Source organism: Schistocerca piceifrons, chromosome 8 (assembly GCF_021461385.2).
Source record: "Schistocerca piceifrons isolate TAMUIC-IGC-003096 chromosome 8, iqSchPice1.1, whole genome shotgun sequence".
In the NCBI taxonomy this organism is placed as follows: Eukaryota; Metazoa; Arthropoda; class Insecta; order Orthoptera; family Acrididae; genus Schistocerca; species Schistocerca piceifrons.
In genome coordinates this window covers 248,097,409-248,163,767 of record NC_060145.1, presented here as the reverse complement: position 1 = coordinate 248,163,767, position 66,359 = coordinate 248,097,409, and the positions used below count along the sequence as shown (strand labels likewise).

General features: G+C 40.5%; 1 protein-coding gene across 1 annotated transcript; it reads left to right on the top strand.

The window, feature by feature from the left end:
• The first annotated feature begins 30,057 nt into the window (after positions 1 to 30,057).
• On the top strand, positions 30,058 to 42,956 carry LOC124712024 (pupal cuticle protein 36-like). The gene is made up of 5 exons (XM_047242315.1): positions 30,058 to 30,142; positions 37,633 to 37,814; positions 39,212 to 39,793; positions 40,386 to 40,840; positions 42,184 to 42,956. Exons 1-5 carry the CDS (start codon positions 30,134 to 30,136, stop codon positions 42,270 to 42,272), a joined length of 1,317 nt encoding a protein of 438 aa, XP_047098271.1. The 5' UTR covers positions 30,058 to 30,133; the 3' UTR covers positions 42,273 to 42,956.
• The last annotated feature ends 23,403 nt before the right edge of the window (positions 42,957 to 66,359 follow it).

The following is a 66,359-nucleotide window of genomic DNA, read 5'->3' as shown; positions in this document are numbered from 1 at the left end:
GCTGTTCTCGATCTCTCGGTATCTTTTCCTGTCTTTACTGGTTAACTATATAGTTCGTCTGATAAGTGCTTTGACTAGATTTCGATTCTCAACTATTCCTTTTAGTACTTGTTCATTTCGGTCTTTACTTGTCCACTTATTTTTCAGCATTCTTCGATGGTAGAAAATTTAAAATGTTTCCTGATATATCGTCTCGGGGTTTCTCACGGTCCACTTTCCATTTCCATACTTCATGGGTGGAACTATCTACGTGTGGTTACCACATGTCAGCATTAAAAGCACACAATCTCTGTTACAATCAGTTATTTCAGTGTGACTGAAGGATTCGAACTAAATGTGAGAAAAATTAAAATTGTCAAACTGTCACCGAATCTACCAGAAATTGGCTTTGGGTATCTGCCTCCCAAGCGGGATAGGTAATTTTTCTATACGAGTAAATACAGGGTTTCTTGTTTCATACAATTTCGGTTGAAATTATGGATTCTACTGTGTCAGCACTGTGGTTTCGGCTCTGAACTTCTGAACTCAACAAGTTCTCGTTTAGTTACCTTAACTTATTCTTCCCGCGGTTCGGAAACAGTTACTTCAAATGGACAGCACCTTATCATATGTATCATTGATATCAGAACGAATTTAATGCCCTGACCCTAATGTTCTCCACATCCACAGGATTTTGGCTAATCTTTCCATCTAACATGTGTCTGCCCACAAGCAATACAACCCATGGAGGAACATCCAAGGGATGCTGCGAAAATAAGTTTCGTCACTGTTTTCCACACCGAAAAATTATTGCCAAAATCAAATACATACACCTTGCACTATTTTTCGCCATAGGCGCTACCGACATTGAGACATTTGTAGTAACGTACAATTAATTTGAAGAAACCAGTCTGGTAAAACTCGGTGCACTGTGATCCAAAGAACTGATGCACATCCTGTTTCACCTCAGCGCTGGTCTGTACGTGACGTCCCGAGAAAGCGGTTTTCAGTGCTGGAAACGGGTGAAAGTCCGATAGTACAAGTTCGGGGTTGTAGGTATGGTGATACAATATCTCCCATCCGAAGCGATGACTCTGATCCTGTGTCAATCTTGCTGTGTGCGGTTTGGCATTGTCATCCAGGAGTACAACACCTTCACTCAAGAGCCCTGGTTTGCAGAACTGAGTTTGGCGAGGGTGTCAACATAACGTCGCAAGTTGATGGCCCCTTGCTGGAACGCTAAGAAAATTAAGCCTGCCGGCTTTAGCTCAAATGGTTCAAATGGCTCTGAGTACTATGGGACTTAACTTCTGCGGTCATCAGAAGAAAATTAAGCCTGCCGGCTGTAGCTCAAATGGTTCAAATGGCTCTGAGCACTATGGGACTTAACTTCTGAGGTCATCAGTTCACTAGAATTTAGAACTACTTAAACCTAACTAACCTAAGGACATCACACACCTCCATGCCAGAGGCAGGATTCGAACCTGCGACCGCAGCGGTCACGCGGTCCCAGACTGTAGCGCCTAGAACCGCTCGGCCACTTCGGCCGGTCCGGCTTTAATCTGTAGTGCGATATTTGGCACAGTGAAGACAACACGAATACATCCAGACATTAATGATAAACAATATTCAGCGTCTTTGATTCATAATCAAAGCGTATTCGGTCCCGGGTTCCATCCCCGCCACTGCCTAAATTTTGATAAATAAACAACATTGGCGGCCGAAGACTTCCGGTATAAGAAGTCAGCCTATTTCTGCCAACGGCCTTGTCAAAGAGGGCGGAGGAGTGGATAGAGGTTCAGGGCACTCTCTTGTCCTAGGGGTGGGAAATTGCCCCTAAAGGCGGAAGAATCAGTAATGATCAACGACATGAGGATGCAGAAGGCAATGGAAACCACTGCATTTAAGACACGTAACGTGTATTCACAGGACATGTGGCCTGTAATTGAAGAAGTGTCATGATGATCTCTCCATTGGCAAAAGATTCCGGAATAGTCCCAAATTCGGATCTCCGGGAGGGGACTGTCAAGGGGGAGGATACCGTGAGAAAAAGATTGAATAATCAAGGAAAGGATAACGTTCTACGAGTTGGGGCGTGGAATGTCAGAAGCTTTAACGTGGTAGGGAAACTAGAAAATTTGAAAAGGGAAATGCAAAGGCTCAGTCTAGATATAGTAGGGGTCAGTGAAGTGAAGTGGAAGGAAGACAAGGATTTCTGGTCAGATGAGTATCGGGTAATATCAACAGCAGCAGAAAATGGTATAACAGGTGTAGGATTCGTTATGAATAGGAAGGTAGGGCACAGGGTGTGTTCCTGTGAACAGTTCAGTGACCGGGTTGTTCTAATCAGAATCGACAGCAGACCAACACCGACAACGATAATTCAGGTATACATGCCGACGTCGCAAGCTGAAGATGAACAGATAGAGAAAGTCTATGAGGATATTGAAAGGGTAATGCAGTATGTAAAGGGGGACGAAAATCTAATAGTCATGGGCGACTGGTTGCAGTTGTAGGGGAAGGAGTAGAAGAAAAGCTTACAGGAGAGTATGGGCTTGGGACAAGGAATGAAAGGGGAGAAAGGCTAATTGAGTTCTGTAACAAGTTTCAGCTAGTAATAGCGAATACCCTGTTCAAGAGTCACAAGAGGAGGAGGTATACTTGGAAAAGGCCGGGAGATACGGGAAGATTTCAATTAGATTACATCATGGTCAGACAGAGATTCCCAAATCAGATACTGGATTGTGAGGCGTACCCAGGAGCAGATATAGACTCAGATCACAATATAGTAGTGATGAAGAGTAGGCTGAAGTTCAAGACATTAGTCAGGAAGAATCAATACGCAAAGAAGTGGGATACGGAAGTACTAAGGAATGACGAGATAAGTTTGAAGTTCTCTAACGCTATAGATACAGCAATAAGGAATAGCGCAGTAGGCAGTACAGTTGAAGAGGAATGGACATCTCTAAAAAGGGCCATCACAGAAGGTGGGAAGGAAAACATAGGTACAAAGAAGGTAGCTGCGAAGAAACCATGGGTAACAGAAGAAATACTTCAGTTGATTGATGAAAGGAGAAAGAACAAACATGTTCCGGGAAAATCAGGAATACAGAAACACAAGTCGCTGAGGAAGGAAATAAATAGGAAGTGCAAGGAAGCTAAGACGAAATGGCTGCAGGAAAAATTTTAAGACATCGAAAAAGATATGATTGTCGGAAGGACAGACTCAGCATACAGGAAAGTCAAAACAACCTTTGGTGACATTAAAAGCAACGGTGGTAACATTAAGAGTGCAACGGGAATTCCACTGTAAAATGCAGAGGAGAGAGCAGATAGGTGGAAAGAATACATTGGAAGCCTCTATGAGGGTGAATATTTGTCTGATGTGATAGAAGAAGAAACAGGAGTCGATTTAGAAGAGATAGGTGATCCAGTATTAGAATCGGAATTTAAAAGAGCATTGGAGGACTTACGGTCAAATAAGGCAGAAGGGATAGATAACATTCCATCAGAATTTCTAAAATCATTAGGGGAAGTGGCAACAAAACGACTATTCACGTTGGTGTGTAGAATATATGAGTCTGGCGACATACCATCTGACTTTCGGAAAAGCATCATCCACACAATTCCGAAGACGGCAAGAGCTGACAAGTGCGAGAATTATCGCACAATCAGCTTAACAGCTCATGCATCGAAGCTGCTTACAAGAATAATATATAGAAGAATGGAAAAGAAAATTGAGAATGCGCTAGGTGATGATCAGTCTGGCTTTAGGAAAAGTAAAGGGACGAGAGAGGCAATTCTGACGTTACGGCTAATAATGGAAGCAAGGCTAAAGAAAAATCAGGACACTTTCATAGGATTTGTCGACCTGGAAAAAGCGTTCGACCATATAAAATGGTGCAAGCTGTTCGAGATTCTGAAAAATGTAGGCGTAAGCTATAGGGAGAGACGGATCATATACAATATGTACAACAACCAAGAGGGAATAATAAGTGTGGACGATCAAGAACGAAGTGCTCGTATTAAGAAGGGTGTAAGACAAGGCTGTAGCCTTTCGCCCCTACTCTTCAATCTGTATATCGAAGAAGCAATGATGGAAATAAAAGAAAGGTTCAGGAGTGGAATTACAATACAAGGTGAAAGGATACCAATGATACGATTCGCTGATGACATTGCTATCCTGAGCGAAAGTGAAGAAGAATTAAATTATCTGCTGAACGGAATGAACAGTCTAATGAGTACACAGTATGGTTTGAGAGTAAATCGGAGAAAGACGAAGGTAATGAGAAGTAGTAGCAATGAGAACAGCGAGAAACTTAACATCAGGATTGATGGTCACGAAGTCAATGAAGTTAAGGAATTCTGCTACCTAGGCAGTAAAATAACCAATGACGGACGGAGCAAGGACATCAAAAGCAGACTCGCTATGGCAAAAAAGGCATTTCTGGCCAAGAGAAGTCTACTAATATCAAATACCGGCCTTAATTTGAGGAAGAAATTTCTGAGGATGTACGTCTTGAGTACAGCATTGTATGGTAGTGAAACATGGACTGTGGGATAACCGGAACAGAAGAGAATCGAAGCATTTGAGATGTGGTGCTATAGACGAATGTTGAAAATTAGGTGGACTGATAAGGTAAGGAATGAGGAGGTTCTACGAAGAACCGGAGAGGAAAGGAATATGTGGAAAACACTGATAAGGAGAAGGGGCAGGATGATAGGACATCTGCTAAGACATGAGGGAATGACTTGCATGGTACTAGAGGGAGCTGTAGAGGGCAATAACTGTAGAGGAAGACAGAGATTGGAATACGTCAAGCAAATAATTGAGGACTTAGGTTGCAAGTGCTACTCTGAGATGAAGAGGTTAGCACAGGAAAGGAACTCGTGGCGGGCCGCATCAAACCATTCAGTAAACTGATGACCAAAAAAAAAAAAAAAAAAAAAAACGGACGCAATGTAGAGTTCCAGTTTTTAGTCCTAACATTTAGCGTCCACACTAAAGAAGCAGCCACCCATTCGGATAGCTGAGCGCTTTACCCTGCCACTCCAGGGATTGGGAGAGGCGGGCCAGTCCAGCACCTTATGGGGTGCTGGTCGGGTTGGTCAGACTGGAAATAGTGTTTAGGCGGTTTTCTACATCCGACTAGCAAAATACCGAACGGGTATAAACGTTCCGCCTTAATTATACATTTCACAGGAATTTCGTAAACGTTCTCGCACTTGGGATAACACTAGACGCAGGGAGATGTAGTGCACCAGGCTTGCCAAGAATAACCATTAGTTCAAAAAACTGGTCCAAATGGCTCTGAGCACTATGGGACTTATCTGTCGTCATCAGTCCCCTAGAACTGAGAATTACTTAAACCTAACTAACCTAAGGACATCACACACATCCATGCCCGAGGCAGGATTCGAACCTGCGACCGTAGCGGTCACGCGGTTCCAGACTGAAGCGCCTAGAACCGCATGGCCACACCGGCCGGCCAACCATTAGTTAATGAACCAATGAATATATTATATAAAGTCGCAGAAAGAAAAGAACAACCAGATAAAAAGTGGAATCAGGGAATATGGGCAGAGGGAAAGATGTTGGGGTTTATCTGCACTAAAATTACGTACATTGAACAGTAGTATGCAAAGAGAAGACTAACGTAAAAATGAGAAGCATTATAAACGAAAGATAATTTACTGAAGCTGAGATGTTACGCCAGTACTGAAGAAGAGATTTCCCAAACGCTATATTTCTAGCAAAATACGATGCTACTATGCGATGTGAAAAATTGAAAAATTACCAGTCAGGATATGCGGTAATTAGTGTCACAAAATAACGCTGAATGTCAGTTGATGAAATGAAAACTGCCAAATAGAAATTCAAAGAAGGAAATGTGACTCGTGCCAATGCGCACGACGGGTAGTGTATGCGAGTTTACCTTTCTTAACCGGCGAGAATGTGTTTATTTTCCGTGCCCACAGTGGGCAGCCGGTCCAGTGTTGACTTAAGCGGTTTGCTCGAGCTTGCTAGAGTGACTTCTGGCATTATGACCGGTGATGGGCTACGTATGCTACAGTGCCATGTCGTGGCAAACTGAGCAAGTTCCGTCTTGGCGCCTTTGCACTATTGGTGCATTCCCGCAGTTTAGGGCTGTCTGTTAACACACTGGAGAGCCCTTGGAACGAGGTTAGGCGAGGCGCATTAATTTTGGCTTACAACTTTGAATCTACGACTCCGTTACTGCAGGGTGATCTGGAAGAAAAATAATTCTTTGAGAACATTCAGTCAAGGACAGATATAGGGCAGAAAAAAGGACTAATACAATTTTTTATTGCTAAATATATGTTGATGCTTTAAGATAAGCATTTCAATCTTCCATAACCGAAATCTGCCTAGAAATATGCATTAAGAAATTTTCTTTTGCCCTCTGTGTCCGCCACGCCCCCTCTTCCCGACTAGTAATCCACACCTTTTCAACGCTAGACATTCATTTTTCGATTACACAATCACACTGCAGCTGTATCTAGAGGACTGCGAAAGATATGAAGGGCAAGAAATTATAAAATGTGTATCCACTGGAATGTTCTAACAGATTAACAGAGAAAGGAATTCACGCACTACAAATATATTATGGAAAATTCACTAGAGACAATGTACATAGTGTGAAATGAATGCAAAAAGCAGTGTTGGCAATGTTCTTCCACAGATTTTCCACAGATGGCAATCCTCGGCACTTCATCTGTGACATATCATGGCAAAGATATCTTTAGGTAGATAGCAATGGAAAGCCATTCACTCGTAAGGATTTTTAGCCACTTGCTGTTTTAAGTGCTGAACTGGTGAAAAAATACGTAGACGGGGAAACACAAAACGTGAATGAGAGCTACAATCACCTTATATGGATGAGTGGTCAAAAAATAGTATGTGAGCCCTCAAAAGTTTTGAAGAAAGCTGCCCGAGTGGCATTAAGAGTGGAAATGTAGGTATGACTGTGTGTCTGCAAACATTAGGATTCAGTCCAGGCCCATCCACCCTGAGGATATTCAGAAGCATCGATGAAGCACTACTTGACAAAGCCCACGAAGCAAAAGAAAACATGCAAAAGTTAGCTAAGCAAAAGAGGCCGGGGAAGGCAGTACTCCAGTAAGACAGGATGAATATGAACGTTATGGATATTGATAGCATTAGTATCTAGAGGTACGTCAATATAATACTCTAAATGAAAATTTTCGAAGAGTGATTTTTTGAGACATCGTATACCTTTTCTCAGAAACTATAAAAGCTAACATCTTGAAATGTGGCTTACTAAATAATCCTGTGCAGCACTTCTACTTTATCCTGTCTCTGAGAAAAATTTTCTTTTCCTGTATGATGAAAATAGATCCAGTCTTGGTTTAAAAAAACTGCAAAAATACTTTGAAAGTAACTGAGATCCTAAAAAATCTGTTATACAAGTTTTATCCGCCTTTTATGCAGATGTAAGGTGTAAAGGCTCAGCTTTAACGCTTAACTGGTTTATGATGATGATGAGGTCCCATACTCCTTTACAGAGCGTAGGGGACGATGCGGGAGACCCGCACCGCCGACTAGGCAAGGTCCTAGCGGAGGTGGTTTGCCATTGCCTTCCTCCGACCGTAATGGGGATAAATGGTGATGATGAAGACGACACAACAACACTCAAGCGTCTCGAGGCAGGGAAAATCCCTGACCCCTCCAGGAATCGAACCCGGGACTCTGTGCGCAGGAAGCGAGTATGCTACCGCAAGACCACGAGCTGCGGACTGATTTATGAGGAAAGGTACATTATATGTACACTAGTAATAAAAAGTTCAAATCCTTATTAAATGAATGTCCATGACGTTCATCAAACAAAAACTGCCACCATATCGCGCGTTATGTTTCACGTTTTAACAATTAAACTGCAATATTGTAGAACACAGCGATGTTGAAGTGGCAGTTGGCGTTATGGGCTACGTCTGCCCTTACATTTTCTTCCGTTATTACCCCGGAACTGACACTGAACACTTAAATTTTTTGCCTGTCCTGATTAATATTTTACTTGAGTGTTCATCTTTTCCGTGTCGGCAGCTGACTATTGAGAACAGTGTTAATGTTTTAACTTATCACTTCAGCACAGAGACCATTTATCACGTCTTCCCTGTAATTTTTTGAACCAAATCTTGCTGGTCGTGTGAACTGATGCTGTAAAGATGTAATTTCTTTTTTAAACTGTGTTTCTCTCTGTTATAGTTCTGCATTGTTTATTATTCTGGGTTACAGTTAATTCAGAGCTCTTATGGGCTTATTATGTCAAAGTCTCAGAATAGTGCTAAAGCGAAAGATATTTAACTACTTTAGTTAGTTATTCAGATGTCTTCATTGGTTATTAATTACTGTTTTTTATTAAAATCTGAGTTCTGATTTTTAAAAAATTTTGTATTCCCCAACTTCATTTCTGCAGAAAGTTTAGCTGACTCGTAAAAGCTATTTTGTTAATCCAGCTGTCTGATGCTTTCATTGCTTGCAAAATGCTATTCTGTTATTCAACATTTAGATTTATTTCTTGAGGTATTCTATGCTATCAAATTTTCTTTTAAAAAGATGGTTAAGTATAATAATTATGTTTGTCATGGGATGGCACCTTACCATGTGATCCTATTTTCGTGTTCCTTATCGATATTCTCATGCTTCTTGTTATAAGAGGGTGTTTTGCTCCAAGGCACATTCGTAAAAATGACCACCGAATTTTTTACTGATTCCCCATAATTTGTTTCTAGTTTCCCATTCCAAATAAATGTGTTAGTGCTCGTATTGTTATCAACAGAATATGTACTGGCATCAGGAAGTTGTAAAGTAAGGAATTAAATACGTCTGTGAAGTTACGATGTGCCGTACGAAATGTATGCAGAGAGTTAAAGAAGAGAAACTTTCTCCATCCTTTTATTTATACGCTGGGAATAACTCCTATAAGCCAAGTTAGCCTTTCTATTCCCATTGTGGTATTGTCATTAAATATTACCATTATCGTCAAGTAGTTGTTAGATGTAAGTAATGGAAATGAGCCGTTACTAAATACACGTTATGATACAGCGCTACAGGACTGCTGTACTGAGGTCCGTACACAATTAAGTACCTTTCGATTACGATACTAAGTACTCACGACTGTAATCGGACACGGTTTTATAATGCTCAGACGATGACATAAGTTCACCGACAGTCACACAGTATTACTATGAGGCAAGTGGCAGATTCGCCTTGGTTCCTGATCGCTGATAATCTTCTACGCGATTTCGCTTTCTAAATACGCGTCACATTCGACAGCTCTGCTGCAAACGTGGTCCACTGTCTCAGTTAACTGTACAGTTGTTAGAGCATAGCGATTGTATGTAGAATTTGGTCATTGTCACATGAGGCAACGCAAAATCGTACAACCTGGAGGGATGGCGGTGTTTGTCTCTTTAGATTCCTTTCATTGACGTTACAGACACAAAATGCTAATGCCAGTTTTTCTCTTCGGTAAGATGGTAAGGACGTAATAAAATCTGTAGTGAACCCAAATTTTCAGGTGATCATCTGTCACTCGCAACAACAGATGTCATGTAATCCGTGTAAATAGGTGGAAATTACTAAAATTGTTCGACTACTGAGCACGTGTCACTCGAATCAGTCACAACTGTTAAACATGTAAGATAATAGTAGTGGAAGTCAGTATAAAGGCACGAATATTTGCAGAAAAATTAATATTGTCAGTTGGAATAGTTATGCACAGTGTATGGGATCCAGGATGCCGAGAGTTGCATTTTATGTCACTAATATAGTATATAGGAAAACACCAACGATTCAAGTGGTAGACAATGGAACTCAGTATATAGGCAACCGCCTCTGTGGGGCGTTAGCGTGCGAGTATGTGCTTTCACTGCAGCTAGGTAACACCATTAGCGACACTGAACGTTGTGTATATAAACCAATACTGTGACAACGCCAAGAGGAAAACCGGTGACTCTCTAAACGTCAAATCGGCTAGAAGCTGAACTGTTCAAGCACAGTGATTGATAATTTAGTTGGATTGGGAGCACGATATGGACAGAACGATAAGTATAGGCCAAGTATAAAATTATCTGAGGTATCGAAGCGATTACTTCTGCGTAAAGCAAGGGCCGAAAACTGTTATTTTTCTCAATTTGTTGCTGATTTACAGTTGTCAGTAACTGCCAGACGTATAAGACAAATTCTGTCACATGACAAAGATTTTGCTTGCATGAAACGACCGCAGAAACCTGGTCTAACACCCAAATATAAACAGTCTGAATTGAAATTTGTTGAAAAACTTACCTCATGGACTACAGAATGGAATGCAGTTATCTTCAGTGGTGTGAAGAAATTAATTTAGATGTACCGAATGGACTTCAGTATTACTACCATGATCTAAGATCAGAGCGTCACGTAACAATTGCCAGAGTTTTTGGTCGTAGGAGTGTTATTATTTGGACAGCCTTCTACGCTAAAGGTAAATCACGCATTTCTTGTTTGAACACTCGAATGAATTCTAACATATATATTGAGATGCTAGAGATAGGACCAATTAGAATATATGAAGATTTATGGGTCAATTATGCAACGTTTCAACAAGATAATACACCTGTGCATGTTTCTGCTACAACCCAAAACTGATTTGAAGATAAAGATATCGACGTCTTGTCCTGGCCTGCACGTAGACCGTATTTGACCCCGGCGTGAAAACCTTTGGGGAAAGCTTGAAAGACGTGCTTATGACAATGGAAGGCAATTTGAGGCCTTTTCTTCTTAAATTTTATTTGAGTCATCAGACTGAGCTGATGCGGCCTGCTGCGAATTTCTTTCCTGTGCCAACCTGTTCATCTTAGAGTAGCACTTGCAGCCTATGTCCTCAATTATTTGCTGGATATATTTCTTTCCCTTTCTTCCTCTACAATTTTTAGTTTTTACCCTCTAGTGCTCCCTCTAGTATCAAGGAAGTCATTACCTGATATCTTGTCAGATGTCCTACCATCTTGTCCCTTCTTGTCAGAGTTTAACTTACGTTCATTTCAACGCCGATTCTTCTTAGAATAACCTCCCCATTCCTTATCTAATCGGTCCACCTAATTTTCAACGTCCGTCTATAGCGTTACATCTCAAATGCTTCGATTCTCTTCTGTTCCGGTTTCCACACAGTCCATGTTTCACTACCGTGCAATGCTGTGCTCCAAACGCACATTCTCAGAAATTTCTTCCTAAAGTTGAGACCTGAGTTTGATACTACCAGACTTCCCTTCACCGGAATGCCTTTTTCGCCACTGCTAGTCGCTTTTTATGTCTTCCTTGCGCTGTCGGTCACGGCTTATTTTGCCGCTTAGGTAGCACAATTCCTTCATCTACTTCGTGGTCCCCAATTCATGTCTTGAGTTTCTCGTTGTTCTCACTTCTGCTACTTCTCATTACTATAGCCTTCCTTCGATTTGCTCTCAGTCCATATTCTGTGCTCTTTAGACTATTCATTCCATTCAGAAGATCCCGTAATTCTTCTTCGCTTTCACTGAAGACAGCAATGTCATTAACCTATCATTGATATCCTTTCACCTTGAATTTTAAATCCACTCTTCAATCTTTCTTTTACTTCCGTATTGCTTCTTCGATGTACAGATTGAGCAGAAGGGGCGAAAGGTTGCATCCTTGTCTTACACACTTTGCGATCCTAGCATTTCGTTCTTCGTCTCCCACTCTTATTCCCTCTTGGTCCTCGTACGTATTGTATGTTCTCCGTCTTTTCCTATATCTTACCCCTATTTTTCTAAAAATATCGAGCTCTTACACCATTTTACATTGTCGAACGCTTTTTCCAGGCCGCTAAATCCTATAAAGGTGTCTTGATTTTTCTTCAGTCTTACTTCCATCATCAACCGCGACGTCAGAATAGGTTCTCTGGTGACTCTATCTTTCTTAATGCCAACCTGATCGTCATTCAATAGGCAGTATGTTAGCTGAAAAGAGCTGGAAAGAGCGATACGGGAGGAACAGGCCACTATTTCACTACAAGATTTACGAACCCTAAGGAAGAAAGGAGGTTGGACAAAGTATCCACAACGCAATAACACAACGTTCCAGTGTGTGCGTTTATAACAACTTGTACTCAGGAAATAAAAATGCCTTGCTTTGTTATTTGTGTTATGGGAGAAACTATGTAATTCAATCTTTATGTTTTACATGTATCTACTACTTGCATAACAAATTCCACACATGTATGCTTCACACGTTTTACTATTATTTACGTACAAACTGTGTCTTTATAATGACTTCTACTACTGTATTTACCCTGAACAAATTTCAAATGGAATGATAACTTAGCTAAATTTAGTGGTGAATGCTGATTCCCCACTGAGACTGCTAAGGTACTTTAGCTCACTTAATAAGTATTTCGTTTAGAAAAGCATCACTCGACCATCTGTTGAGAACTTTTTACATTAGTATGTTTCATGTCAATTTGATTTATCCGAAGTGATATCAAAAATTCCAAGAAGATACGTGCGAAGCTTCATAGATCTGTTTAATCGGCGCGAGAATGTTTCAGTTAAGCGTCAAAAATTTCAGTGGAAGGCACTACAGTTAATATGGTGTGTATCGTGTAGAGCCTCGTTTCGAATCGAGTTTCAGGGCAACTTGAGGATATTCAGAGAGATAATTACAATCGTTCTGGCCAAGCACCATCAGTGTGTGAAGTATAAATAGACAAAAATGATCCGATTGAACTACGCACCTACAATCACTTATTAATTGTAGCGTTTTTAAGTCCAGATGTGGAGGTAACTGGAGTACACGCTACATGGCCAGAGAAGAATATATAGGTAATGAGCTACAGTCAGTCTTTCAGTTGATGAAATTGGCAAAGAAACGGATGTGCCCGAGTGCAAAAATTTTATTATTCCAGCAGATAGAACTTACTGCAATATGTAAATTGCTTTACAATTAGTAACCGTCTACATATAATTTGTGTTCAGTGCATCAGAGCTACCTTCATGGCAGATGGTACCAACAACATACTGTATGTTCGATGTAAGAAATGTGTTCATTTTTGGTGCACTCCTGAGGAAACAGCATCAAGGGGACAGCTGTGCCCCTTGAACAATTTGGTTACCCCTCTTACTTTAAAATCAACCGATAAAAATGTTGCACATCACCAATTTCCTACCCATTGAAAAAATATGAGCCAGGACAGTATGAACCAAACCTATGTTAATAGGATGGTTGTGTTACTGTATCGGTCAAGAATTTGTATTATACTATGACATTTGAAGCGCTACGCAGATGGAACGCAGACCTTTGCGACCCACATCTGAAAGGTAGAGAGCACTCCATGAGACACCAGATTGTGAATGGCACGTGGACCTGTTCATTACTATCAATATTGGATTTATACTGATTTGGGCTACAATGACGAGGATTGACTTGGATGTTTGGGAAGAACTTTGGATTGCATGCGGTACAAATAATAATAAGAAAAATGTGCTGTTGCAGACTCATCGTCTTCGGCGGAATCTATAAAGAAAAACCTTGTAAAATGTATTGAAATAAAGCCAAGAGGAAGTGCTAAGAAAGCAGACGAAGAACTGGCAGTCAGAAAGACTGTTTCTGCATATAGAAAAATCCCAACAACTTTCGTAGCATGTAGAAGCATAGTAGCCAACATTTAGAGAACTAACTAACTTCACTGTTAAAATCAGGGGGAGGGGGAGAGGGGGTGGAGAGAGTACAGAAATAGTAAAATCACGGTCTCTAGGAGTAGGAGGGACTATTTGATAACGTGAGAGATGAAATGAGTGTCGATTTAGACGACGTAAGGAATGAAGTCGTATAGCAAAAGTAAGAAGAGGTTGAAGCTTGCGTTCGAAAACGGAAAAGCGATGCTTAAAGTTATTTCGGAATATCTAAACCATTGGTAGAAGTAACAGTTAAACTATTATTCTACTTGGTGTTTCGAATCTAGCAGAGCGGAAACAAACCATCGGAATTTCACAAGGAAAACATCCAGACAACCGCGAATGTTAGAGAGAAGAACGAGACAACTACTGCAAAATCTGAGTGACAGCTCATGCATCCAAGTTGTTGACAATAATAATAAACAGAAGAACGGAAAATACAATAGAAGAACTGCTAAGTGACGTTTAGATTAGCGTTAGAAACGGAAAATGCATGCGATAGGCAGTTCTGATTGACAATGGAAGCAAGATTTTTTCGACCAAAACTCGAAAGTATGATTGGAAGAGCGAGAGGTAAGTGCTGGGATTAAAAAGCTAAAAGTAAGATATCTCCTCTACGCAGTATATCGATACGCAAGGAAAGAGGCACGAACAAGAAAGGCAGAATAAGAGATAAGTGCGTTTAAGGCAATGGAGGAAGAATTTACAAGGAGCTTTAGAATAACGTTTGAAAAGATACTAAAGAGGGGACTCACTGATGACGTTGTTACCATCTGTAAAAGGAAATATAGAAAAAAATAAATAGTCTACTTGGAACAAAAACTAGACTGAAAGGATGCCATAGGCAGACCAATGATAAAGGAAAGAAATGAGATAAGGGACCACATGATAGCTGAAGAGAACAAATTCTATCTTGGAAGTAAAGTAACATATGATGGACGAAATACAGCTGACATAGGCGGACTATGATAAATACAGAATAAGAAGTTTACTAAAGTCAAACAACAGGCCCTAACGTGAAAAAGGAATTCTTATATGGAAATGAATCACGATGTGTAAATAATAGAGAAACAGAAACGACAACGAAACCTAATGTGCAAAACGTCATAAAGCTACGAAATACGAAATAGTTTTTATTATAAAATTATCCTTGTGTGAAGTGATATATATCGAATGGACATATTCCTGGTGTTGACTTTGAGGTTAATAGTGGTTTGGCTTCTCATGCTATGTCCTGACTCCATATGGCAAGTTTCATATTATGTATGCATAAGGAAGATTTTTGATGTACCAAAAAGCATTGTTCTTGTTTGTTATCACCCACGAAACTGACAGTTTACACTATTGTATGGTTCAACATGATGGACATGTGACTTTCAGTAGAAAATTTTTCTGTAAGTTACGTATTTTGTATTTCAGGCCTTTATGTGCGCTTTGGACATGAAGTTTTTTGTCATTCCTGTTTTCTAATGTTCATTCAGGTACGAGATGACGGTTAGTGACCGCAACCGGTAGCAAATTGATAAATTATACTAATGCAGCTAAGTGTCATGAATTTCTTGAAACATATATACGCTGCTCACAATTGCTTGAAGAAAACCTTACTAGTAGAAAGCAAGCGTTTCAGATAACTAGTTGCAGAAGGATGCTGAGAATGAAGTGGAATGAGAATGTGTACGTGTCTCAGAAAAAAAGCTCTTTCTCACAGAAGTATGCCTTAATTACAGAAGTGTAGTGGGATGCGAGTCTCATCCAAAACTATTACAATCTGCAAGTGACCCAGCGACGATGCTCATTTGCTCATTTACTCAAGGCATTCACCAATTCAGTACGACGAAATCCTGTGCAAGGACCGATGCGAGGGCCGTCGAAAAATTATAGCTGTAGTCGGTTTCCGAGGCAGTACTGAGGATGGAGGCATACTACCCGCTACAGGCATGCAACCAAGATGTATGTCATTTCGTGCTGTGGTCACATTCCTTGCTCGGGTACTCCGTCATCGTGACATAAGTGCCTCTTCTGTCTACTAGTTTCATACAGACATGTGACTTGTACAAGTGTAAACGTCACGACGCGGCAACTCAATTTACTGTTCATGTTGACCCGTTCGAAACCACTCACGTGATGCTATTACAGTATTTGAGGTGGCGTACTATAACACGTCTACATGTTTTCATTTCATAGCTCTTTTATATTATCTTATCGATCACACAAGAGATAATTACGAGACTAGAAGAAGTGTAGACCATATCTGTAAAGTATTCATCACTTCATGAAAGTACGCTTTTCACTCCAAGTTTCAATCCAGTCAGAACACTGACAATGCGTCTTATAATTCGCAGAAATTTTTGTTGAATTTTGGAAATCTGGTGATCATCAGCTATTTCTGGTTCCTAATGCCATATCATTAAAACTGTGATCGACGTAAATTAAGGAAAATTCGATTTACGTATTTGACCCACGTCTCATATTTTGTGCTACGAAAAGGGCTTCTCTATTAGAGATATTCATACACCTACTGATGTACTTATTCGCTGGAAACTTCCTCGTCATAAAGCTATCAAAGGAAGGAAAGTAAAAATTAGCCCCATACAATAGGTCAAATCATTACTATTAACCCTTTTTTGCGCTTTAATTGGTGCATTTTTACAGCTGGCTGCTGTAAAGGAAGTCGGTTATTTCCATACCAATTTCCCAGGAACTTAACAGAGCTCTTCATGGTCATTTTATTAAAATGTTTTCAGAACACTACTATTTTAGATTTGCTTTGATCCATTGTACCATGATGCAGCACAAGAGGTGCAGGAAAACTGGCAAAGAAAGGAAACGAAACGTTTGACAATGATGAAAATAGAGCATATGGTTAACATCTGGCAGAATTCGCTAGGAATCGAATGCGCCTGAAATACAATCCAAAACAGAGGAGAAAATTAAAACATCTCTTAAGACGCCGGGGGTCAACTACCGTGAAAAGTGAGATCATTAAAGGGCAAGTATTGGTGGGGAGAATATTGGATTATTTGAATATATGAAACACATAATTTAGAAATTGTGTGGAAATGCTACGGCATTCTGAGTGTGCCACAGGAGAGGAAATAGTGGAGGACAGAAACAAATAAGTTAGAAGATCAGTGGGAAAAAAGTGATTCTCACAGTCTGGCAGCCATTGTTAGTAAAGGGTATAGTGGGTATAATCACAACGGTTTAGGATTTGAGGTGGTATTGTCTGCAAAAACTGCTATCGAGTGCTGCAATCGGTACAGGAACCACTGTATCAGAAACATTAGTCTGGGGTAATTTCGTCAATGTAGGCAAGTCTTCATGCACTACATCAGTAGAAGAATGCTCGTCCATTAGTGATGATGAGTGTTTAGTTATCCTTTGGTGAAGAATGATGGAGTACTGTTTTCCTCACCTTCATGTTAGTAGGGTATTTCACGCACCTTCCGTGCTTCCGATACGTATAGTCGGTAATTTGTTTTCCATGGTTGTTTTGGAACCGCTGTTGATACCTTTTGCCTTTTTTATTTGCCTACGATCCACGTGGAAGGAGATTCCCCAAATGCTTTTTCCTAACAGTTAGGACGGACTGTATAAACATTGCTGAGCAGAGCTCAATTTTGGTATTAGTTCACAAAATTATATAAGTTCACGAATTCGTTTTGTTGTACATGTGACATCAAACGTAGGTCATAGGTCATCTGAATGAGTATCCGAGTTCATCTAAATCAGAATTGAGACACGCTTAGCAACACCGCTTCCATCGAAGATATTTATCATATGCAGCAGATAATACAATGACGAAAAAAAATCGCAACACCAAGAAGGAGTGGTGTGACATAAACGAAAGTTGCTAGCGTGTTTCTACATCTGAAAGATGATATCCGTTCAAATGTTTCGCCAGTCACCTAAGAGAGACGCTAGTACTGCCACTATGAGGATGCTAATTAGGTTTGGTTTAGATAAATATAGTGCTCATTATCGTTAGATACCTTTGAGATTGGACGTGATGGGTTGCTATTAGTCAACAATGCCTTTAAGGTGAACACCTCACTTTGAACGAGGAGTGGAAATCCCTCCCACAAACTGACATGTGACATGTGTACAACACAATGAATGCACATTTGCATGCTTGCATTCAACATTATCTACTATTAAAGTACGAGCAATTTATATTTGCAATGGCTTATCTCGCGCTTACATTATTCTGTGATCTTGCGCCGTTATTCACTTAAATATTCTACCTAGGCAAATGTATTGCGGAAATTTCATTTTTCTACATTGATTATCTTTTGGTGGAGCAATTCTTTTTCGTTGGAGTATTTATTACCGATGTTTTTGGTTGTATAAAGTTGAAGGTAAATAGCCGAAAGAACCTTTCAAAGCATTCAAGAAACTTTCCAACGTTCGAAATACATCGAAAGAGTCAGATACCAATAACCATAGAACATCCAGTATAAACAGCTTCAGACTTACTGCTTAACAACTGAGTTATTGTGCTACATATTTGATATTAAGTAAGTAGGAGAGAAAAGCTTTGGAATGGATAGTAAATTATATCTAAAAATTTTTGGTAGTCGCCTTGTGTTCTAATTATCGAACACTAGATGAGCACAGCTTCCGTGATTTTTCATGCATCTCGTTGTTTTTGGCATACGTCCAGAACTGAATGTCGTACAATAATATAATTTTGCACGTTCACTAGGAGGTCAGTGTGGCACCTGTGTGCAAAATACGTTGCGAACAGAGCTAATATTAAAGAGTAAATAATTGGAAGTGTTATGTCATCGGCGGCAGTTTTGCTGCACGGACATCTAAAACGCACGTAACTGGTCATTGGGGCCCAATTCACAGCACAACTCATCACTGAAGACAATTCTACTCCAGTCAATGAAATTCCACGCCAAAAGCATGTATGGTGATGTCCCAGAGAGTGGTGGGCTGCCTGTCTCATTTGTGTGTCTACTTACATCACATCTACCGACATCCGTCCCATTCAGATAATTTTGTTTTCTTAGATTGTATATAAAATAATGCCTCTGGATTTTTTATATGAAAACACTTAAGGTTTTGTAAATAAAACAAACACATTTAACATCGTACGTCTTCATTATTCATGTCCACATGTTTATTTCTCATCATAGTCACCCTGACAGCGAACACATTCATCACTAGCAAAGTGAATTCTTCGAAGGTATTCTTAAAGATTCAGAAACTGATTAAAATCAGATGGGGCCACGTAGGGATGACAGGAAACCCAAGGTGTCGGGTTGTTGTAAATGTCTCAGGGCTCCTGTGTGGTCCGGCAAATAATATGCATGAGTTTAGAACAGAATAAAAAATTTGGGGGCATTACTTCTCACCCTTGTGTGTAACAGCCATATGCTACGTAAATAAACTCCTGCCAACAGCCATATCGATAGCGCTAGTTTTGAGAATTGTGTTATACAATGCTGTTCCAAAGTACTGCAAGTCGTTGATTGCCTTATGTTCTTTTGTTACTTGCACGCCGTCACACGGGTCATACTGCCCATTATTTCCTCAGAAAATGCTGTGTGTTAACTGAGGTGTGACGTTCGCTAGCTCTCGTCTGGAAGCATTGCTGGATTTATTAAAATATTCTTAGTACTGTGCGAGTGTGCATTTACCGTCATGCTGAAAATTTCTGAATTAACCACTAGAAAGGAAAAGAGCATCGAGTTTTTACACAACGAAGACCTAAACAACACTGATATTGTGAAAAGATTAACCTGTTCGAATTAATCTGTGAGTCGAAATCTGCAGCAACTGATAGCCAAGGGAAATATTGAAAATGTATCAAGCACCCACGCATTCCAATCAACCCAAGAGGACACAGTACTTCTTCAACTAAGCCGGAAAAACAGGAATGATACTTCTGTCGAAGTGGCAAAAGCAAGAGAAGAGGCAACGGGAATTAATTCCAGATCATCAGTTGTTAGGGGAAGACTCTGTCCAATGGGAATGAGGACTAGAGTTGCCAAGAAGAAGCCATTTCTAACTGCTGCAATGAGGAAACAGAGTCTGGCATGGGCCAGGCTGTAGGTAAACTGGTCAAAAGTGCAGCGGAGAATTACGGATTTTCAGATGAAAGCCGATTTTCCATGATGAGTGGCAGATCACAGCTTGTCATGTGTGGACCCAATGATAGGATCGATCCTGACTCCTCTCTGCGAGCCTTGAAACATGCTCTATCGGTAATGATGTGGGGAACAATGGCGTTAGTGTTGGAAGGCTGTGCTCTGTTCAGGGAACAATGAACAGCGATTAGTACGATGTTGTGATACAGTGCCCTCTGACGTTCACTGCACGTGACGCTTTCCGTGATGAGCTGTGGATTTTCCAACAGGATCTGATTGCATGCTACACATCAAAAGCGTGAGCTTTTGTTATTTTACCTTTGTAGTACAATATTCAAGGTTACTGCTCTTACGTATCGTCCAAATCTATCATTTCATAGTCGTTAGGTCATGACTGAATTGCGTATCAGAGAAATTTCGTGGCCTGGTAATTTGACTGACCTTAATCCAGCTGACCTTAATCCAGTTGAGAATTTGTGGTGACTGGCTGGGAAAGGGGTTCAGAAGAAGAAAAATACAACAAAACATGAGCTTTTGGAGGTGATTGCGAAAGTGTGGAACCATTAAATAGATATCAGTATAATTGGAAAATTGATCGATTCCGTGCCTGACAGAGTGAAGGCTTTTGTAAGGATAGAGGGGGAAGGGAGGGTCCAACAAAATACTAAGATCATCACATTTATGACTACTGAATAATGCTCTTCTGATACACAATATTTTACACTATGACCAAATTAAATACAAATTTCTTCAAAATATTTAATATTTATGTTCAATATCATCAGCGACGAGGCATGTTCTTGAACCGATATGCACGTACTGTAGACCTATTTCCTTGAATTAAAATCATAAAAACAATCTTCAACATAGTGTTTCTTCCCACTTGTAGACTGTCCTTCATTAATATATATTTGAAATTTCAAAGACAAATGGGTTTTTAGAAGTTCTGTTCAAAAACTCTCAAAAGTCTATAGGGACATACAAGACTTTAAAACGTACTGTACTTTTGAAGTTTCCATTTGACTCATCATCATAAAATCGTGGAGAAGACATAGCTTCGGCAGCTGATAATTCACTACCACCATGCACTGGCCGGTGAGTGGTGCGGCCGATGTGACTTCGAATGTGAAACATAGACGGCGTCAGGGTTTCTGAATTATGCTGAACATATTACAGGTAAGTAGGAATGGATACCTCAGGTTCCAAAGCCATTGTCACTCAGCGTTGAAGAAACTTCCGGCAGAGAAAGCGATACATATAAGTTGTATATTACGGTCGAGTTGTGATCATACCGAATGGTGGTTTGAGTACCACTGTGATTTAAGGGGAATGGTGCTTTTGGAGATGTATACCCTTGCCATCTTATGACATTACTGATCTAGATACAGGTGTTTGATGAACTACAGTTTAATGTGGACTTCGGCAGCCCTCCAATTTACTCATAAACAAACAATGGCAGAAGCGAAAGAAAAAGTAAGTGCACCAAAATTCCTAGTGCTGGTGTGCAATCCAACTGCAAATATTTCTAGTTATAATGCAGCACTCAAAGACTGAGTTACCGAAGGTTGTTTATGTTTAGTCAGTTGGCTAATGGATTTAGGATTTTACTAATTAATTTGCGCATGCTTACTATTAATATTTATGGCAGGTGGACTTTTCATAGCTGCTTAAGCACACGTTTAATAGATAAAAATTGAATAATGATTGTGTACTATTTAAACCGAGAGAGAATTTTTCAGGAGGTGTTCAATCAAGTTGACTGCTGTCGAGATCCGTGTACTTAAGTGTTCACAGCAAGTAGTAGCCCCAGTTCTCCTTTCTTATCCTGCAGCTGCCAACGAAATGCTTTTAAAACTTTTCACATTATTAGCGAGTCATCTCTGTCAGGCTGTTGACACTTGGAAGTCTGACGACTCGAATATATCTCGCTGTTGCCTGAGTCGACGAACAGGCAGGGTTTTGCACGGTGACAGTTCATTCTCACGACCCAACACTCTAAAGCACCAACCAGCAGCGGTCTTCGCTCCCAGTAAATATTACACTAAAATCAACGACTTTATATGTTCAGAAATTGTAGATTCTAACTGCAGGTTCTAATGGCTTCAGACTGCACTGAACCTTCTAATCCCCTCCATTTATAAACTGCTATGCATCTACTCAGTGGTATTAAAATTACTTTTGACAGAAGGTAGTGTGATTATACATTCCTTTATTAAAAGGATAAAAGAAATATTGCAGGTGAACTAGAGAAAATAAAAACTTCTTTTTGTCAGGGGTGTGGAGTCGTAATTATTTTTTAAGGATTTCCTCGCCACCTAGTGAAAATTACTTTATTCACCTAAACGAAACTTGCAATTTACACCACATGCAAGTTTTTAGCAGCTTTAAAACATGTCAACGTTCTAAAATGTCATACGATGTATTACATGTGATCATTACATGGTGCATATCTAACGGCTGTTTATATAACATACCTTACATCTACATTTATATCGACATCAATATCTACATTTACATCTACATCTCTACGTCGTAAACCACGTCACAGTGTGTAGAAAAGGTAGCTTTGTGTACCACAGTGATCCCTTTCCTTTATAGTCTTGAATATTGGCAGGAAGAACGGTTCTTGATAAGTTTCCGTGCAGCTCGGATTTTTCTAATTTTACGTTAAGGATATTTTCTTGAGTTCCATATGTTTTGGTCTATCCTGTGAATTTTGTCTATCCTGTGAAATTTTACGTTAAGGATATTTTCTTGAGTTCCATATGTTTTTGTCTATCCTGTGAACTTATGCTCTCGGAATGTTAACAGTAACTCACACCGTCATGCGGAACCCCTCTGTTGCAGTTCCTGTTAGTGGCATTGGTTGAGAACGCTCGTGACGCTTCGCGTTTACTAAATGAACCTGTAAAGATACGCGGTCCTCTTGTCTGAATCCTTCGTAAAAATAGCAGCAACTCACTCTATATTCTGAAAAGGTGATATCTATATTGGTTTGCTACTACGAGTACTTGTCATGGTTCATTCTTTGATCTGATATACATTAGCACGTTAAGTACCTCACATTGTGGGTTACAGTACGAGAAACACTTGTACCAACAGTCCAAACTGTGTGCAAAAGCTTCATAATCTTGATCAGTGGCTGATACTAGACGGGAGTTGCAGTAACTTGGATGGTACTCTAGAGACCGCACATAGGTGTCACGTACTAACCTCGAAATGTAGGTGAAGTCTCCATACTGTGGACGGTAGAAGGTGCGTCGCACTAGTAATAGCAAAACTTCGTCCTGTACCATTTTGTTATTAACTAAGAGAAAAATTATATGCCTCTGTACAAGTCCAAAACACTGTTATTTTCATGACCTTCATACGAGACACACTTTACGTCTTCGTTCCATTTTATATCACGCGCCAGATGTTGCCAATTTTAATAGATTACCATCGTGTTCTATCTCTTTGTTATGTTGACTAAATGAACAATTTAAAACATTTGTCATTACATGAAATAACGCAACTGTTCATTGACATTGTCAAATATAGAATTTAGTTGAAGTGTGTTTATAATTCGTTTGTTTGAAAATTAACGGCACTTGTTTTAAAAAGGTACGTGTAATATCCAGTTAATCCAGTAATTATAAAAATGATGATAAATAACAAAAATATAAAATAGACTAACAAAACAAATACTCCTATATTTCTGGACGAAGAAATCGACAATAGCATGCATTACACAAGTAAGAAAAGATCCTGAGAGAAACAACATCAAAGAATCAGAAATAGCAGAAAGAAATCGTTTTAAAAACAAAATACTAAATTTGGAAGGCTTTCAGAGCAGAAGAAATAAAAAGTCGAGAACAACATGGACAGAAGAAAGGAAGAGACTTCATGGGGAGAAAATGAGGGAATAATGGAAAAATAGGAAACACCAACAAAGGAAGAAGAGGAACTGAAGTTGTTAACGTGATCCTAGTTGGTCTATACGATTGTAAAAAAAAACTAATTATAATGAACCACGAAACATGGTCCGTTAAACAAGCTTTGTACTTCACCATTCCCTGGATATCATGTCGTATTATTCATAAAGATAACCGACTTTGCTTAGTTTCAAATTCGCACTCCTGCGTAACTCATGACCATGACGTACTCCGCTGATTACAGACGAATCTTAACGTCAAGTTCTGCTCCAATATATGGTCTCCGTGTGCATTTACTAGTTCTTTCCTCTTTTCACACTACCAACTGATTCTCTTATTTCGTATTCACAAACGTGTTCTATGAGACTGTGCCTCGCCTCTAACAAGAGAGTATGCTGCGCTCAGTGCGAATCATTCTCTGCTGCATCATTTATGTGTCTCTACTGCAACAATAGTCGTATCACGCTTCTGTAATGCACACCGGTTGTGGCTTGCATTTCTGACACACTTTCTTCGTTGCCTACTGAATTCTAGATCGTGAGTGCTCATCGTTGGTAAGAGACGCAGTTCAGTTGTCACTGCATCGTAGCTCATTTAACTGAAGAGTTACTTTTAGGGAAAAAAATCGTCAGGTCGTTCCACTTAATCCATTGTATTCCATACCTCAGAATGGAGACGAGGGTCGAGAAAATGAACAGAACGAGCAGTAATCTAAGTTTCGAATTAGTTTAAGCATCATGACCGATTTAGAGCTAGCCACTTGCCGAATGGAAACCGTTCCAGTTGCTTAACATTTTGAGTCCTTTAAGGCAACATCGTGATTTATTGCTAGATTTCGTCCCGCCTATTTCCGTAAAGGATGTGCACATCAATTATTGGGGAATATGTACTTCCGTCTGCCATCACCTTGATGTCACCGTCTCTTCCTACTGACCCACAAAACAATATGATTGGATTTTCACAGCGTACATCGCAAAATAACTAGGTGCGTTGTGTCACAGATGCTGTGAGTAAGTAGACACATGACAGCCGAAGAAGTGAAAACGACGTGTATGGAAAACATCATGAAACTAAACCATTCTGAATCTATTGCATATACTCTCAGGTCATTATAGGCGATTAATTTATTAGAACAAGCAAAAATAAAATGTTCATTTTTAATGGTTTTCTTATTGTCCTAATAACTACAGAGACTTAGGCAATTCAAGAATGGATAAATACCTAAACATCAGATTGAATTCACACTGCTACCGAAATTTAGTGGAAAAAATGTTTTTGAATGAAAACTACTAAACGCAAATAAAGACTACGAACACCCTTGACGTATTCTACGATATTGTGAGAAGACAATCAGTTGAAGAATCAGTTCGGTTCATACATCGTTATAAAAAATTGGTTCAAATGGCTCTGAGCACTATGGGACTTGACATCGAAGGTCATCAGTCCTCTAGAACTTAGAACTACTTAAACCTAACTACCCTAAGGACATCACACACATCCATGCCCGAGGCAGGATTCGAACCTGCGACCTTAGCGGTCGTGCGGTTCCAGACTGAAGCGCCTAGGACAGTTGGCCACTCCGGCCGGCTCGTTATAAAATTTCATTCCTTCAGTACTTGAGGTGTCGCTAGGTAGGACAGAAGTAAGAGAAAAAGACAGTCTGTTGTACCTATCGTAAAGTGAGTTCGTTCCTCTTCGTTCTAGACCCACTTTCCTTGCTAGAGAAAACCCCACTTCCGCATGATGATATGCATCGCAAAAGAACAGCGGATTTCTAGCAGTGGCGAGAGACAAACATTACGTAAGATATTTTTCAAAACAGGTGTCTTCCATCGCACATCATGATAATATAGTTTTCAAACTACCGCGTGAACATGATCACGAAAGAGAAGCATATTCTATGAGGACGGCAAGAGAGACGTCAATTGAAATGAGCAAAATCTAGTAATGGTGTTCCACCACTTTAAATCTAACAATTTCCGAGGATATTTAATTTGTTTCTTTTGTTACTGATGTTTTACTTTCGAAGGTACTAGGCGTAGATAACTTGGTATAACAAGAATGAAGAAGACATTGGGGACGATGTGGAAATTCTGTACTGCTGTCTTAAAACAAGGTCTGTTAGGAGGATATTTCTGATGTTACCTCCCTTCGATTTGTTACGATGTGCCATGTCCTTGTTTGTATCGCGTTTATCTGATGAAGCAGTTGCACACGTTACTACTGGGTAGTTTGTGATTTTGATGTCTAAGGAAACAAAAGCAAGGAAGATTGTAAGGCCGGACTCCTCCAGCACATAGTATTTTCCTGTGTTTCAGAGCCAACTGCCGACCAGTTTTGATGTACATATCTAAACCACTGACTGTAATCAACAAGAACAGTTTCTTAGGAATTATCTGGAGGTCTGCGTTTTTGATCGAGGCCGTAATGCACACCTGAGGATGTATCTCATCCTTGTTGGCGGAACGCTGTTGAGGTAAACTGTGTATAAAGGCAACTGTTCTGTCGTCTAGATGCCCTAGAAATAGTGTGTTTTGTCACTATTATGTTGAGAGAGGAGTATATAAACCTTTTGGGAGTCCAACGATGTGAAATCGCGTCATATTTCCCTTTAAAATTCTACAGTGCTCGACAGTTAGATCCCTCTGCTAAGATTTTCTTCAGGATTCCACGGGTGTTCCTGGAATCCTGATGAAGACTGCAACAAGAAGGACCAAAACGTTGAGCTGTGATGAAGTTTTGAATGGAATATAACACGAATGAACGGCTCAGATGATTGCATCTTCAATGACAACATCGCCGAAAGCTTGCAGACGTACAACACCAACACTTCTTGGAGAGGTCCATTAACACTTCAGTTTCTGTTAAGGAATTCAATACTATCAAGTTTATTAACAATAATTGGCGATAACCATTATCAGTTTTATCAACGGGACCACATTAGAGCTGTTTCTACAAACCCAAGAAGTTCTGTATTGCATGCGCAATCAACGACATGCTGTCTTAAACTGTTAACGTACGATGCCGTAGATCCGGCTTATTGTATACGACTTTTGGCATTTTCAGGGACTTATCGCTTAACAAATACGAACTTGTTACTGTCGAAATTGTTTGTGAATCTGACCATTGCAGTGAATCATAAAACTCACTATTGAACTCTTCATTCTCTCAGATCTACATTAAAGATCTGTCGGGCATCCATGTGGAGTGAAAGAGAAATCCTATAATACAGCCAGTTACAAGTAATTTAACGAAAAAAGTGGACACCCTGTTCAAGCATTTTCCGGCGTAATAAATATAGCTGTGAGTCTGAAACGTGTTGGGCGGTGTCACCTAGCTCTGGCCGTGGAACGATTTTTGCGGGAGCGAGGGTCTGGGTCGTTTCGGTCAGGCTCCGACTTACTCTGGTTGACCGGAAAGTGAGGAAACTTTAAATACGTGGCTTAAACTCACTAACGCATCACAAGTTTTTCCTTGTATTTACATAGCAATATGAACAGTGTTTATGTGTGTTTCAGAGGGTTGGAGAATGAAGAAAAGAAGACAACTATTCAAAATCTATGTATTGTTTGGTAGTGAGAGATGGGCTGTGGGAAAACGGAAACAGAAGAGAATTGGAGCATTTGGAATGTGGTGCTACGGACGAATGTTGAAAATTAGGTGGGATGATAGGTTAAGAAATGAGGAGGCTCTGCGCAGAATCGGACAGGAAAGGAATATGCCGACTCTGACAAAGACGACAGGATGATAGGACATTTGTGAAGATATCAGGGAATGACTTCCATGATACTAGAGGGAGTTGTAGAGAGCAAAATCTGTAGAGGAAGACAGAGATTTGAGGCCGTAGGTTGCAAGTTCTACTCTGGGATGAAGAGGTGGGCACAGGAGAGGAACTCGTGGGGGTCCGCATCAAACCAGTCACACGACTGATGGCACGAAAACGTTTATTATTTCCGTAGAGACTGTTGGAAAAGTGACAAGAACCAGCAGGAATACAATGCAGCCCCCAACGAATCGGTCAGGGAGAGATTAGACTACTTACAGGGTAAACAGAAGCATTTAAGAAATCATTCCTATTGCGTTCTGTATGTGAATGTAATGAGAATAAACTCTAACAAGTAGTCCATGCATTTCACGGTGGTTTTTCAGAATATCTACTTAGATCAAAAGAGATATTCATTTACTTTGTCTAAGAGGATGGATGTGCCGTTTATGAGTGTAAAAACCTGTTTACTGTGACAGAAGAGCTGATAAGAAATCATTTATTTTTGAAAGTAGAAAAACATACGAATTATATAAAAAAAACGTATTTTGTTCATTAACGAGAGAAACTTAGTGTAGTGAGTGATTACTTCCAAACAGATTTTAACGTCAGTTAAAATTTCATATATTACGGTTTTTCCGTTCAGATAAAATAATATTCCTGGTCCGGCCCAAGTGTTATGATGATTCATCAACTGCCATTGAACATCGTGCTAATGGCTCCATCTTGAAAAGAAAATAAAGGTGCCTTTTCAGGGTAGACGAACGAACATGTCTCCTGAGCGTCCTGAAATGTTGACCAATAAGAGCCTGACCTCTAAGACAGAAATGAAGCTGATTGCAACGCATAAGGTAGGAAATCGGATAGCTCAGGCCTCTTCCAAGAAGGATGGGCATAGCCGCTTTCTGTTGATAGGCCAAAGGCTATACAAGCAACTGCGGACCATTTGAGGCAGCATAGTCTGCTATAAGTTCCTTGCGATATGCTTATGACTGTATCACGACAAATAAATTTTTATTGTATCTCGATTAATATTTATATCTCGGCACGTATGTACCATTATGATTACCATATTTATCTTGATTTACGGAGAAATGATTCATTGCAGCGATACAAGTATTTGGCAGAAAATGATGTAGTAAATGATGGACGAGACTCGATTGCGGCAGGTGCATACTTCTAATGTGCCTCTGTAGTCGCATGCACTAACGACTTTGGTGCACGGCTGTCGCCCTCCTATCTCATTCAACAGACTCCTAAGAATTCGAAACTCGATATCTTGTAAACGCTTGAGAAGCGCACAGCACAATAACTAGAGCAGCATTTTTTACCTGCCTACTACAATTATGCGCAAGTACAAAACCGGTGACCCGTTAAGTGTATGCCTTCCACTGTTTCGGCGAAGCACCTAGTTGTCATCTTCAGGTGATGATGTAGACCATTGGCTGGCTCTGAGCACTACGCGACTTAACTTCTGAGGTCATGAGTCACCTAGAACTTGGAACTACTTAAACCTAACTAACCTAAGGACATCACACACATCCATGCCCGGGGCAGGATTCGAACCTGCGGCTGTAGCGGTCGCTCGGCTCCAGACTGTAGCGCCTAGAACCGCACGGCCACTCGGGCCGGCTGTAGACTATTGGTGGTACGGTAGAACATTTATCAACGACGTGGCGAGCACCGGCGCCGCATTTAGTTAAAGGAAATAAAAATGGAAACAAATAAATCGGAGAACTATAGAGCTTTCTTAATCCTGGGCTGGTAACGGGCTAGATGCCTCTCCCTCTGTCCGTGGACGAGTTGTGACAGAGGCTGTTCCTGTTCGAAAAAGTAATGGTGTAGTAATAAAATTGAAGTTTGCAGGGGGTAACGCAGCAAGATAAACCACTTTGCGCTTTAAAATTCGGTTTGTCTCCTGATGGCCAAAACGCACTGATTTTCCGAAAAACACACAGTCTTCGTGGCAGCCTCGATAAGGACTGTTCATTCATCCACGCAGGTTTTTGGTGTGGTAGAAGTCTGCTTGCGGAATTCCGCCATCGTGCGACACCGTCGTCTGAAGATGAGCAGGTGCTTTGTAGAAACGTCACAGAGTTTAGCGACACCATTCGACGCAACGCGGGAGAGCTTCAGCGTGGCAAGACCGCTGGGACGACCACTGCACTACATCCTTGGGTAATCCTCACGCCGTCGCGTCCGCACCCCTGCCTCGAGACCTGCCTCAAAGCGACTTGGACGCTCGGTGGCTGTTCCAGAGACGTCCGGATGGGAACGCCGTCCCTGGGGCCGTGAAGCGCCCGCGTGGACGTACGGAGGTTTATATCGGCGTCGCGGCCTCGTCACCGCCGGCGCGGACGTCCAGCCCGCGGCCGCGCGCCTAATCTAGATGCCGCCGCGGAGCATCTCCAGGCTCGCCCCCCCTCTTCGTCGCGTCCGCGCGCCTCACATGATCGCGTTTCGCAAGCGGCCGCCGTGGCCGCGCCGGTGCGCCGCCAGAGTGGGGGCGAGGGCGGCGGCGGGAGAGGCAGAGGGTGCGTTTCGCGACGCGACGTATAAATACGGCGACAGCGCCGGACTCAGGCAACAGCTCACACGACTGCGCACTCAGCAGCACCATCACCTCCCACACGGTGATCTGACCATCGCAAACACCGACCACCGACATCATGAAGTTGGTGAGTACCTGGATTCCACTCCTGCGGACCAACTTTAGTAACTACCGTCAGGCATCTACATCTACATCTACACCCATACTCCGCAAGCCACCTGACGGTGTGTAGCGGAGGGTACCTTGAGTAGCTCTATCGGTTCTCCCTTCTATTCCAGTCTCGTATTCTTCGTGGAAAGAAGGATTGCCGGTATACCTCTGAGTGGGCTCTAATCTCTCTGATTTCATCCTCATGGTCTCTTCGCGAGAGGAGGGAGCAATATACTGCTTGACTCCTCGGTGAAGGTATGTTCTCGAAACTTCAACAAAAGCCCGTACCGAGCTACTGACCGTCTCTCCTGCAGAGTCTTCCACTGGAGTTTACCTATCATCTCCGTTTGCTTTCGCGATTACTAAATGATCCTGTAACGAAGCGCGCTGCTCTCCGTCGGATCTTCTCTATCTCTTCTATCAACCCTATCTGGTACGGATCCCACACTGCTGAGCAGTATTCAAGCAGTGGGCGAACAAGCGTACTGTAACCTACTTCCTTTGTTTTCGGATTACATTTCCTTAGGATTCTTCCAATGAATCTCAGTCTGGCATCTGCCTTACCGACGATCAACTTTATATGATCATTCCATTTTAAATCACTCCCAATGCGTACTCACAGATGATTTATGGAATTAACTGCTTCCAGTTGCTGCTATATTGTAGCTAAATGATATGGGATCTCTCTTTCTGTGTATTCGCAGCACATTACACTTGTCTACATTGAGATTCAATTGCCATTCCCTGCACCATGCGTCAATTCGCTGCAGATCCTCCTGCATTTCAGTACAATGTTCCATTGTTAAAGACTCTCGATATACCACAGCATCATCCGAAAAAAGCCTCAGTGAACTTCCGATGTCATCCACAAGGTCATTTATGTATATTGTGAATAGCAACGCTCCTACGACACTCCCCTGTGGCACGCCTGAAATCACTCTTACTTCGGAAGACTTCTCTCCATTGAGAATGACATGCTGCGTTGTCCTATCTAGGGACTCTTCAATCCAGTCACTCAATTGGTCTGATATTCCATATGCTCTTACTTTGTTCATTAAACGACTGTGGGGAACTGTATCGAACGCCTTGCGAAAGCCAAGAAACACGGCATCTACCTGGGAACCCGTGCCGGCCGGAGTGGCCGTGCGGTTCTAGGCGCAACAGTCTGGAACCGAGCGACTGCTACGGTCGCAGGTTCGAATCCTGCCTCGGGCACAGATGTGTGTGATGTTCTTAGGTTAGTTAGGTTTAATTAGTTCTAAGTTCTAGGCGACTGATGACCTCAGAAGTTAAGTCGCACAGTGCTCAGAGCCATTTGAACCATTTGGGAAACCGTGCCTATGGCCCTGTGAGTCTAGTGGACGAATAGCGCGATCTGGGTTTCACACGATCGTCTTTTTCGAAACCCATGCTGATTCCTACAGAGTAGATTTCTAGTTTCCAGAAAAGTCATTATACTCGAACATAATACTTGTTACAAAATTCTACAACTGATGGACGTTAGAGATATAGGTCTATAGTTCTGCACATCTGTTCGACGTCCCTTCTTGAAAACAAGGATGACCTGTGCCCTTTCCAATTCTTTGGAACGCTACGCTCTTCTAGAGACCTACGGTACACCGCTGCAAGAAGGGGGGGGGGGGGGGCAAGTTCCTTCGTGTACTCTGTGTAAAGTCGAACTGGTATTCCGTCAGGTCCAGAGGCCTTTCCTCTTTTGAGCTATCCCTCTGTCATCTATTTCGATATCTACCATTTTGTCATCTGTGTGACAATCTAGAGAAGGAACTACAGTGCAGTCTTCCTCTGTGAAACATAATATATATCGATTACTCTCCTTGCAGTGAAGACAGTTCTAGCTAAACTAGGAACCCACTGGCTTCATCGTAAAATGCACTCGTGTATCTGTGTCGTCATCTACTGCTTCAGAAACCGTCTTACGGTGTGTGGCGGAGGGTACTCGTGCATTTCTGTCACTTCCCTCCTTTCCCTATTCCACTCGCGGTTAGAAAGATTGGTGGTAATCTTCCGCGTAGACTCGAATCTCTGTAATTTTACGTTCATGGTCTTTTTTGGAAGATATATCTATGAGGAAATATTGGCAGACTTTTCTAGCAATGGACGCTCCCAGAATTACAACAGTGCATCAAACTGTGATGCAGAGCGCCTCTCTTGCAGTGCCTGCCACTGGAGTGGAATGAACATATCGCCATTAGAATCGCTTCAGTCATTGAAACTTCCTGGCAGATTAAAACTGTGTGCCGGACCGAGGCTCAAACTCGGTCCCGAGTTCGAGTCTCGGTCCTGCACACAGTTTTAATCTGCCAGGAAGTTTGATATCAGAGCACACTCCGCTGCAGAGTGAATATCTCATTCTGGAAACATCCCCTAGGCTGTGGCTAAGCCATGTCTCCGCAATATCCTTTCTTTCAGGAGTGCTAGTCCTGCAAAGTCCGCAGGAGAGCTTCTGTAAAGTTTGGAAAATAGGAGACGAGATACTGGTAGAAGTAAGGCTGTGAGGACGAGGCGTGAGTCGTGCTAGCATCGCTCAGTTGGTAGATCACTTGCCCGCGAAAGGCACCGGTCCCGAGTTCGAGTCTCGGTCCGGTGAACAGTTTTAATCTGTCAGTCATTGTTTACTTTCCACAGAAATGACCTTTATGTGGCCCGGCTGTCTCTTATTTGACCTGAAACCGGTGCTCGAAACAGCTCTTCATCGGAAACTACCGCTTGTAATACTACGCTCGTTGCAAAACGGTTAGCTTTTCAATACGGCAAACTGGTATAATGGTTAAGGTAATCCGAACGGAATAGTGTTGCAGTACTCATCGTACCTTCTCATGTGTTTTCCTGTTTCACGAAATCAGTTCATGAGACACCGACGCGTTTTCTTGAAAGCATTGTCTCGTGCCAAATTTATCGTCTTCCAATCGAGTCGTTACTCCGGAACAGTGTCAACATCAGCAAGTCATTTAACAAAGATTATTCGGTTGCTCCTAGAGGGAAAGTGTGGTTATCTCCGTTTCAATGTTTTGCTATATATTTGAGTATCGACGGTGATCATTCTGCTGTGAAACACACAGCAGACTAACCAGCGTCAAATTGGACACTAGAGGGGAAAAGGTGTTTCCGTTTGCGCCACGAATGAAAGCAACACAGGAAGTGATCCTAAGGGAACAGATGAGTGAATCTTGCTTCACCGTTCTAGGCAGGTCCTACTGGACGTGGTTTCCGACTTGTTATTCAGCTACGTATCTGTGTCCTGTGTTGTAGCCAGTGAAGAATTCCTGAAGAGTGGAGTATCGACTTCGGGGAAGAGTGGAACGCGGTGTCAGCACATAGCCTGCTACTCTTGAGTAAATAAAGCCATCGACTGTAACGCTCCAGTCCGATGCCAGGATCACCACCAACAGCTTCACGTGTCCTTTTTTCACGAAACACTTCGAAGCGAGCAGCAATTTAATCCGTGATATTGAGGTAAAAATTAGTCGTCAGGAACTTTACGCAGCCATCTCTGTTCCCCTTATCGGCAAAATACTTGCACTGAAAATTTTCCAACCCCAGGATTCAGACCTGCTTACATCCGAGTCAAGAAGTACTGCAGATATATGTATGAGCGGCCTCGGTTACGGAAGCGGGTACTTGCAACTATTACGCTTCACAAAACATCGAGGTTTGCCCACAAAAGCGAAGAGGAACCCGTAGCCTGGCCAAGAAGAGGGTACACGTTGATAGAAGCCTTCAGACATCAAGGAATAACTTCCACGTTGCTAAAGGGAGTAGTAACTGTAGTGAATGATAGAGAAGTTTAACCAGTCAAGCGAAGAATAACGAAGAAGTGGCGGGTTTGGGTTAGCGTGTATCTGTGAATGTCACTGGATTCTGCACATGGCTGTAGTTAAATGCTTAGCCACTCTCTCACGCTGTGACATAGTCGACGAAATACAATCAAGCCGCAAAGATTTTGTCCTGGCACACTTTGCTCAGCTGACTGCGAAGACCCTCTTTACGCGAGTCTCGCTAAAAGTGGGAAAGAGGTGTACCACACGTTCCCGAAATGGCAGTTCGCGTAATCTAGGAGAATTGGCTACGTCACTTTTTGTGATCGTAACGGCCTGGAGCGGCAGGTAGAAAGTAGACAAGCGCGGTGCGATGCTGCTCGGCGCGCTGCGGTTAGCGTCTGGATGAAGGGTCGCCGGCGGCCGAGGCTTTCGCCGGAGGCGGCGGAGAGCGTCTTCTGGCGGAGCTGCTGCAGGGGTCGCCCCACCGGCCAGCAGAGATCAGGCGCGCCGCTTACGTAACGCTGCATTTCCGCCACTGACCACTGGACAACATCGGCGCACCTCCACGCTGTTCAGTCCTAGGAATTTGGAAGGTACTGTAGGGCGCAGCGGAAGGAGGCGCTCACTGTAACGACATATAGTCAGTTACTGTCAGGTATGTACACACCTGACTGACTTCAAAACAGCGCGAGCCCTCGTGGGCTCTAGATAGTAGGTGCCTTATCGTGGCCCGGTTGATCGGGGATAAAATCCTAGCCAAGGTCTCCGATTTCATTCCTAGTTAGTCTATACATTTTTATCTGTCACTCATCACCTCTTTTACCTCTGTCAGTGTTTATTAAGGTGAAAAATGAGTACTCGCCGACTGTAGATTCCCCAGTTCAAAGGATGGAGAACAGCACTCGTCTTCCCACGAGGACCATGTTCAGTACAGCACCGTTGTGTTGAAATCAACCTTAGGGCAGATGAGAGTTTTGCCGCCGGCCGAAGTGGCCGTGCGGTTAAAGGCGCTGCAGTCTGGAACCGCCAGACCGCTACGGTCGCAGGTTCGAATCCTGCCTCGGGCATGGATGTTTGTGATGTCCTTAGGTTAGTTAGGTTTAACTAGTTCTAAGTTCTAGGGGACTAATGACCTCAGCAGTTGAGTCCCATAGTGCCCAGAGCCATTTGAACCATTTTTTTGAACCATTTTTGAAAGTTTTGCCTAGTTTTATCCTCCGTGGACGAACAGTCATATCGTACAAATGAGAACATACGCTTGCTGCTGCCTGCTATTAAACTTATCCTTCTAGTACCTTCAAAAATAGTGTGTAAAGTACTCGCAGAATACTTGGCGCCGAAACGCAGCGAAGGTGACTGAATGGATGATTCCTACAGTCCTAATTCGGTAATTACATTATTCAATTTTTTTTCCTTCTAGAACCTCCAATGTAAATACACGGTGAATTGAACTGCCGACAAAATGCCTGAGTTTATTTTCTATTTTTGGGTAAGGGACCAGTAATCTCGGTTAACTTGTTAGAGATCAATAATGTAATTAAAATTTATTCGGTTTGTTACCACAATTTGTATGTGCGAAATTATCTTCAGGGCAGTGAAAAATCCTGTAATACGAAATCAACATGTAACACAGAGCGGTGCAACAACCATCATATGCGAAAGTACTGTGATGTGGTTGCCATCGCTGCGGGAATAGCTTATCAGAGCGTTTTTGTACCGCTATTCCATTATATTGCGAAAATTCATACACTAGATGCATATTGGATAACCCTTCATCAACAGCCTAATCTTAATGCTGTGTGTTACTGTTAACAAGCAAGTTGCACTTCTGCAAAGTGGAGCCAAGGTGGAATCGAGCGAAAGCGAATGCTAGTTTGAGGATAAAAATTAAAGTGGGCATTACTGTTGACAGCAGTAGGCACCACGAGTTCAGGTAACAAGTTCGTTTCCAAACTAGATACACGATGCTTACCGTTGACATGTACACGGTTGTGCGGGTAAATACTGCAGGTAAGTAGTCATCTGAAAGGCCATTACTCTGTACCGCGCTACTGTACACCACATGGTCTGTTACATCACAATACTCAGAAAATATCCCGGAATAGTTTTGGTTCACCTAGTGTGCACATTCCCTTATTACCGCAAATATACCAACAAGACAGATTTCTGCATAGAGATAAGCGACCATAACAATCGAGTTTTATGACGCTTACGACGACTTTTAGTTTCACCACGTTATTACTGTCTTAAGCTGTTGCAGTGCAGCTAAAAAAGCAACCGGGCGTGGCGCACTGAGGTGAGACGCTGTATTCTCATTCCTTAGCAACGAATTTTGAGTCCCCATTCGGAGGAATGATGTGTGTTTTGTGCGGTTTCCACGGTTGTATAAGTCGAATTACGATATGGTTCCCTTGGAAAGGACACGTCCACTTTCCTTCCATACCCTTAGTCTAGTTTTTGCTCCTTCTCTAAAGGCTCATTAAACCCTTAGTCTCCATTCTCTCGAGGGCTTTCTCTCCATCGCTTTACGTCGTTAGTAACAGAAGTCAGCTTGTTTGTATATCTTTCTAACGCCTTAATAGCAACCTAAAGCGACGAAAAGGACTTACAGTTATGCATACGTTAGTCGTAGATCTCCTGTCGGACTTTATTTCTACATTTAAAGTGATATGTTCCTTTCGTAACTGACATGCCGATTTCTTCTTAACTTATTGTAACGATCTTGAAGAGAAAGTCAAGAAATAGTTCGCCTGGTGTAATGCTGCGCGCTACAAATGACAGTTTTCAGATGTCGTTGTCATACTGTTACAACACATGCCTTTCTAGTTAACCTCACCAACTTTCTCTAGTACGAGTATCCCAATGTTTAATATGGACGCGAACAGTTCGATTCTCACAGGTATACGATATCATCTAGAGCGTTCCCAGGTGCGATAAATGGCTCTGAGCACTATGGGACTTAACTTTTGAGGTCATCAGTCCCCTAGAACTTAGAACTACTTAAACCTAACTAACCTACGGACATCACACAACACCCAGTCATCACGAGGCAGAGAAAATCCCTGACCCCGCCGGGAATCGAACCCGGGCGCGTGAAGCGTGAACGCTACCGCGCGACCACGAGCTGTGGACCCCAGATGCAATAAATCTATAGTTCACGGTGTGCAGTTAATAAACAGGTAGTTGTATTGGGATGCATTCAAAACTGATCTACCTAGCCTACGTAATTGATCTAGTTACGATATAGGACCCATCGCCAGTTATCCCAGTTCTAGACGAGTGGATTTAGTGCCAGCACTCTTCTCCCTTACCGAATTACTGCATAATTTCATACACAGATTTTCTACGGTAAACTTCCCGCTATTATCTCTAAAACTGTTCCTATTTCCCCCAAAACACAGTCTCTACTACGAAGAACTACAATACTAAATTACATTACTGTAACTTCCTTCTTAATTCCAGCGCAATGCGATTTCCCCAGTTCATCGGAAATGCACTGTCTCAAGTATCTCGGAGATTCAGTCACGTATGTCAAGAAAAGAAAATAATTTTCGTTCCTGGTGACGCTCGGTCTAAATGACGCTCGTGTAATTTTTGATGTAAGCAATTGAACGTGGTTCGAAGTGAAGAGGTTCGCGTATGTGGTAACGTATTGTGTTCAGGACGCTGGATGCTTGGTGTGTTGCAGTTGCTGTTGGCAGCACTGGTAGCCGTGGTTGCGGCCGAGCGGCTGGACAACTCGTACCTGCCTCCAGCGGGTGCGCCACTGGCCGGCGGTGCTCCAGGAGCCATCGCAGCGCCCTTCGGCGGTCCTGGAGGAGCGTTTAGGCCCGGAGCTGGAGGTGCAGCTGGAAGACCTGGACTGGGCGGGTGAGTACAGGAGTTTAGCTTTCGATCTGTGTGTAAGGCTGTGGGAGTAGCACCGTTGGACTGCAGAGCGAGCTCTAAAGGCAAACGGAAAATATTTCGCGATGTTTGAAGAAGCTGTAGGCAATTACTGTAAGGGAGGATAGGCTATAGGATATATCTAACAACTAAGGACTTTTAGTGCAAGCGCTACTCTGAGATGAAGAGGTTGACAAAGGAGAAGAATTAATGGCAGGCTGCATCAAGCCAGCCAGGAGCTTCATGACTCATATAAAAATACCTTCGTTTACGTTAGTGAAAGACAGCTTAGGCCTAATCGTGTCGCAGGTAGCTAACACGGCTATTCCACTTTTGTTGGTCGGGCACATTTGCAACACAGCTTCAAGGTACATGTACAGTATAGCGCAGCGAGAGGTGCACGAATATTGTTTTGTGTCACAAGAAATAGTTCTTTAAGTTCTTTATGCTTGTCGTCAGATGTACAATAGATGAAGCACTAACTCCCTGTAAGTTAGTCTTTTCCAACAAGTACACGTCGTTGTGTGGCCGGTTCCCATTGGGCATGTTCTGCAAAGGTGGGTCTTCTCTCGAAAGGTACCTATGATCCCAATGCTAAAGCATTGCAAGATACGTAACTGCTTGCATTTCATAAACACTGTGACTCTAATCAATGAGTAATTGTGTGGGACAGTGGAAATTTCTGAAGTATAAGAGGCACATTCACGTAAGATAAGAAACGTTGTTATATACGTTTTCAGAAGGGAAAAAGGTTTACATAACAAAGATTGGTAACAAAAATCATTTATAACTGAGGTCGCTTAACAATTTTATGTTTTTTGTTACATAAGATAGCATCAAATCCAAGAAACTGATACCGATCTAGTATAACTCAGTACTGTTGTCGTAGGCAAAATATTAAGATCAAAACTGTGGTAAGATAGACATGTTTAAGTGTGTGTGTGTGTTCAACGGCCAGAGAAATTTACAAATAGCTTATGTATTAGAATGTATACTGTGTTTTAAATTAATAGGTAACTATTTCAACACCTAGTTGGTAAAAATTGTTCATTCGTAGTTACCTTTTTGTAGTCGTGTTGCAATTAGTTCCTCAGGGGAAGCCAAACGTAGGAGTGGTGGCAGTCCATCTTCATGACGTGGAAAAATATTATTAGAATTGTATCTATCAATGTGAAATTAATATGTAGCGTCACTTTCGGTACTTCTCATCCTTCCGTTTCAGGTCTATTATCCACGAAGTATTTCATGAAGATGTAGGGGCAACATATGTTGATTTATGGACTCTGACACTTCCTAACCTACAACATTGTCATTTCTGAAAGTCTCGTTGTATCCTGTTTAGTGACAAACGATTGTATAATGTATTGGTGTCGAATGTACAGCATTGGAGGTGCTGGAGGCCCCGGTGCTGGTGGATTCCCAGGTGCTGGCCGCGGTCCTGGAGGTGCTGGAGCCGGTGGATTCCCTGGTGCTGGAAGCGCTGGTGGGTTTCCGGGAGCTGGAGCTGGAGCTGGTGGCGCTAGGCCTGGCGCAGGTGGATTCCCTGGTGCTGGAGGAGCAGGTGGATTCCCTGGTGCTCGAGGCCCTGGTGGATTCCCTGGAGCTGGAGCCGGTGGCGCTAGGCCTGGTGCAGGTGGATTCCCTGGTGCTGGAGGAGCTGGTGGATTCCCTGGTGCTGGAGGCGCCGGTGGGTTCCCTGGAGCTGGAGCCGGTGGCGCTAGACCTGGTGCAGGAGGATTCCCTGGTGCTGGAGGAGCTGGTGGGTTCCCTGGTGCAGGAGGAGCGGGCGGATTTCCTGGAGCTGGAGCTGGTGGTGCTAGGCCTGGTGCTGGAGCTGGTGGTGCTAGGCCTGGCGCTGGGGGATTCCCTGGCGCTGGAGGAGCTGGTGGTGCTGCTGGTGGTCCCGTCATCCCCATCCTCAAGTACGAGAATGTCAACAATGGTGATGGCTCCTACTACTTCAGGTAAGCAGAGGCCAAGTCAGCGCCATCTGGTAATACTTTGTAATACTATTGTACATGTAGACACCGAAACAGCGCCACAGTCACAAATCTAATGAAGCTTTGTCTTCCATTATAACTGGATGTTCAAGTTAGAAGAAGACTACACCCCCTGGCACATAATATCATGTCACTTTTTATGTGTATGTAATGGTCAAAAGCGAAATGTTCTGTACTTGTTTAACTACTGGACACATGTAGTGAATGACTAAACGGCTCTTACAGAGTTTGAGCTTAAGGTCATCTAACTTGATCCAGTGTCTCAATGTCACACATGGTGAATTTCCCCCTATATTAAAAGTTGAACATACGATGACAAGAAATTTTAAATAAGAACCTACTTAGCAGTACACATGCTACCTCACTGTAGTAGCAAAACATTCTGAGCACATTAACAATTCTTGAAAAAGATGAAACCACAATTGTATATGAATAGGGGTTTCTCATTGCTGTAATTATTACAATTGAGTCTGTTCACCTCAGATGCCCCTCCTTCTGGATGATGTAATTCGCTAGATCGTACTGTAATGCTTCTGAATTTTGTAATTTCCAATAGCTATGAAACCGGCAACGGCATCGCCCAGGACGAGCAGGGCTACCTGAAGAACGCTGGAATCCCTGATGCTGAGGCCGAGACCGTGCAGGGCCGCTACACGTACACTGGAGACGATGGTGTGCAGTACACCATAACCTACACTGCCGATGAGAACGGCTTCCAGCCGCAGGGCGCCCATCTGCCCACTCCACCACCAATCCCCGAGGAGATCCTTCGCTCCCTGGAGCAGAACGCTGCTGAAGAGGCAGCTGCGGCAAAGGCTGGAGGAGTCGCTGGTGGTGCTTTCGGTGGTGCTCCAGGAGCTGGTTCTGGCGGTGCCTTTGGTGGGGCACCTGGAGCCGGTGCTGGTGGTCCTTTTGGAGGTCGTCCAGGCGCTGGTGCTGGTGCTGGAGGTCCCTCGGGTGGTGCTCCTGGAGCTGGTGGTGTATTTGGTGGTGGCAGAGCTCCTGGTGCTGGTGAGTTAATAATGACACCTTCGTTAAGCAGTAAATGGTAAATATATGTACGAGTCGGCAGACTTTTGCAAACCAAATCATTCATAATATACCATTGGTGTGAAGATATATAAGCATACCATGTTCCACTATTACAATGTCAACGAATCACACACCATTTTTTTTACATTTTGGAATAGTGAGGAAACTCATGAAAAAAATACGCTTCCCTAGATCTCTCAGCTTTGCACTGCCCATTTGTTTTTCAACGCCTACTTAGTGTTGGGAGTACAAATGCCGCTAGTGATATATACATAACTGAGCGAGAAAACATCCAGTGGTTTCCTACGTCACCCTTAAGTCTTCTATGCAACTATGGAGCACTTCTTGACTTTGAAGTAGACAGCAATTTGTGTTTAGTGAATGTATCGATATAGTCTAAAAAAGCTTTCGGTCAGCAAAGAACTTTTTGTGGGCGAAATATTTTCACGAATTTCGTTTTTTATTATTCAGTGATGCAGTGTGGAAGTTTAAGCAGCCAACATACGTATTTATGCGACGTATAGAACTGCGGTTGAGGCGTTAAGGAAAACTGAGAATTTCAGGTGTCAGTGGTTCATCTTCACACGTAACGATAGGAAACTCGAACATTAAAAACCGGTGTATCTGGAAGTACCTGACGTAGTTCTCACTTCACTAAGAAGCTATGTGTTCATCGAACTACGCTTCTCTTACTTCGTGTCAGAAGCATGAGCCTTTTAGAGCTTCATTCCGTACTGTGACAACGAATAGGATGTCGTCCCTTCCTACAGCCATTCCGTGAACTTCCCTTCTCCCGGATTCTATTTAGTACCCTTTCAACAGCTATCTGCTGTATACATTTCATTTTCGTTTTGTTTTCTGTGTTTATTGCACTCGTTCCACTTCTATACATGCATATACTCTACACAAATACTTCCTGATTTCAGTTCCTAGCTCTTACATATATGTATATTTAGTTTAGAATATTTAAGAAAATCTTGTCTAGGTATTGCTAGTCCATTTTGCATATCCCAGTTACTTCTAGTATAGTCAATTACACTGCTGACCTAATAGTAAAAATTATCTCCTGCATTTAGCGTGTAATTTCCCAACGTAGTTGGTCTACCAGGGACTGTTCTGTTTACCTCTTATATCGAGATTTATTCTGCATTATCAGTCAGTTTCATCCTGATGCCAATTTCCAATACAGCTGCACGACAACGACTTGTGTGTCGTCCTGTTTCATACCAAATCCTAGTTCGAGGAAAGGGGAACGTGTTCCCACATACAAGTCAGATTTTCATGTTTACGAATACGATCGTACAACCTGCTGTTCGTTCCAGGAGCCTTCGGCCGTCCCGGTGCTGGAGCTGGAGCAACGCCCGGCTACTCGCCAGAGAGTGGCTACTCGTACCCTAACCCTGGCAAATAGGCACCGAGGTAGCCAGTAGCCAGTAGCCAGACAACAGCCGACAGCCGACCAGATGCAACGCGACTCCGGACCACGACCTCGCCCACCGCGCCAGCCGACCACGGGTAGCTGAACACGTGGCCGAGCTGTTCAAGACTCTCCTTCGTCCAACTGACTAACAGCGTCGTCATCCGACGTCCCTTTCCTGACCCGAAGGTGTCTCGAATGCTGCTGCGTTGATCGGAGGGCCATCGACGAATGCTTCACAGGCGACGATCAGGAATTTTTCCACTCAAACCCCTACATTTCAATACCGAATACCAGCACATCCTCCACATCCTATCTCACCTATCCTTTGTCCCCTTTGTCCTCATCGCTGGTGCAGATAGCGTGTTAATGCCTCTATCTCATGCAGTTCCTTTTCGTCGCCTTTGACCCAAGCCGACGAAAAAGCTAGACTACAACTGCAGAAAGTACGAGACAGCTTCACTCTTTTTTTTCTGTTTACTGAAGATACTCACTACTTACTTTGCTTTCGCAGATGCACAAAGACGACATCTGTGATGCTTATGACGACAAGGCACGCTACGAGAAAGTATTCAAGTCATTATTTTTAAAAGACTATTTATTTTTATATGTATATAAAAATGTAAAAAAAAATATTGTGTGTAAAATATATTTTTAATAAATATTGTTTTTCTTAAACTTTCTATGTTTTCATTACTCAAAAAGCCGAAATACAGTTCCAATACTATTCACTTACATAGTTTGTAGTATGAGGACCATGGTAAAGGATCAACAACAACTGGTATTAATAATATTTTCACACACACACACACACATATATATATATATATATATATATATATATATATATATATATATATATATATATATATATATTGGAACCTCCCCACAAAAAATAATAAAAATAATAATTATGGATAGTGATTCTGATTTTAGTGGAACCTCAGAACAAAATTGGTTCCCATTTATAATCTCTGTACAGAAGTGCATTCACACAAAAAAATTTTCCCATTTAATGTACCCACAAAATTCTTTTCTCATTTAATGTAAGCTCCAAACAGAAAAATTCCTAAACCTCGTAATAAAAAATACATTCAGTAACCTGGTAAATTTTGGACGATAGTAGTGCTGCGTCATGGCCCTGTAACATCATTCTGAATAAAAAAAAACAAAAATTCTTAACTCAATAAAGTCGCCAACTATCTGCTCTTACAATAACTTTCTCCGGCACAGCTCTGTGCAATGCTGGCCGATAGATTTGTCATTTATGAAAGGAAGCAACTGATTTTTCTTTTGCAACAATCGGAATGATCATGGATTGGAGAAATTAGTAAATTCTTTAAATTGAAATGAATGCTTGTTAGAAATTACTTTATATGACAAAGATTATTATTAGGACATTTTTAAAAGATTTACATGGGAGTTCACATAACATTACTAGATATGCGCGAGGCTGCTTTTTTACCTTATACAATAATACTCAGGCTCCGGCATTGCTGCACCGCGACCGACCCAGCCAACATGATACACCATACCAGACCAGAGCAGACTCCAGACCAGACGCAGACTAGCAACAACTTACTGCTACAGCTACACAGTTCATACTGATTCAACACTGCTCTCTGGTCAGCGATTCTCTTATACCCTGCATATCGCAGGCAGCGCATGCGCAATACATCGAAATTACATCTGCTCGGACCTCTTACATAAAAATACATCTGCTCGGACCTCTTACATAACCCTCCACTGGGGGGGGCTAATATTTGGCAGCGATGGTGAGTCAATTGGACTTGCCATGAGCAACAAATTTTTCCTAATTAACTAAGTTTACAGAGTATATACATATATATAAGTGCAGAACATGAAATAAAATAGAGTGCACATGCACTGAATACAGAAAATATCAAGAAATTACAAAATGTATACGCAATGAGTATAAAACATGTTAATAAATGACATAAAGTGCACACACAGTGTATATATTTTTACGATTTTACAAGAACTAGGATGGGAAAGGGAAGGATTGCATCATGTTTGTAGTACAGTAGGTTGCATGTAGCTGCACTGAAAGTCCATATCTTTCTACAGAAGCACAACACCAAGTGAGACAATCTGAAGTTCTCTTCCCTGAAGTATTAATCAGTGTAGCCAAGACACAGAAATGTATTAATATTCAATGTTATTATTTTGGTAGTACATTAGGTACGCCAAACAGTGGAACCATAATAACATCTCCATTGTTCAAGGTGGTGAACACCATGATGTGTCAACACCACACTCTTTCACCAACGTAGAATTAGTGCAAAAACCAAATATGGTGCTCCATGATCATAAGGATGGACAGGACAAACGGATATTGCAGTAATTTTTGGTAATTAGGTCAGAAGGTGAAGGACATTAAGTCTTATGCTAGTCATCTTTGAGAATTACACTAGTCTATCAAACGATTTGAGTAATTGTTGGCACTCATTCCCTAGTTACTAAACATTTCTGTACTATGTATGGAGTATTACAGAACAGTATTCATAACTCATCTGATTACACCGAACATTGGCACTCACTGGCCAGTTACAAACCATTTTTATGCATTATTCAAAAGTGATCATTCAAAACAAGAGTTAATTAATGGCAGACCAGTTACATAATTCATCTAGTTATACTAATCATTGGCATTCATTGGCCAGTTACTAAACATGTAGCAAGTATTGAATATTACAAAACACTGTTCATAACTCATCTGATTGTGGTAATTATTGGCACTCATTGGCCAGTTACAAACCATCAGAAGTCATCATTAATCAAAACAGGAGCCAAGGAGTGTAGCGTCAAGCTACTGGTATTCATACATAATAGCATGTAAGTGACATAAGACAAATTTAATATATAAGAAACAGTGGCATTCATTGGCCAGTTACTAAACATATAGCAAGTATTGAATATTAGAAAACATTTTTCATCACTCATCTGATTGCGGTAATTATTGGCACTCATTGGCCAGTTACAAAGTATTCTTATATTTTTATAAAACATTATTCAGTATTATTCAGAAGTCATCATTCAAAATGAGAGTTAATTATTGGCATAGCATTTATAGAGTATAACAAAAATATTATTTACAGAAATTATTGGCATAGCAGGTATACATTGTTACAAAACATCATTCAGTATTACTCAGAACTCATCATTTTTTGTGCTTGCAATGCACTGCGTTGAGATCGATAATTAATTGCTGGGGAATAACAATATTTGCTTTTGACTTATTGCTGCAAGTGAGGATAGGTAACGTCATTTGTCATGAGTCAGCTGTAGCAAGTTTATGAAACAAGTAGAGTATATGTGATCACATTCATGAATGACACACACAAATGGGTAAAAAAATGCAAATACTAGAACAGGTTTAATGACTAACTGCTTACAGCACATTAATTTCATGAATAGCTTCTCCTGGAAAAATTACAAAATGGATTATTAAGCTGAAAGAAGAAACGCATATAATGCTGAATAGTAGTGAACTTCGAATTAACAGGTAATGAAACGTGTACTCAACATGTATGTACTCTAGCTGTCCTTTCCAAAACATTCAATCATTATACCATGCAACGTAAGACATACTGTCAAAACGAACTGCAACAAATACTTAAATAACTACATAGCATTTGTTAGCTAACAGTAAATATATAAACTTCATCATTATTCTCATCTGCAAAGAAGAACTTCATTATTCATATTACCATAACTTCATTACTATCATCACCTGCAAAGAAAAAACTTCATTATTCATATTAGCATATTCTTCATATAACTATTCATCATCTTTCATTATCATCTGCAAAAAAGACACTTCATTATTCATATTACCATTTATTTCATACAACTATTAGTAGTATAGAGTTTCTTATTTCTAGCATATTTCATCACTAAAACTAAGATGTGTAGTTCTGTCTGACAGCCTGCATCAATCGCCTCGCATTCTGAAAGAAAAATAATTAGTTAAGACTGCTATCATACGATGTGTATAGTATATTCATGTTAATCCTTGTTAATTCTGATCCATTTACTCTTCGTGACGAGGTATTGCATCTTCTTTCGTTCATTCCGAAGGTGAAACTCCCATTTCATAGTAATGCAGTATGGTTTGTTTAATTTATTTCTTTTACGCGTTATTGCTTTCTGAAAATGATGAATAAGGATTAATATCTTGCATTTAAATCATATACCCATTAAATAAAAACTGGTTTCTAGAGATATAATTAAGCATACAGCATAGCATGACAGAAAACGTATTATGTCAAAAACATAGAGAGTGTTGAGGTGCAAAAATGTACACAGAGTATCATAATGTAGCAGCAAAAAAAAAAAAAAGGAAAATAGTCACGATGTTGGGATATCATAAGGCAAAATGTCAAAGTCAACTGGTGTTTGTTATATCATAAAGATTTCGTAGTGCATATAAACAAAACAGGAAAACAATCATACATACATGAAAAACGGAAAATGTGCACGGTCTGATATATAACGACAAGAAATGACTTTCTTTGTGTTCAGCTTGTATGTTGTGTAGTTGATAGAGGTGAGAGTTCAAGACTTTAATGGAGAACGAATTTGATAAAATTAATATGTCACTAGATACAATTGCATAATTGGTCATAAAATATGAAAGTTTATCTGGAAAAATGTGCATGGTCTGATGTCTAACGACAAGGAAAGCGACCTGCTAACCTTACCTTGACGGGCACTTACCAAGAAAAAATATAATAATCATCGGTAAGTATTCATATAAATATAACTGCATAGGTGGTCATATAAAAATCGGGAAATGGCATTACAGTGTGATAAATCATAAAGTATGTTCATTCAATAAAGGGTTTAATATTGGAGACATGGTGATTGCCTTTACTTTTTCTGGTTCTCAGAGTTTCGACGTGTACTACATTGGGGTGAGGAATGCTGCGAATTCGATATGGACCTGCGTATAGAAGCTCAAATTTACTGCATCTATTCTTTCCTCTGTTGGATAAATAGTGTGTGCGTACTAATATCCTCTGTCCAATGTGAAAGTCACGACGTGTACAAACCTGTTTTTGCTGTCTTCTCCGGCGCTCTGCGGCACGTTTGATGTTGTTCAGCGCAATGTCAATTATTTCATGGTGTCGTAGTCGATGAGATGTAGGAAAATTTACTAATTCTTTAATTTTGTTAGGTGGTTCAACATTTTTCAGTATGACAGACGGAAATAGCATAGTAGATTCATTTGGTATGGAATTAATTACATCCTGGAATGAGAGTATGTGTGTGTCCCAATCAATATGCTTTTTATGGCAGTATATTCTACATAGCTTACCAATTTCTTTCATTAGTCGTTCACAAGGGTTTGAAGAAGCATGGTACTTGGATATATAAATCGGAGAAGTGTTTCTTGTTCGTAACATACGTGTCCTTATAGCAGATCGAAACTGTGATCCATTGTCGGAAATTACTTTCAATACATGTCCTACATGAAATAGAAAATGTTTTATAAATGCTTTCGAAACAGATTTAGCAGTAGCTTTGCGTAACGGAGTGAAGGTAACAAATTTCGAAGTGAGTTCAACTGCGACAAAGATGTAGCAAAAACCTCTATTAGTTCTGGGAATCGGACCAAAAATGTCCACAGCGGCCATGTGTCTCAATTTAACAAGTACAATGGGATGTAATGGAGGAATATGTGAAGTCATATCTGACTTAGCTTTCTGGCAGATTTTACATGATGCTAAAACTCGTCGAATACGTTTCCCCATATTGGCAAAATAACAGTTCTGTCTCAGTATAAGAAAACATTTTCTGGCTCCGTAATGTGCGTAACTTAAATGAGTATACCAAATTAATTTGTTAACAAGCTCGTCAGGAATGCACAGTAATCAGTTGTTGCTGTCAGGGTGAGAGCGGCAAAACAGAATGTTATTGCGTACAGTGTAATGGTTTCTGATGGTAACATTATTCCTATCTTGCCAAAGGTGTTTCATTTCTTTCCATACGTTGTCTTTACTCTGCTCTTGTGCTATGTCTCGTAATGACGACGAAATGAAATTTTCAAATGCAACTTGTTGAATATACACGACGCTGAAATTTGCTTTGCAGAAGTTGGTTGCGATGTCTTGCTGATTGTTGCTGAGAGATCGGGATAGTGCGCCTGCTACAATATTTTGTGTACCGGGAATGTGAGCAATTGTAAAATTAAATTCCTGTAAATGAAGTTTCCATCTGCTTAATCTGTCGTGTGTAAATTTAGCGGAAAGGAAAAACTGTATAGCTCTATGATCTGTGTAAACGGTAGTGTGTCTTCCATAAAGAAAATGCCTAAATCTCGTAAATGCCCATACAACACATAATGTTTCAAATTCTGTAACAGAATAATAGCGTTCAGCAGGTGACAGAATGCGACACGCAAAGGGGATGTTTTTAATTACTGTAGAACCATCTTCTTCAATTTCCTGAAAAATATGTACGCCTAAAGCGGTGTTAGAACTGTCGGTGGCAATGGAAACATTTCTAGTGAGATCTGGATGTGATAAAAGTGGTGCATTCAACAAAGCTTCTTTCAGATTCACAAATTCAAAATGTGCTTGGCTATCCCAGGACCAAATAGTGTTTTTACCCGTCAATTGACATACTCTAGGGGTGTCTTAAGCAGAGTAATGAATAAATTTACGAAAAAAGTTAATTAAACCCAAAAAGCTGCGGAGTTGTTTCTTCGTCGTAGGAATAGTAATGTCAGGTAAAGCTTGAAGTTTTTCCGGGTCAGGCGCAATGCCTTCTGCTGAAATTACATGTCCAAGAAATTTTATAGAAGTATTGCCAAAGTGCGATTTACTGAGATTAACTGTGAGTCTTTGTGCACGAAAAGTTCGTAACAGTTGTTCAAGAATCAGATTGTGTTCAGACCAGTTAGCTTCTGCAATAAGAATGTCGTCTACATACGTTGTGATTCTGTCTTTTAATTCTGTCGGAAGTATAGTATTCAATCCGCAAATAAATGCTGCTGAAGAAATAGTTAAACCGAACGGTAATTTACAAAATTGATAATAGTCACCAAAACAGAGAAAAGCTGTGTACTTTCTGCAGTTCGGATGGATCTGAATTTGCCAAAATCCAGATTTAAAATCTAATGTGGAATAAATAGCAGTACCATGAAATTTGTGTAGAAGTTCTTCTAGTGTCTGTTGGCGATTAATAACAATGTCATTGATGTGACGCGAATCAAGTACGAGGCGAAGTGAACCATCCTTTTTCTTAACAGTATGGAGTGGATTTATGTACAGACTAACTGCCGGTTCAATAATTCCTTGGTCAAGCATAGCTTGCAATTCTTTCTTAACTTGTTCTCTGTGAATGTACGGAATGGGATAATGTTTGGCTTTAAACGTGTCGTGCTGTTTAACTTGAAATTCATACATAAAACCGGACATAGTACCTGGGACGTTGACAAAAACTGGAGCTTGCTGTAAAAGAATTTTGCGTAGTTGCGTGCGTTCGTCGTCTGTATTTGCACTGCTCTGTTTAACTTTATCAGAAATCATTTGCACAACGTCATAGACGGCTTCGTCTGGGGTATTATAGTTGTGTACGTACGTATCTGTGAACAATGTGGAATGACAGTCTATGTTACGTGATGCGGAAATGACCTCTGTACGATTAATTGTTTGTTCTTCTGCAGATAAAGAGTGCTGAAATTCTAAATCCAGTTGTACATTTTCATCCTTTAACATTAAATAGGAGATTTGAAAGTCAATAATTGCGTCATGTTGTACCAGAAAATTCGTACCTAACATAACGTCTTGTTAATAAGGGAACAATCCAAAAATTTGAGTGAAATGTATGACCTGCAATACAAAATGATAAATGTGTCTGTAATTTTACATCTACTCCTTTACCAGATACTGCTCCTTTTTCTTTAATTTTGCCTAATGGTAGCGTAGGATAGGTATTGTCTTTGTTATACTTGTTGAAAGTTTCCTCATTTATAACTGACATAGGTGATCCGGAATCGATTACTGCTGAAAATTTGGATGATCCAATCTTTACTTCAATGACAGGGTGTGAAATGGTTTTTTGAATAACTGGTCTTTCCTGCAAAAGAGTGTCTCGGACGTCGTCAAAAGTAATAACATTTTCGTGAACAAAATTCTCTGTGTCAAAAGTATTGCTTGCGTTGCTGGAAGATACAACCTGTACTGTATCTAGTCAAATTCTATCCGACGTGCTATTATTTGCGGGAGGATGCTATGGCATTTCGACCATTTGTACTGTTCTATTATTTCGTCCAGATGCATTAAGTTCGGGATGATAGCGATTGTCTGGTTCATTCATGATAATCTGTTGTTGCGGATGATTTTGCTGCTGGTAAGACCGACTGTTATTAAACGTACGCTGAAAACTGTGCTCATTACTTTTACGTCTGTCATGATAGTCATTTCTATACGGTGCATTGCGATATGAGTTGAAATGGTGTGTTATCTGTGCGTAGTTATTTCTTTGTTGCTGTGCGTTACTATTTGGCGGAGCCGACGCTATACGTTTAGGCGGCGAAACATTAAAGCTTGGTTGACCTTGCAGACTGCATTGTCGGTTTGGTATGCCAACCGGTTGATTTTGTTGCTGTTGTTGGCCAAAACCTCTATTGTTATCAAAATGTGGTTCCCATTGCTGATAATTTTGACGATACTGATAATTAAAATTTTGTATGTTATTAATATTCTGGTGGTCGTCATTTCGCGATTGTCTAATGAAAACTGTCACTTTCGGTAAAACTTGTCATATGTGGTTTTCTTTACTCATTCTTAATTCTAGATAGATCGATAGTCAAAGAGCTGTTTTGATAGATATAAAGGATAGTAGAAGAGAAGGCAGCAGTGCAGAAAACTAAAGATGAAATAACACTACTACTGCTTGGGGCCCTGTGCACGCTACAGCACATATTCATCGATGTGTAATGAATCCCCTGAGGTCTATTACGCACTGCAAATAAATTTTAGTTTCTGCATTACAGGCAATGCCGGTGAAAATTCAAAAGCAAGTCGTTGTATCCAGTCCAATTCTAGTTTCTGCATTACAGGCCAAGCTGATGAAAATACAAAAGCAAATTGTCGTATCCAGTCCAAAGGATGACTCCATGTTCTGTCATTTCTAAATACCTTAGATTTTTTTACGGATAAAACTTGCTTATAATCAACGTTATCGTCTCTGAATGTCTGAACAGGTTCAGGATTGTATGATAATCTGTTTGTCTGTGACTGTTCGGAATCTAAGTCACGTACTCTCTGTAAATTACCTGAATTATACTGGCTGTGTGAGTCTGACAAATGTTCGCAAAGTGGCGTATGCTGAGCCGTGTTAGAGGCTGAAACATTTTTCGTCTCTGTCACTTCTTGCTGTGAAGTTGACAATTTTGTACGTAATGTATTATTTGACGAACCTATCTCACCGATTGTCTGCTGTAAATTTTGGAATTCAGGCGTTTGATTTAACGAAATTGGTGAAGTATCATCTGATTTGGTGTCATTATTACTTTCGATAATATCAATACGACCGACAAATTCATCATATTTTTCTGTCAGTACTTTTACCTGAGCATCGTTTTTAGTATCACAAGCATAAATTTTTTTTTTTTTTGTATTTTACGTGTGGTTTCGTTCAATTTTTTAACGACTGCTTTGATGGCATCGGGATCCTGTATTAGTTCCAACTTTTCAAGTCTGTTGGTCATTGTCTGAAAGTCTAATGTGTGTGTGTGTGTTTTTGTTTTAAGATCGGACATTTCATCATGCAATTCGGTGTTCAACTATTTGATTTCGTCTGATACTGTAGCAATATTGTTGTCTACGTATGTTTTCGCTTTCGTAAACAATTTACGCTTATCTTCCTGTCTCTGTGCAGTAATTGATTCCATGACTTGTCACTTTAGTTTATTCTGTTCCTATATAAATTTAGGGTAACGCGTTTCACTGTTTTGTAGGTGGTGATTAAAACGTTCGTCAATTTGGCTGTTCTGTTGGTCCAATTTCGCGTCTACTTTCGCATCCAGTGTACTTGAAAGTTCTACTGACATTAATTTAAACTCGTCGCGTGACTGTGTTGCGTTTTCAGAGCATTGTATAGCGACTGCACTAATTTCATCTCTAAGTAATTTAGCAGTACCTGTTTGCATATTCCCTAATTCTTGAGCCACAGCACTAATTTATTCACTACTGCTCCTAGCACAAGCCTTAATTTCCTCACGTACTTGGTCTTTAGTATCATGACATTGCGCGGCAATGGCTGTAATCTGTTCACTAAGTTGTTTGAAATTGTTATCTTGCTTATCATTCCACTGCTTGGAATTGTTGTCTTGTTTCTATTTAGTTGTTTGAGATTTTCATTATTTTCATTAATTTGTTGTTTGAGATTTTCACTAAGTTGTTTGTAATTGTTGTCTTGTTCTTTCTTAGACTGTTTAAGATTTTCATTGGTTTGTTTGTAATTGTTGTCTTGTTGTTCACTGAATTGTAGTAATAGTGCTACAACTTGATCCAAACCAAAATTAGCGACTCTATTTTCTATGTCGTGTGCTGGTGTATGTGCATTTGTCACGTTTTGTGTAACCATTCGGTCATTCTCTGATTCACAAAAAGGTTTGCCCATCGGACGAGCACTGTTGGTCGCTAAATCGGAATAAGATAAATCTGACGTGTTTTGTGAATATCGGTCACCTTCGTTAGAAACAATTATCTGTTCACTACGTAAATTTTGCAAATTAGGCGTGTCAAACTGGGCAGCGTTCATAGTATCAGAACGTGCCGCGTCATCAATTGTTACATTTACTGTGGACATAATTGAATTTGTTTGTTCATCATTAGGATCAAAATCATTACTAGTGATCGGTACGCACTGATTGTCTGTAATTAGACGATTATCACTATTACACTGTGTGTCGCAATTATTATCAGTCAAATTATTTGAGTTGGCTATTTCACTCATGGCACATCGCGATATACTGTTAAGAGTTTTTCGCGGCATTTTCTCACAAATCGAAATTAAGCACAAAAATGAATCAAAGGCAAAGCAAGAATGGAACAAACTCAATTAAAAGAAAGAGCTATAAAATCCCGATGATCTGTGAAAGAAAGAGTGACAAATTAGTAAATGCGTTGCGCCAGATGCAAACTACATTTAAGTAAATAAGAGCAGATATATGACTACTTCTCAGAGATTCACAAAGAAATACGATCCTGACCGGTTGTCGCCAAGTGTAACCTCCCCACAAAAATTAATAAAAACAATAATTATGGATAGTGATTCTAATTTTAGTGTAACCTCAGAACAAAATTTGTTCCCATTTATAATCTCCGTACAGAAGTGCATTCACATTTAACCTCCACACGAACTTTATTTCCCATTTAACATACCCACAAAATTCTTTTCTCATTTAATGTAAGCTCCAAACAGAAAAATTCCTAAACCTCGTAATAAAAAATAAATTCAGTAACCTGGTAAAATTTGGACGACAGCAGTGCTGCGTCATGGCCCTGTAAGATCATTCTGAATAAAAAAAAAAACAAAAATTCTTACCTCAATAAATTCGCCAGCTATCCGCTCTTACAATAACTTTTTCCGGCACAGCTCTGTGCAATGCTGGCCAATAGATTTGTCATTTATGAAAGGAAGCAACTGATTTTTCATTTGCAACAATCGGAATGATCATGGATTGGAGAAATTAGTAAATTCTTTAAATTGAGATGATTACTTATTAGATATTACTTTACATGACAAAGATTATTATTAGGACATTTTTAAAAGATTTACATGGGAGTTCACATTACATTACTAGATATGCGCGAGGCTGCTTTCTTACCTTATACAATAATGCTCAGGCTCCGGCATCGCTGCACCGCGACCGACCCAGCCAACAAGATACACCATACCAGACCAGAGCAGACTCCAGACCAGACGCAGACTAGCAACAACTTACTGCTACAGCTGCACAGTTCGTACTGAGTCAACACTGCTCTCTGGTCAGCGATTCTCTTATACCTTGCATATCGCAGGCAGCGCATGCGCAATACATCGAAATTACATCTGCTTGGACCTCTTACATAAAATTACATCTTCTCGGACCTCTTACAATATCAGCAGTAGATCCATAATTCCTACTAGAGGTGGACGAGTTACATGAAGTCTTAAACCAAGTGTAAAATTAAAGAGGGCCACAAAAAATTAAAACAAAATTAGAAAAATATGGAAAATCAGTGATGGACCTACAATTACTGAAAGAAGTCAGTGCTCTTTGTAGAACAAAGATAATACCATTTCCCTGGCCAACAGCTCAAATGACACTGCTTTGTAAAAAATGTGATCGAAATAACTGGGAAAATTGTATTAGAATCAGTCTTCTTAGAATCAGTTATTAGAATAACTGTTACGAGGTATATGCAAGAAAAGTCAACAGTCATCTTAAAATATAGCTGACTCACAACTACTAGAAAAACAGAATGAACACAGGAATGGGAGGTCGTGAAGTGACAGTATCACTGTAATAAGACAAAGTTTATAGAAAAAGAAGAGAGTTTGGTACGAATACACATGCGAGTTTCACAGGATACCAGAAAGTTTCCAACCGCATCAGCCGAACTTTTTCTGTTAGTATTTTTAGTAAGACACGTTTACCCTAAACACTTACTGCAAGTAATTAAAATCTATTATCGAGAAATAAAAGTCATCACAAACAAACAAAAAAGAAAGAATGGAAGCACGAGAATTAATTTTACAATAGAGCGAGGACGATTTTCAGTAGACAATATCTTGCCTTCACCAGATACGCAAGGACATAATTTTAATATTTGTGATAAATAGAAGTAAAATTTTGTCTTCTAAAGGAAAAGTCTCTGTGTGTTCAAGAATAGTATTAAACTGTCGTGTTTTAAAACAAGTCTCCCATTTCACTGTTTATTTTGTGACAAATAGGCTGAAAACGTACAGAAGGAATTAAGTAAGTATCACACGATCATATAGAATACAAGACAAGCAAGTAATGGAGACACGTAGTCAATTATTACTAAGGCTCTATTCATTTTGTATGAAAGCCTCAGTTCATCATTGTTAGATGACTAAATGATCTTTCCTATCGTCCAGTTCATCACACTGTCTGTTAAACAATATTTCTTCACAGTGCTCATAAACTTTTACATTTGACAATGCCCGCATTCATTCACCAATCAGTCTCTGCATAACTCGATACTGAACAGAAAAGCAGTAGTTTGAAACAACTGGAAAAACCTCAGACTCTTTACAAAGAAAGAGAACTGAATTAAATTAAAATTATAGTCCCAGTGACGGATCTGTGCTGCCTAAGTAATCACGAGTTCAGTGACAGTAGTCGAAGGCCTTTAAACTGTTTATGTAAAAGGTCGATAAAATTAATTAGTCTATTTATGCATTGAAATCAATATTCCCTGGCCAACAGAAACAACCGAAGGCGTGAGGCGTGGACAATTGGGTGTGTGCGTCCCTGTGTGTGTGTGTGTGTGTGTGTGTGTGTGTGTGTGTGTGTGTGTGGGTGGGTGGGTGGGTGGGAAGGGGGGTTCAGTTTACATGTTCTTCGCCCAATAAATTCATAATATTGCCAATATGGCGAAAGTCTTTAGAAGTACTGGGCCGTTACTTTCAAATTCAAACTGTGCTGCAGGAAAGCGTAGGCTCACCAGTTCTTCACGAGAACATATGGTGACATCAACTGCTGCAAGTCTGTTGAATTGTAGCGAAAATGCACTGAGGATCGCTATTGATAGCTGAAATCTAGAGTTGGAACCATAATAAAGAGTAAAGGGATTGCGACTGACTGCTGTGTGCCTCCCCTTCCATACAATCTACAGTCGCTGTGCACAACGATTCCTGTTGGAACCAAAACCGGACACGAAAAGAAGACTAGCAAAAATAATGAAATAATTTCTGTGCTGAAGAAGTCTAATACCATCAAACGTAATCCTTAAGCTGAGGAAGAAAATTTCGGGAATGTACTGTTGGAGAACAACGTTGCATGGTAGTGTATAATGAATTGCAGGAAAACTGGAAGAAGAGAGAACTTAAACTTTTGGCATGTGGTCTGCAGAGGGATGCAGGAATTCAGTAGACAGTTGAAATAGGGAATACGGAGGTTAAATGCAGAAACGGCGAAGAAAGGGACATATGAGAAACACTGACAAGAGGAAGGGACGAGACGTTAGGGTATCAGTGAATAACTTCGATGGTACTAGGGGGGACTATAGAGACTAAAGCCTGTAGGGAATGACAGCGATTGGAGTACATCAACAAATAACTGAGAAAGTAGGGTTCTAGTACAGCTCCGAGAAGTAGAGGTAGAAACAAGAGAGGAAATAGTGGTGGACTGCATCAGACAACAACACGGTAGTGGAAGGACCAAAGGCATGCACGTAACATTGTTGCTAACATTTACAAAACGCTGAATAACTGTGGTTTTCAGTACAGAATGCTGTAGTATCACACGATAGCTAGGCCGCTGGCCGGCTGTGCGTAGTAAAGGGTCATCTGTAAGGCTGTTCAAATAGCCGAGGACCAGACGTAGTATCAGTCTTTCGTTGTTGAGTCTTGATAAGTCTGAAACTATAGTGGCTGGTTGGTATTTCGTACGTGTTACTGTAACCCGTAATTGGGAATAAACTGATGAAAATTTCTTCCTCAGATCTGGTATACTTCTGCACCTCTCAGAACCAACGTGTTCTTTGCCTAGTATTTAGCACATGCTGTTTGTGACCGCTCTTTAGAGAGTGGATATTCAGAAACGAATATTAGATTAACTTCTGTAGCACGAAAGGACCCAAGAGCCAAAAAACGGTAGTTGTATTTCGAAGTAATAATTAAGATGTTACAAAGTGTAGATATTTGAAATAGAGCAGCGAAAAGTAGTACAAAGAGAATCCAAGGAAGACATTACACAGTTGCGTTTTGTTTTGAATATAACATATAAACTAATGCGCAGCATTGTTAGCTCTCATGAGTCTTTGTTTCAATGGTTCATGTTCGCAGTCTTCCGTGGCAGTCGGAAGTTAGGTATTATAAGTCAAATTAAATATCATTCTGATAACTGAATTAGTCACTGGAGTGTTGCATAATAGATTATTATGAGTTATTGGGACAGAAAATAGTTGGACCTTGTCATACTAATAACTTTGCCGATCGTAGTCAAGGCGATTCTGCTAATAAACGACACGTGAGATATAGCGCCCGTGAAAAGACTAAATTTGAGCCGAACAGACATTGAAAGAGCTCGAACCTCTAATTAATATCGTGTCGTGAGAATTTAGAAGCTTAGATACTGTCAAGCCAGAGACATACTTATGATTCATCAGATATTAATGGTAAGGGGCAGTTACATGGGATATCATATCTTTGGTGATAGGAACGAGACGGAATGTGGCACGGACTGACTGTTATTATTACGAAACGATCCACACTGGGATCAACTCCTTCCTCATTGATTCCCCAGTGCCTTCCCTCATTGATTTAAGAAACTAATTGTGTCCATAAAACCCCGAAAATATACGAGACTTTCTCCATCTTTTTTAAACCCCAAAAGTCAGCTAGTACATAGACATATCTGTGAATATTCAAGGGTTATTGAGAAAAGCTGATCAACCTGTTACAAACAGAGAACAGGATTTAAGGAAGGCATATTGACTACGAACTAAATCAAATTGTTTGGGAAGCAAAAATTAGGAAAAAATAGACTGGAACCCGAATGCTATGTTATTCGTGAGTAATAAATAAAATCACTGTCTTTGGATCCGTCGTCGATCAAAGGCTATGAAATATCTCTGGGAATTGAAAACGAGATCAATTTTCAACTGCTAGTTCACACAATTAGATTCATGAGATTCGGAGATGTTTTATGGTTCAAAATGGTTCAAATGGCTCTGAGCACTATGGGACTTAACATCTATGGTCATCCGTCCCCTAAAACTTAGAACTACTTAAACCTAACTAACCTAAAGACATCACACAACACCCAGTCATCACGAGGCAGAGAAAATCTCTGACCCCGCCGGGAATGATGTTTTATGTCCCATCCACACGGCGGGGAATGGTTCTAAACTAGCCGGGACAATATGTACACAAACTTTTGAGATCGGCTCCGCTCTCCAGGAGGGGGGGGGGGGGGGGGGGGCGAAGCGATATCTGCGTAGTTGCGATGACGGTGCGTGTTCGGGCATATGTTCTCATCCGAGGAATACCCAGTAAGGCAGAATGTTTCATGTCCCTAGTGGTGTTTGTTCCTAGGTGTCTGTTTATAAGATTTCCTTCCAATCTGACATTTACTTTCTCCTGTAAGGAGGTGGGACTGTTGACACATACCGCTATGTGATATCGTTTCCTTCCTCAGCAATTATTTCGTGGTTTTCTTTGTTGACAATGTTGGATATGTTAGCTTGGATGGAAATATGTGCGTTATCCTCATTGGGAAGGAGCCGTCGCAGTGTGGTCTCTACTTCCTGTTTGCCAGCAGAAGACCGTGAGTAACTCTCATTAGGAGAGGCGAGCTTCTCGGGGGAGTAGAGCTGCTTTGCGGAAGTAGGGCTGCAGGCTTGTTTTTGTTGGCTAGAGTCGGCACCTGTCCTCGCTGAGGGCATGGACTGCCGTGCAGAGACTAATTAAGTGTAACATTTTTGCCTTTTATACATGGATATCAAAGGACAGCATGCTGTCGCGTCACCTGAGAAGAATGAGAAAATCAGCTGCTTTCCCTCGAAAATTCCGGTGTATCCAGTCAAACGAAGACCTCCACGATTGTACTCTGCTCGAAGAAGTTGATGAATCTGTGGGACGCTGCTCTAGGGCACTACCAACCCGTTGATTGCTAATGAGCGTTTTGTAAGCCGCATTCCCCTGTTTTTTTGCCAAATAAGCGATGCTCTGGTTCGTCACACTGGACGTAGCATTGAGTCTACTGCACGTGGAGTTTTTCGGAAAGTTGGAAGTTGGGGGCGAAGAAGGACGTATCTGTGCTATTCACGTCGCGGACACCATCTTCTGCTGACTGGGGCACCCTAGTTGATTTTTGGGGGAACGTAAGTGTGGTAATTGCAGTAGCACGACCAATGTTCTGAGTAACTTGCAATGTACTTGTTCTTGGCTCACAGCTCGTGTTGCCTGTTTGTAATTTCTGATCGCTTTTGTCTCCTTAAGTAACAATTCGCGAGTGTGCCAGATGAAGAAATCTTGGTGTTTTTTCCCTTTGCTGTTTTGTTGTTTGCAGGGAACCTCCATATTGGAAAGTGCCGATATCGAGTGCCAGCAAGGGGAGACTGGCTCCAGTCTGCACTTTGTAGAGGGCAGCAAGCTCATCTGCTACTCTGAGGTTAAAGTACAGACGTGAAATCTTCTTAGAGGTAAGTAGCTTAAAAATTGTGTGAGCGTCGATCATGGCAAGGTCAAGAATATTGTAAAAGACGTGCGCACGCCATCGGTGGGTGCCAGCTCGGACACCATAATATGAGGCCATTTCGTTAACTATATCGACTCCATCCTTATTTTCATTACAAAAACAGTTTCTGGAAAATTCTTCTCAGTATTCTCATTCAGCTGACATCCAGCATGCATGTCACTCAGGATACGGATATTTATTTCTGTAGCCCTTGGTATGCTGTGAGAAGATTGTCACCTGACTTGTAAGTGTGTTGTATGGAATGTGTAGTCTCCACTTCGCGTTGCAGGAAGGGTCTCCTAGAGTGATCTCCGAAGAGCGCCAAATAAACTTTGAAAGGTGGCTACACTGAGTCACAGCGCCAGAGATCGCGCCAAAGAGTTTTATTCTGCCGCCTCCACTGGCAGTGGTTGTTCAGAAGTGGTGGTGGTTAGTGCTTTGCTGAGAGGATGTTGATAGCTGTACTATTTGAAGCCATGTCGTGTGCAGTTGTTTTGATGGGCTAGACAGCAGATGTTGTGCGAATGGAGATGTTGTAATGATCAGAGTGTATTTTTAGTCAGTATATATGAAGGTAAAAAACATTTTTTTTTTAATTTCCTAACTAACAATGCCTCTTGGTCACAGGTTCTGTCATCTGGCTTGTGTTCATGTATTAGACTGTAATTCGTGTTTCTATGTGCAATTATAGTATTTCAGTTTTATTTAATTAATTCAGAGTAAATAGTTTTTAAAATATCTTGACTTATTGAGGAAGAACCGTGCCAGATGTGTACGTTGAATCACACTTCCACACACAGAACAGTTTAACTTGTGCTTTGTTGTTCATAGTTTTTGTTCCGTAGCTTTTATAGTTGCTGGGGACTTAATTAATTAATTGTGGTAACGGAAATTTCCTTTCATTCTTTGTTGTTATTCTATGCAGTCAGATTGCATACTAATACTAGTCAGGGCCAACCGGTTACGAGACTTCGTAATCAGACAGTCAGCTACTAAAATTAAAATTATTTGCATTGTATATAATTAAGCCCCCATGCATGTGGCGACCCTGCCAGGATCGTCCTTTGGAAATCTTCTGATAGTAAAATAGCAGACAGTAGTGTTGTTGAAGTAATTTGTGGTTTAGTAATTGTAGTCTATATTGCATTTGTAGATTTGGTAATGAACATTTGTACTTGTCTTGTCTTTCTTCTAATGGTATTTTTGCAGAATTTAATTTTTGGTGTCTTGTTTATGCATTTGACAATTTTGTGCAATTATGAAGATTTCAATTGTTCGTTAATCGTGTTTGAGGGAAGCATTTCGTGTGAATGGTATTGTTGGTGTTAAAGTGTCATATTGTGTGTAATTTTCGTATAGTGACGAGTTTTGTATATATTGTAAATGATTACGCGCTCGATGAAATAGGCAAAAATGATGAATAGGGAGAATGACGAAATTGGTCACATGGCGAACTCGCCAACACAGGAGAACAGTATGATGATTAATGAAGCAGAAAACAATTTAATAAGTCGGGAAAATAGTCCGGAACCAGTTCAAAATTTTTCACAATCAAAAAATTTTCAGAATACGAGATTAACGACAGAAGATTCTGGAATAGTGTCGAACACAGATAGCTTTACAGCTTTGACAGAAGAAGTTGATTTTGTGGGAAATGTTAGGAGCGAAAAGAATTTCGAACAAGTTAACATAGAGCAGTTGATGAGTGCAATATTAAATTTGGGATCACGGTTAGACTCACAAATAGGAACAATTAAAACAGATGTGGGAACATTGGCAACACGGTTAGAAACTGATATGGGAACAATGGAAACACGGTTAGACTTACTGGGATCACAGTTAGGATCTGAATTAAAAACATTGGCAACACGGTTAGAAACTGATATGGGAACAATGGAAACACGGTTAGACTCACTTGGATCACAGTTAGGATCTGAATTAAAAACAGTGGCAACACGGCTAGACTCACAAATAGCAACAATTAAAACAGAGATGGAAACAATGGAAACATGGTTAGACTCACGAATAGGGACATGTTTCAAAAAGATGAAAGATGAATTAAAGAAAGAAATGAGAGAAGAAGTACAACCGATTTTGAATTCTCACAATAATAGATTAATTGCAATAGAAATTAGACAAAAGGAACAGGATAGAGAACAGGAAGAAAGAGATTGCGTCATAGTACAAAAATTTTCAGAGATAAATTTACAATGTGCACACGATAAGGAAGAAATATTTGAAAGAATCGAGGAATCCGTACCAAATGACAGAATAAATAACCTAACACAACAATATGAACAGTTAACTACTAAATGTGTTAATACTGAAACCCGAGTCGCGACACTTAATGGAAGATGTAAATTAACAGAAAGAACACATAGGTGACTTATCGGAAAAAGTTGAGGAGATTTCACATAAATTGACAGATCTTAGTTTACATGGGGACAGAGATTCAGATGACACAGCTCCATTGCCATTTCCAGAAACAGAAGAGAACCAGAACCTAAATAAACATGTTCAAAATCAGGGAAAATTTAATGAACGCGTTAAAAGGGAATTTGAGGCATTACGAAAGCAAGTCAAAGAAATTGAAGGCGAAATCATAGGAAAAGACAACAGAAGAAATTTAGAATCACAGATAGCAGAGGGCTTTGAAGAAAATAATTTATTTCATTTACGAGATGCAAGAAGAGAGCGCCAGGCGCGCGAACTTGACAATAATCGACATTCGGACTGGGACAGACGCGGTAGGTGTTTGTCGCCACGTGGCGAAAACTTTGGCTATAAACACTTTTTAACTGTTCAGAAATTTAAGATCTTTTGCAATTCTAAGAATGATATACATCCATGTTCAAGGTTAGATCAATTTATGTACGCACTTCCACCAAATTGGCCACTAAGTCACAAACTGGAATTTATGTGCGGCAATTTATGTCCTCAGGGGATTCACTACACTAAGTGAATATGTGCCGTAGCGTGCACAGGGCCCCGAGCTGTAGTAGTGCTATTTCCCTTTTAGTTTTCTGCACTGCTTCCTGCTCTTTTACTATTCTTTGTATGTATCAGAACAACTCTTCAACTATCAATCTGTCGAGAAAAGGAGTCAGTGAAGAATAACCGGATATGACTATTTTACCCAAAAGTGGTTTCGGAAATTACTGTTTGGACTTACTATATCTTCTGCAGCATTCATTCGTAGTTGAAACGAAATTTTTCCTGTTTATCTTTGTGACAATATTACTTCATATGTTGACGATATTCATATTGCTAAACGTTCTTGGAGTGAGCACAACAAAACTTAGGATTCATTATTACGTATTTTTGCTAGAGTTGGCATTACAGTGAACTTGGAAAAATCTGAATTTGGTCGTTCTCAGGTGAAATTTCTTGGTCATATTATTTCTACAGAAGGTATTCTTCCTGATCCAGAGAAACTATACACTACTCGTAATTATGCTGTTCCTACTTCAAAACGTGATGTTCGTAGTTTCCTTGGCGTCTGTAATTTTCTTAGACGCTTTGTTAGATTGGACGATTTGGCCACACCTCGTTTGTGTGATCTATCTGGAAAGAATTCTAATTGGTGTTGGGACGAGGAAGCTCAATCAGAATTTGAACAACTTCGTGATGCTTTAGTTGCTGCTCCACCTCTTTCACATCCGGATTTATCTAAAGATTTTTGTTTGGCGACGGACTCATCATACAAAGGCCTAGGTGCACATTTATTTCAAGAGATAGAATAAAACGGCGTTGTAGTACAGAAAACTACTGCATTTGGAAGTCGTGTTCTCTCTCAATCAGAAAAGAATTATTCGATTACAGAACTTGAAGCCTTGGCTGTTATTTGGGCTTTCACGAAATTTCGGACATTTTTGTTTGGCAGACATACTAAGGTTTACACCGATCATCGGGCCCTGGAATTTCTTATGTCAACAAAATTAACGCATGGAAGATTGTCACGATGGGCGCTGTATCTACAGGAATTTGATTTTAGAGTTGTTTACATACAGGGTTCTTCAAATATTATCGCTGATGCTTTATCATGTGCACCTATGGGTTTGAACCAAGGTGCTGAGGAGGACTGCAAAGAAAACAATTATTGTTTGATGTACATTCAAGGTGTTGCATTTGAAAATTTTATTTCGTCGTCGCTCCAGGACATCGCTAAGGAGCAAAATAACGATCCAATCTGGAAGGACATTAAGGAGAAGTGGAGGAGAAAGGAAAGCGTAGCGATTAGACAGTATTCTTTTGTTCGCAATGATATTCTTTTTAAACGAAAATCGGTCGACAACTCTGTTTGGTTAGTTTGTATTCCTGATGAGTGGGTTAATAAATTGATTTGGTATACACATTTCAGTTATGCTCACTTTGGTCTCAGAAAATGCTTTCATAAATTACGAGAAAATTGCTACTTCAGTAATATGGAAAAACGTATTCGATCTGTTCTTGCCAAATGCAAATTACGTCAAAAGGCTAAGCCGCCAACTATTTCTCACAGAGCACCGTTGTTTCCTATCATTCCAGCGAAATTAAAGGAGATGGCTGCAGTCGATTTGTTCAGTCCAGTGGTTCGTTCTACTAATGGTTTTGCGTACATTTTGGTAGCAGTGGAATTGACATCAAAATACGTGTGTTTTACACCTTTACGCAAAGCAACAGTTCGTTCAGTATCTAATGCTTTCATCAAACATTTTCTTAAAGAAGTGGGTCATGTTGATAAGGTTATATCACATAATGGATCACAGTTTCGCTCTAAAATTTGGCTTCGTACTCTACGGCGTCGTAAGATTAAACCAATTTTCAATTCACTTTTTCACCCTCAATCTAACGTTTCAGAGAGATGGATGAAGGAAATCAATAAATTGTGTCGACTTTATTGTCATCAGAATCACAGAACTTAGGATCAGTATCTTCATATTTTTAAAAACATCCTGAATGAACACCCTATTGATGTTAAAAAATAAAGCACCGACAAATCGCATTTCTCAAATCGTTCCTTTTCCGCCAACACGGAAACTGCGGCATTCTGAAGTTGTGAAACTGGCTCTGCAAAATATTGCATCTGCGGCTGCTAGAAGAGCGAAATCAGCTAAACGTCCTGGTCGTTGAAGAAGCTTGTCAGTTGGTCAAAAGGTGTTAATTAAGTCTCATCGTTTGTCTCACAAAGGAAAAGGCTTGTGTCGCAAATTTTTTGTGCTTTATAACGGTCCATATAGAGTTCACAAAATTATTCATGATAACACTGTTGAAGTAGAAACTCTTAATTCTCGACGCTCTAAGGGAATACATCATATATCGAACGTTAAAATTTTTGTGGAATGACATAGTTTTGAGAAACTAACAGCTACATGTAAACATGCATAGAATACAAGGATACCGCGCTGTGTTTTGGCGGCGGCACATACTCAAAGCAACAGTCAAGTCTGCGCGCCGCACAAGGCAGTAGTTGACCGCAAACAATTACTTCCTACGTCACGCTTACCTACAGCTGATCGAGCGCTCAGTGCGAATGCACTGACAGCCGTAAACAAATACACAGTCTAATTTCTCTGATTAAATTCAGTATAAAGCTATAGTGACTTGATAAATTATGTTATTAACGTTCATTATTTTTCAGGATACTGTTGTATAAAATATTTAAGAACTTCAGGTAAATTCTGTGTGTGTCCGACGTTAAGAGGACTTGCTATTGAGAAAATTTCAGGGAGAATGTAATTTCGAAGAAGAAAGTAATAAACTAAAAAGGTAACTATTAATTGAGTTTATTTTTCAGGTAACATATTTCCACTTGGTACGTACTTTAGACGTAATTTGCTTTTCGCGATTACGTGATTCATACTTTGTGTTAACTGATATTGACAATGATTGATTAATGAACAGGGTTGTTACTTGTGTATATTATGCATCGCTTGGCTGCACTGCTTTTTCACTGATGTCATATTTTTCTATTATGTACCTGCTGTGCTTATTTATTTAAATTGTAATTGTCACATGATTAGTTGTGCTGATATGGTTATGTATGTAAGTTATACTTTGTGATTTATCTGCTTGCGCCTTCATGTTTACTTATTAAGATTACTTATGAACATTTATTTGCTTATGCTGATATGATACTAATGACCTGTTTATTATGTAAGATATATAATTGTTGCTTTGCATATGGATTACATATTTACACATTTTTGTTTTGTTGTCATAACTACTCTTTAAGTTGGTATATAGAAATGCTGATATACTGTGTACAAACATGGAGTTTAGGTCACACTATGGTATTAATTATATATTGTTCGCTTGGCAGAGCCTCGTTGTAGGGATTTTGCTACATCCACTTGTTGACATTAAGTTCGCTACTGGTATATTTACTCGCTATTGCATGTTTTGCTTACGCTTAGTGCCTTATATTTTAAGATAAGAAAATGAACTGCTGTAATTCTACGAATGACATTGGTACAAGAAACTTCATTGAAGTCACATCAGCTGGAGGTTTTATGGAAGCTGCATAAATTTATGCTAATAGGAAGGCAGCTAAAGACATGACATACCAACACTAGGTTTAGACCATTGACAGTTATTACACTGCATTCTTGGTGAGCAATTGAAATGGCAAGTGACACTTGACACAAGAAATA

Coding starts and splice junctions, on each gene's coding strand:
- LOC124712024 (XM_047242315.1), top strand. Junction 37,815..39,211: donor GGAAGACCTGGACTGGGCGG/GTGAGTACAGGA, acceptor TCGAATGTACAG/CATTGGAGGTGCTGGAGGCC. Junction 39,794..40,385: donor GATGGCTCCTACTACTTCAG/GTAAGCAGAGGC, acceptor AATTTCCAATAG/CTATGAAACCGGCAACGGCA.